We start from the raw sequence: 72089 nt of genomic DNA on the forward strand, positions 1-72089 counted from the left end.
TGTCATGTTTCCAGACATTATTAAAAATAATGCCCAATCAATTTGGTTAACTGGTAGAATGATTTGCTTTGGTTCACAGCTTTAGTTTCCATCCAAGATCAGCTGGGTCCATCTTCAAGTGGTCTACTTCCTTCACCCAGGCTTCACCATTGAAAGTTCCTGTGACTTCCTAATAATGTTGTTAAACTATAAATTTATCTTTAATTAGGTTAGAGACCTTGTAATCCAGCATTCTCAATGATTGGCTCTACCAACAGGTCACACCTTCACACACGAGACTTTTGTGGGCAGTTTATAGATAAACCATAATAGTGTATTATCATAACTCTAATTAGCACTATGGCACCATAGATATCACACAGATCCCGAGGAGTGTCGGTACATTCAGCAAACTCAACCATGTAACAGCCAAGATCCTCTGTGTTGTACTAGACAGGGTTTCATTATTAGAACAGACCGCTAAAGATCCATATACATGACCACTAATTTAGTAAATGTTTTTTTTTCTATTCTGCTCGAAATAGATTGTACACAGAAGTGCATACACACCGGTATTCATTTGATGGATGTGTAGTAAGCCATCCTGTGTCAGATGACAACCCAAAGCATTCTGGGTGGTCTATACATTGCAAGCACACACCCTCACGGTAGTATATTATATTGAGGACAGAACCGTGTTCAGATTTTGGTAAGATACACATGCTCTGGGCTATGGGAAATGACCTTTAAAAACAGGCCAGGTTATTCAGTGAAACTTAGGAGTCCAGCAATGAGTACAGTGGCCAGACATGTTCACTGAAATAAAGAACACATCACTGCACCCAACATCGTCTGCTGCAAGGAAGGAAGAGAATCTCTCTTAAGCATTTATTATTATTATTATTATTATTTTAAGTCCTAGAGACACATATTCTTCTCCAAAGAATACTGCTCAGGCTGTGTGCCAAGTGAGAAAAGAGGTGGCCAGCTTTTAAAGGAGCTTTGCATGGCAAGAGGATTTGCAGAACAGAATACTCAAAATATGGATTTCACTTTTTCATGTTTTTCCATCTTTTCTTTTTTTCCTTTTTATTGAAAAATAGATTAATTTCTCACATAATACATTCTGATATGCTTTCCCCTCCCTCTACCCTTTCTTGTGCCTCTTGCCCTCCTCTTCCGTCCAGATGCATTTCTGTTCTGGTCTCTCATCAGAAAAGAATAGGTTTCTAAGAGATAATAATGAAAAGTAGCAAAATAAAATATAATAAGACAAAACAGAATTATCACATAAAAGTTGGACAAGACAAATCTACACAATGAAAAGAGCCTAAGAGGAGGCTCAAGAACTGAAGATACACTCAAACAGATTTATTTTTAAATTAAAATTTATAGTTGAAATCAAAGTCAAGCCGGGCAGTGGCGGCGCACGCCTTTAATCCCAGCACTTGGGAGGCAGAGGCAGGCGGATTTCTGAGTTCGAGGCCAGCCTGGTCTACAGAGTGAGTTCCAGGACAGCCAGGACTACACAGAGAAACCCTGTCTCGAAAAAAACAAAACAAAACAAAACAAAACAAAACAAAACAAAACAAAACAAAAAAGAAAGAAAGAAAGAAAGAAAGAAAGAAAGAAAGAAAGAAAGAAATCAAAGTCAAAATAGAGGGGAAGTAAAAACTGGGGGGTGGAATTTTCAAAATTAGAAAAGGGTTATTCCTAGTATACGAAAATGCTTATAGAAGTCTAAGAGAACTATAAGCCTTTAGGTCACATGGGATAAAGGAAGGGAACCAGCATTTTACTATGAGAAATGCAAATTGAACGTAGTTTGACTCGCCCACTGACCCCTGCCACTAAAGCGGGGTCTTTAAAGGATTCTTTAATGAGACGTGGATTACCCAGAGATAGTTTCATCTTCTAGAAAGCTCCTTCCTGATCCTTGTTCCTGATCCAGAAGCTTCGTTTCCGGCTATGTGGGTACTTGGTTAGTATAACTTCATGTCCTGAGTGGACGTTTAGCACTTGGTAATCTGTGTTCACTACCGTCTTCCCTGTTCTTATTTTCTGCCTACTTTGTCATAGGTGACACATTCCACATCCACAGATTCAAGCCCGTCTAAGGGCAATAATGTTGGGTCACCAAAGGGAGAAGGTATTCCTTCCAGAGGCAAGAAAACTAAGCCACAAGCAAGAGAAATTCCCTGACTCTCCCAGGGTGCGCTGGTGTACAGGAGTGGGGGAAGGATAGGCCGTTTTGTGAGGACACCGCATGAAATAGAAAGTGAGCAAACCGGAGGGCCCTGTTCTGCTGTGAGGGCAAGTGTGTGCCACTATCTGTGACCTGACTGTGACTTGGCATCTGGTCTTCAGGACTACAGTCTCCATAAAGGGAAGCAGTATTGGCAGTCGGGGTCGGGGTGGGGCCAACCGGAAGTAATACTATTAGAACTGATGGTGATTTAAAGTGAAAAAGAAAGAAGGAAAATTAAAATGGATTGAGAATGAGAGCACACATGTAATGAGGAGGATGAGGAGAACCTCCTGCATTGTTTTTTTTTTTTTAGGAGACCGAGAGACTCGCTACAGAGGCATGCTTGAGGGCTTGCTGTCCATACATGGCCGCTAAGGTAAGGAGTGCCTGTGACCGTGGTGACTTGCTCATGGTGACTTGCTCATTCTGACGTGCTGACGGCTGTTGTCTACAGACCGCAGGCTGCCTTGTTTTCAGAGAGGTTGAGGACAGGCAAAATGACCTCATCTGAGAAATGACCTCATCTGAAAACTACGAGAAAGGACAAGTGGTCAAGAATGAGGAAGAGGTGAACACTAAGCAGCAAAGCCCCTGCCCTATGAGACAGACAGCGTTCCTTCCTAATTCGTTTAAAGATTTATTTAATATATACAAGTACTCTATTTGTTCTCTTCAGACACCAGAAGAGGGTATCGGATCCCATTACAGATGGTTGTGAGCCACCATGTGGTTGCTGGGGATTGAACTCAGGGCCTCTGAAAGAGCAGTCAGTCTTAACCACTGAGCCAGCTCCCCAGCCCTCCTTGAAAGCCAAGTTACATTGTCCACGAGAGGTTGTTAGCAAAGAAACCAGAGCAAGCATTCACACATGGCCAGAGTGAAGCAATTGAAAGTGCGCGTAAAGAGCTCACTGAGACATGATGAAGGTTCTCAGCGACACTGCACTGCGGTGAAGAGTTGTTTGTAGGATAAACTGCAAATGTGACCTGAGATTCTAGATAATAAGGAGTTTAGCCAGGCGATCTTTGCTAGGTGCTTGACTAATTTAATTCTGATGTACTGTACCTCGGGTGTATCTGTAAGTGCTGTTTGGGGAGATTACCTGAGTGGGAAAGACCACCCATTGTTTGTTTGTGTTAGATTGTTTGTCAAATTTGTACTGGGAAGCCTGGAATTCACTTTGTAGATCAGTCTGGCCCCAGACTCAAGGAGATCTTCCTGTCTCTGCCCGCTTAGTGCTGGGATTAAAGTTACCGCAAAAACCCTCATTTGAATCTGAGGCACCTTCCCCTGGTCTACTGCCCTAGACTGAGTGAAGAGCAGGGGTCTGGGGTCAGGGAGGAAGCCAGTTAAGTGTTAGCAGCAGCTTCTGTATCACCGTGAACTGTACCCAAACCGCGAGTCAAAACAAGTCCCTCCTCCTTTAAGGCGCTTCCTGTTAGACACATAAATTTTAAAGAATTAGAAGAAGTAACGAAATGAACGTTTTGAAAATAACATTACGAAGCATTTGGGACAGCCAAACCCATGAATGATTCGAATTCACTGCTGACAATCCTTACCTGGAGTTCAGGTCCCTGAGGGAAGCATCGTAAAAGGTTAGGCAGGAGCGACCTCTTTTGGGGAAACTTGTAGTCTAACGCTCAAGAGGTAGGCCAAGATTCTTTTTAGGAAGAAAAATAATATTGAGTCTGTGTTCTCCCACAGACAGATGGGCCATTTAGTTTCCAAATTTCTGCTAAATATAATCTAGTCTTAATTAATTTTAGTTTGGAAAAGCTTGAAGAAAATACAGTGACTATTAAGAAAAATGCCCTGCCTGCCAGTTCCCAGAAGGATCCATAGAAAGACTGTGTTTAGTATACTTCCAAGTTAAATTATTTGTGCAATATACATTAAGGCATGTGAATGAAGTGGCCTTCTGTACAGAATTAGCAACCAACTAGAATCTGTAGACAGCTTGGTGTTTCTACACCATAAGAGCTCTCTGTATGCTCAGGGCATTAAATTTCTGTCAAATAGTTATGATCTGTAAATTTCCAGGTTGTGGTTTTTTTTTTCTATTTATGTCTTTTAGCATGTTTTGATTTTTTTATCTAATAGAATTTGGAATTAAATTTAAAAAATTCATGTACCAGAATTTTGTTTTTAACTTTTGGTTTTCCTTCATGGGCCATTTCTCCTTTAGAGAGAAGATAGTCATATTCATACTTTTTTTCTTTGTGTGTGTGTGTGTGTGTGTGTGTGTGTGTGTTCAAGTTCTCCAGTCAGGTTATATTTGGACTGGTATAAGAATGGCAGTTTAGCACTTTCATCCTCAAAGTTCAACAGTTGTTCCAGGACTATGCATAGTCCCCGTCTGTCTTTCCCCAATAATAGTAAATAAAATCTGAGGTTATTTTCAACATCAAGCGACCAACTTTAGAATCACCATGGACTCCACCTCTGCATGTGTCTATGAGGGTGTTCCCAGAGGTGGGAGGACCCACTCTAACGTAGACGATGCAATCCATGGGCCAGGGTCTTCAACAGAATAGAAAGGAGGTCAATGATAAGCAGCAAGGACCAAATAGAGGCAGGTGGTAACGCGAAGAGCTCTGACCACCAGCTGAAAGGAAACATTCAGTTTGTCCATGGGAGGCAAAATCATTACTGCTTCTAATAGTTCTAGAAGGAAAAAAAAAAACACCCAGCTATGTGCTTTTAGTAGTATTTTTGAGATTAAACTTTAAAACAATTATTGCTATTAGATAATTCTCTAAAATATAATACCAGTGGAAATCCCAATATAGATGAGTTTTTAACCTAATTACTCTTAAAGATCTTGTCTGAAATGACGTACTTTTAAATAACTACAAAATTCATATTTTTGATACATTTAGGTTCTGTGTGTGTGCGCGTGCACGCTTGCGCAGGTATGTGCCTACACACACACACACACACACACACACACACACACACACACTTTTTCACACATACATAGAGGTCAGAGAACAACTTGTGAAAGTTCTATTATTGTACAGTCCCAGGGATCCAACTCAGGTCTGTAGGCAGAGCAGCAAGCGCGTTACCCACTGAACCATGTTGCCAGCCCCAAGCTTCCTTTTAAAATATTGATTCACCTTATTTTTATTCTTCAAGATTTAAGTAGGTAACTTCTAATTAACCTGCTAGGGATTTTATAATAAATAGTCTCAAACTTTTTGAAAAATAGCTTCTTGTCTGTACTGTTCCATGAATCTTCTAGGGAATTTAATAGTATTTTTTAATTCATATAACACACAACCCTAGAATATATTTTATTGAATAAAAATGTTTTACCAGTGCTTTTAAAATATGAATGTCTAAAGTTTTCATCAATCCTTATAGAATTACTTCAAATATAACCAAGCTTAGTATTTATAACTTTTATAATAATTATCAGTATATTTTATTTATGTAATTAGCAACTCATCAGGATCCTTTTTGTTTTGTTTTTTGTTTTGAAACAAAGTAAGCCCTCCCATTGATAAAGGCCATCCTCTGCTACATATGTGGCTGGAGCCATGGGTCCTTCTATGTGTACTCTTTGGTTGGTGGTTTAGTCCCTGGGAGCTCTGGGGTATCTGATTGGTTGATATTGTTGTTCTTTCTATGGGGTTGCAAACACTTCAGCTCCTTCAGTCCTTCCCCTAACTCCTCCATTGGGGTCCCCCTGCTCAGTCCAATGGTTGGGGGTGGGTATCCACATCTGTATTGGTCAGGCTCTGGCAGAGCCTCTTAGGAGACAGCTATATCAGTCTCCTGTCAGCATGCACTTCTTGGCATCAGCAATAGTGACTGGGTTTGGTGGCTGCATATGGGATGAATCCCTAGGTGGGGCAGTCTCTGGATGGCCTTTCCTTCAGTATCTGCTACACTCTTTGTCCCTGTATTTCCTTTAGACAGGAGCTATTCAAAGTTAAAATTTTTGAGATGGGTGGGTGGCCTGATCTTTCAACCAGGGAGCGTGCCTAACCTCTGGATATGGTTTCTACAGATTCTCTCTTCCGTTTGTTGGGTATTTCAGCTAATGTCATCCCCGTTGAGTCCTGGGAGACTCTTTCCTGGCATCTGGGACTTTCTGGTGGCTACCACCAGTTCCCCATCCCCCACTGCTACACACCTCTGTTCAATTTCCTGGCCCTCTGCACATCTCCCCTGTCTCCTTCCACACCAGATCCTGCCCCCTTTCCTCTACCTCCTCTTCTCTCCCTATCAAGTCCCTCACTCTACTTCCCTCGATTATTTTGTTCCCCCTTCTAAGTAGGACTGAAACATCCACACTTTGGTCTTCCTTATTCTTGAGCTTCATGTGGTCTGTGAGTTGTGTCGTGGGTATTTCAAGCTTTTTGTCTAATATGCACTTATCAGTGAGTACATACCATATGTGTTCTTTTGTGACTGGCGTACCTTACTCAGGATGATATTTTATAGTTCCATCCATTTACCTGAGAATTTCATGAACTCATTGTTTTTAATAGCTGAGGAAGGCCTTTGGTCCTGTGAAGGCTCAATACCCCAGAGTAGGGGAATGTAGGACTGGGAGGCCGGGGGTGGGTGGGTGGGTAGGTGGGGGAGCACCCTCATAGAAGCAGGGGGGAGGGGATAGAATAGGGAGTTTGCAGAGGGGGAATCAGGAAGCGATATAACATATGAAATGTAAATAAATAAAATAATACCCTCCCCCCTTAAATAAAGAGAGAAACAAAGGAAGCTGTTAGGTTGGGCAATGTAAAACATTTCTATATGTCAAAAAAACACTAGCATGTTAGCAATTTAATATTGCTCAACATAAAAAAAATGCCAATTTGGTTCTTCTAACACTTGCTAGATTGATAAAAATACTAAGTTACGGAGATTGGCTTCTCTCTGAGGAATTGCAGATAGTTACTGATAGTATTACCCCTCCCTCACTTAGTGTCTACTACATGAAGTGTTGCCCTTGGTTCTGTGGATGTATTTATCTTTTGTTTGTTTGTTTGTCTGTCTATCTATCTATCTATCTATCTATCATCATCATCATCCATCTATCCATCTACCTATGAAAGTATCTGTAAAAAATTAAAAAGAAATACTAATATGCTATTATTAAAGTTAAGTTTATCAAGTTTAAAAGCTTCCTAGCCTTGAGATAATAAAGGGTTTGTGAAAGGAAAGAATGCATCCATTAGAGAAGCTGACATTATCTTATGATGGAGAAGTGGCCTAGCAACATTGTTTACCACCATCACAAAAGGCAACAATGTGATATAACACAGGCAGATAGATAATGAGGTAGAAGGCAGGCTGAAATGTCAATGATTCTTTCTCAAGAAACACTAGGGGAAGATTTGACACAAGAAGCAGGAAGAATGTGGGGAAATTGAGTCAGCAAAGTAGCTTGGAGGCAGAGGATGGTTTCCTGGCTGTGATTTCTACTAGAAAAAATTTGAGTTTAATCTTTGTGTTCTATACTCACTAGCATACAGAAGCAGCTTGTTATAGGAATCTTGTGCCTGACAACAATTGGTATCTACACGGTGGCAGAAATAACAATTCATTTACCAAACACAAATGCCACCCTTACGGTAACTTGTACAAAACCATCTTATCCAGAGGCTAGGCTAAACCAAATTAAAAAGAATGGATTTCAAGTGTACACTAAAGACACACACACACACAGACGCAGACACACACAGCGTTTTAATTATATTATTATGTATAGTTCTATCTAAAAAAATTACAACTTAATAAGCCATGCCACGAAGAAACAGGGCTTCTCGCTCAAGTTTTCAGCTTGAGTTCATACAGAATAGAAAAACTTTAGCATTCTTAGAATTTTTAGCATTCTCATTCTTAGCATCATTACTGAAAGCCAGTCGCCTCCAAACCGGGGAGAGAAGTGGTCATCTTTCTCTTTCAATTGTTCCATCAGGAAGAGCCTTCTTCAGGTGATAAAACTTACAAGCTAAATTAAAATGCACTCTGTTCATTGGCAAAGCTACGAGAGCAAGAGTAATGTGAGCACAGTGCTTGGAAGCTTTTGATTTATAACTGTGTGATTCTCTGCTTTCAAGGCTGCTGTCTAGGAGGCAGGGCAATGAATCATTACCATTGTCTATCTGGGAAACGTCAAAAGATTAAGGAAGGGCAGAAGAGGAGAGAAAAAGAGAGAAGCACATTTCTGTCGAATAAATATTTCCCAGTTAATGAGAATGTATCAGCTGCATGTAAGGACTGAGGAGTATGAAACTTTTAACTAAAGGTCCAAATAAACCATAATGCTTAAATTCCCCTGTTAGAAGACAGACTATCAACACAAGCCCTAAGAACTCAATTATTCCTTCCCAACTAGAACTTGGTAACTTGCCTCTACATATTAAGGGTTTGATGAAGAGAGTGAATTAAAAAAAATTGATAAAAAACAAAACAAAAACCACACATAGCTTGATACTTTGCCAATACAAAAATAAGCATCCACTGAATGTTTATTTACTGTTTAAATTACTTATTGTCACACACTATGAACAGAAAATATATCTTACCACACACAGAATAAAAGCAAATAAGTGCAATATTTTATACATTAAAAGTCATAATCAGATCTGTACAACAGATAAATAAACATATACCTCTAACAGCTTATTAAAAAAAAAACCCTAACAGATCATTATTGTTCAAAATCAGCAGTTTACTTAAAATTCTACTATGGTCATACATTTCAATCAAAGGATTTGCAACTTCACTATGCTGCACAGCTTCAGATCGATAAATATTTTTTTAAAAAAATGAGGGCATAATAGGAAATACCAAATAGCTATAAAGAACCTTCCAAACATTGGAAAATAATATACACTACGTAATCAGTGGCCAGCAAACACTAATGGATCCACAGGGTAGGTTTTTTTTTTTTTTTCTTCTTCTTAATCCTAGTATAGGTTAGGAAAAAAAGATAGACTGTTTGGACTAGAAGAAAAATTTGGCCTTTTAAAAAATAAGCAACAACAAACATCCACAATAACAAAATCTTGTCACAGAGCTTTAGAACAACTCCATGAAGGGCAAAGTGTACAAAGATTTAGGCTTACAGTTAGGAAAAAACTCACATCAGAAAACACACAGCAGATATGAATACATATGGATTAAAGACACGGTTTCTCATTCCACAGCATTGCACATGTGACGGAGAAGAACACTGCAAGTCACTTCAGTACTAAGTTGTCTGTGAAGTACTAGGTTCTGTGTGTACAGATGCAGACGCAATGATTACCACACAGTCAGAGGGTATCAAGACACACAGTGGTGTCACTAAGCTAATTAACTTACTTACATAGGTTTACTGGAAAGTCCATCATTCCCTGCCTTCATAAGCTAACTAAAATCACCTATAAATGGGGACACAGATCCGGTAGAAAAGTGTTTTCCACATGCACTCCTATCTGCTGCATCCTGGTTCATTGTTTGTATGCATTTCACATTGGATATACACAGTGCTGATATATATATACAATCACACAAGTTCAACGGACGTCACAAAACTGTCCCATTGCCAAATGTTTATATTTACACAGTCATTAATATCTTCAGACAGATGATTTTCTTGTCTAGACAGATGCAAAGTAAGCCCAAAGAGTTTGTTGTTAGGATTTTAGGAGCCTACAGTCTTGATTTATCTTGAATGGTGGATAAGATGAGTAGTCCACCAAAGAATGCAAGTGTACATGCCAGCCTCCTGAAGAGAGAGGAGTTATCTTTAGGAATGATGACCTGCGCGAGGTCAGTGGTGATCTGAGAAATCTCATGCGCCACGCAAACGAAGATGAACGTGCTGACGATGATGTTGAGCGTCGGGTTCCCGGGGATGAGGACCAGGATGCCCCTTGTGTCCGCTGCCAGCCATATGTGGTACTGACAAATGAACAGCTAGGACAAAAAACACTGAAGGTTAGGTGTGCCCAGAGCATTCGTGAGTAAGCCATTAATTTCCCAGTTTAAACGTGTGGTGTGCTTTACCTTGGGGACTTTTTCTGATTCTCACACTGGCCCCGAAGGCCTGCCGAGCACGGTGCTGCCCTTATACATCCCCTCTGCTAACTGAGACAATCAGAAGGTGACAGAATCCTGACTAGAAAACTCAGAGAAACTTACTTGCCCTATTTAAAAAAGTAACTCAATAAATCTCATACTCTAAGAAGTATCTGTTATAACTGCAACATGGATCCACTGAAAGCATTTTATTTCCAATAATAAAGGTCAGAGTCTGCAGAATGTACTTCGGACCCTATGGCTTAAATTGATTTTATAGATAATTTTATCTTTTATAGCTCACACTGTGATAAATTTGACTGTCTTCCCACAGTGTCCAGTCATATTAAAGTGACATTTACTACAGCAAACATTAGCGATCTCAATTCCAGCAATATTTAATTATGAGGATGAATAAAAACTCAAAATATCCCCGCTGTGAATTCATTTATATCTGGCTTAATACTTTTCTTCTTATTCAAGCATCTTAGTTGTACTCAAAAGCTTGAAAGAGTGTGAAGACTGCACTGACAGTTACCTCCATCTAGCTATTATTTAAAAAGTCCTTAAAAACATTCCCAAATGCTTTATGATTGTTCAATGCTATTATTCTACCTAGAATGTAACTGTAATCTAAAACTGTATGTCAGATTTGGACATTCGCACATACACATGTGTGCGTGTATACACTCAGCTGTTTGTGATCAAACAAAATATCAGAGTACCTACCTCTAGTGAAATTTTTCCAAACCAAGCAAAAAATGAACTGTAAATAGAACGGGCATATCCAGGGATGTTCCTTATCAGGATGAAGGCTACAATCTATGAGGGAAACCCAAAAAAGTAAACATGAACAACATATTTATTTAAACGAGTTTGAATGAAGCCTAAGTGGTAGCTCTACCATTTATATTGTTGAATTTGATGTAAATGATTTTTAATTGATAAATATTGGTAGGGTACTTTGGTTAGAGTAGATCTACACTGGGTTTCTCAACAGAAGATCTGTATACTGAATAGTAGTATGGATTTGAGGTTACTAAGAGAAAAATGCTTTACTTTATGCATAAGGAAGAACATACTATTCACCCCACCCCCAGACTCTCTGTGTAAAGTTGGCAGGCTTTTGCTTCACTCATGGAGCATCTGCCAGGTTAGTGGCTACTCTTTCTCTTTACATATTCCAGTTGCCTTGTTTAGGTCTGGATACAAAGGGTTCCTAAAGTGGATTTACCCTCTGATCAGTTTATGGCCGTCTGGATGGTTGATTGTTTGATGGGGACTAGGCAGAGATGCAGATCAAAGGGAAAAGGCCTTCAGAGCGCATGCCTTATCCCTGGCCCTTCCTCTCTAAGTCTGCTTGGGCCTCATGGGGCAAGCAGCTTTGACCTGCCACATTCATGTCAAGGCGCTCTGCCTCATCACAACCCAGATGTGCAGACCTACAACTCTGCTGAAACCTAGTAAGTCCTGCATTAAAGCCAGCCTTTTCTCCTTGAAGTTGCTTTTCTTGAGTATTTTGTCACAGTGACAGAAATCCAATGAGCACAATCCTTCCTCCACTGACAGGGATGTTTGTGTGGGAAACAGTAGGGCCATGAATATCATCAGGTTGCTGCCGCACAGTCTGACAGATGACATGCATCTTACACAGCATTCATATGCAGCAGTTTTCTCTCCGGATTCTTACTCTAACATAATCTCCAGTTTAGGTCTTCTAACTTGTCACTCAGCTTCTGTATCTTTTTGCACAAGGTAAAAAGGCCTTGCAATTTTAAAACTTCTAATTCACAGTCTCATACCCAATAACCAGTTTATTAAGCAAAGTGCTATCTTCAGAATTCATTTTCTTTTCAAAGGAGCAAGACATACTTTTTAAAAAAGAGACTGTTCTTTCATCATTATCTTTTCAAAGCTTTCTCCTATCAAAGGGTTGGGATACCATTGTAAAAAAAGAACTTACATTGAGTGACGTTCACCCCATGCCTTCCTCACAAGATGTACGCATCCTCTGGGAAGCAGAATAGGTAAGGACATGGAAGGAGGCATGTGGCTAATCTAACCAGAGGACCTCTCAGGTGCAATTCAACTGAGGGATACTTGAAGCAATGGCATCAGACAGCTATCACCCTGGTCTGTCTGTGCCAGTTTTGGAACTTGAGGAAAGGGAGTTAAGTTGGTCTGATTTCTCATCAACACAAATTGGGATGCAGCAGGAAAACTTGTGTGGGTATTTTTTGAGGCACACACTGAAGATCTATAAAGAAACTTTTTACATAGTTAACAGCCTAAGTACTACACACTAGAGCAAAGATCAAGAAGGGGAGACCTATGTCTATTTATTGTGCTATTAGAATTTGCAATGAACCACAGGTGTAATGTAAAATACTAGAAAGATGGATATATATGCATGCCATCCATTAGGCTGAGCAACATGAGATCTGGGAAGAGTACATAGCGAGCCACACCCTTCTTTCTATCTGGGATTACCATTTCCCAAAGTGTATTCCATTTCTTTATCATATTGAAGTCTTATGTTTTATCAGTTATATAATAAGTAAGGGAAAGTGAAAAGTCAGAGAAACAATAATTATGAAGAGCACACGTGACATCTGAGAGGTCACACGTGACGTCTGAGAGGCCACTATCAGCTTCAAATTAACAGAATGATGCTTAAAATTGGGTTAGTGTTTTAACTTCCTGGATACTACAAAAATCATTTTTTATACATTCTCTATGGTTAATAGCAGTTCTATAGCTAGTCACAGTTAGAAATTCCTATCAAATCTGATAGGCAAAACCACAAAGTTCAGATTCAACACCTGACACTGGTCAGGAGGGTATACTCAATGGTAATATTCTTGCTGAGACCTGCTAGACCTTGGATTTGGTTCCTTGTAATACACACATGAACACACATATACTATATATCTCTGTATATGTGTGTACACACACACACACACACACACACACACACACATTCTCTGCTCACATCTAAGAATAAGCATGCAGTCAGGCAGTCAAGTTGGAAGGAAGTGGCTATAACATTTGAAGTTTTTAGATGTTGTTGGCATTTACAAGGCGGGACATATAGTCTTAAAAAGAAGCAAACAGCCAGTAAAACTGATGCTTACTTTAGATCATATTCCTTATCCATTCTTTTACCCTACAAGAAAGAAGCTACGGTCTTTTCAATAAAGGTAACTTCGGATATCTGAGCCTGTGGCGGTGGCTCAGTGGGAAAGAGTTGGTATTATTCTGCTTGCAGCTATTCTCTGTTCTTTCTAAATTGTTCTGTCTGCTAGACTTGTGAGTACTAATTCCCTCTCATCCTATGAGTCACAGCAATGACATTTTATAAGTTGTACAAAGAGCTATTGGTAGGTAGTGCCATTGTCTGCAGAAGTAATAGAAATGGCATTCAAAGACATCACTGAACACTTCATTATTAATCATGTCTAGAGACTCCCTCACCGGTTTGTGCTGCTGTCCACAGAAGCTGAGAATAAACCAAACAGTCCTTGCACTCAAGAACACTCAGGGCCTAAGAGACATTCCAAAAACTCTCATGATGCTCTGGGCTGGACTACTCATCCTTTAGATTTTAAGACACACTTTCCTTCAAAAACCCTGTTCTTTCATCAGTAAAAGTTAGGAAAAAGCACCCATGTTTTCAAGGCAATCTGTATGTACTCTTCGCACACTGATGATCGTACCCTATGATGGCTGCAAACCTTCTGCTTTGTAGGTCCAATCTGAGTCCTCATTATACCCTGCCCCCTTTCCAGGCACTATCCCACATGTCTTTATATCTTGGCTCTCTGAGTTTCAGGCCCAGTGTTCTGCATAAAGTTCCTTAAATGTACCATGTTCCCTTTCATGATAGGGCCTGCCCAACTGGTTCTTCACTCTTATTCTCAGGAAAATGATCCATGATCTCTGACTCCACTTCCTTTGTGTTCTAACTAGGTCATATACTACCCTTTACCATATTCTCATAAAGTATGATATACTTCTATTCATAATTATGTGGTTACTAGAATAACTTGTTACAGAGACTGTCAGCTCCATAAGGATAGAAACTGTGTTGGATCTGGTCATCACCAGAACATCTAACATGCAGAGTCAAAAGATTATTAAATGATTACAAAACATTGAGATAAATGAATCAATGTATACTGGTCCACATCTCCATGAAACCATAAATTTCGTGAACAGGTATCATATCTTGTTTAATACTCAGCCTTTTATTATTAAGATGGAGCTTAGCACAATAGTTAATAAATACAATTAAATAAATTCAAGCAAATATTAAAAAGGCAAATCTGAGAAGAGAATGTTGGAATGTTTTGTGTATGATACAAGTGTTTGTGAGTGTGAGTGTGTAGGACAGAGGTTGACAGTGGGTTGTTCTATTGCTCTTTGGTTTGTTTTTCTGAGGTATGTCTCTCACTGAGGTTGGAGCTCACCAGTTTGAGCTCCTAGGGACTCTCGGGTCCCTACTGCCTCACAGCTGGGATTTTAGGTAGCTGCTGCAGCACCTTGTACTGGGGATGGAACTCCATTCCTTGTACAGCAAACATTTTACCAACTGAGTCATCACTCGAGTCCTGGAATTAACATTTTCTAAGGTACAAATGCTGAAATGCGTAATTTTCAAACATGAGCTGTAAGAACCTTTTGAGGGTGATCCTAATATTTTTGTTACTGTAGAGAAAGACAAGGCTTGGAGATTAGGTAACTTCCCTACATTTTTTTAGGGTTTGAACTCTCATCTTTTTACTTTTGAATACTATAGTCTTACAAAAATTTTTAAGTAAAAAGTTGTCTAAATCAAGAAATTCTTTGGAACTGAGTGTGGTGGCGAGTGTCATGATTTTACTGCCTGGGAGACTGAGGCAAGAGGCTCATAAGCTGGAGGCCAGCCTGGGCTGCACAGTATGAAGTATAGAGAAAAATCAAGAAAGAGAATTACCTGTACCACGGACACAGATGGGTGGAGTTCATTACACTCTGCTTTGTTTTTACAACTGCTAGCCCAGATGGAATAGGTCTAAAATAAGAATGTACAGTCAGATCTCAAACCAGCTGACCCTTAAACAGACACGAACTAGAAAGTTTCCTTGGTTCTCTTCTTTATAACTTCTGTATATCTTCTTTATATGGTAGCTCACTATGCTGTAAAAAGTACCATTAGAAGCTCTCCCCAGCAAAGGGGAATGCTAGAGGGGTGAGGCAAGAGTGGGGAGGTGGCTGGGGAAGCACCCTCTTAGAGGCAAAGGAGAGGGGATGGGAGGCAGGCTTGCCAAGGGGAGACCTGGAAGGGGGACAACAACTGAAATGTAAAAACAAACAAACAAACAAACAAACAAACACATCAAAAAACAAACAAACAAAAACAATAAATAAAAAGCAAACAAACAAAACACTTCTCCGGAGGTTTGTTTACTCGTTTCAGTAGCATCAACTGCCTAAGTGGGAAGGGTGGGCAGGAGGGTGGGGAGAGGAAGGTGGGGAGGGAGACTTGGGCACTTCTGGTAATCTGCTCATTACCACAGAGTGCTGGCTTTCCACAGTAACAAGGACATGGAACTGGGTGGTGGCAGTGGTGGCTCTGGGAGGCAGAGGCAGGGGATCTCTGCAAGTACAAGGCTAGCCTGGTCTACAGAGGGGCTCCAGCACAGCCAGGGCTACCCAGAGAAACCCTGTCTCACCCCCCTCCCCCCATCCCACAGACAGACAGACAGATCAGACAGGTAGATAATACATGGTATAATTTTTCCCAAATGATTGTAACTTTTAAAATTCCTATTTTACTAACTTATATATGCGTTTTATTTAAAGCTTAAATCTCATTAGAAAAAAATACAGTAAAAAGCTTTAAAGTATTCATTTAAATTACATTTTCTTTATTTAAAGGTCATTTTTTTCTAACAGTTAAACATTTAGAAAATTAGAAACTTATATTGTGAAACTTACCAAGAAAGACACTACTGAAACAAACAATAGAAAGTTGGAAATTTTGTTTGAAAAAAGAGGGTCACCCTTTCCTTCAGAAAGTATTTGCCGTCTCTGCAAAGCCAGATAAATGAAGGCAAACAGAACTCCATGGAAGACGACCTGAGAACAACACAGAGAAAACTGGTTTTGAAGAGTTACTTCTCAAATACTAGCGACAATCCTTGAATATTTAAAACTGTATTTATACAAGTACATGGGCTAGAAGCTTAAGACTTTAGAGCTGCTATGAAGAGCAAACTTTGACTCAAATAAAGCGAGTGACTGCTGGAGAGGGCAAGCCAGGAAAGTAAGGCCCAGCAGGGGCAGAGGTTTCAACTCAAAGCCTCTAGGCAGAAAGACACTGATAATTTCAAGTGTTGGGGATTGAACCCAGGGCCTTCTACTGAGAAGTGCAAACCCCTCCGCTGAGCTACATCTCCAACCTCAACAATTTAAACATATTAAACTCTTACAAACATTCTCCAAAACATTAAAGCACATGTTATACCTAGCCCTTCAACCAAAGCAGACAGCAACACCAAGTCTTATGTTTCAAAGGAAACTATGCATATCAAACATGGTGGGGCATAGAGCACATAGCTCTTTCTCTAAAATAACCAACCAAACAAAAAAAAAAAACCAGACATAAACACCAGTAACGTGATTTATCATTGGAATGGACTGGACTTTTGAGCCTCTCCCTGCAAAACTCCTCTTGTATGTTGAAAATGAATTCCCATGAGAAGTTTGTAGTTTTAAGTGGGTATGTGGGAAACAGTCAGGTCATGAGGGTGTAATCTTTATGAGCAGGGTTAGTGCCCCATAAAAGAGACGGCAGAGACCATTCCCAGTGAGATCATGGCTGCCCATGATCCAGGAAGCAGGCCCTCACCAAACACTAAATCTGCCATCACCGCAAACCTGGCTTTCCCAGTCTCTGGACTGTAAGAACTATGCTTTGTTGTTCAGGGGCTAATCAGGCTTTCCTGCTCTGCTTCAGTTTCCCAAACAGGACTGGCTCATCCTAGCGCCTTATCTGCTAATGCCTCACAAGGCTTTGGCACAGACGTTTCATTTGTATGCAGCTTGGAGATGCAATAAACCACCCTGGGAAGTAAACAGGAGCTAGAAACCAGGGATAGATAGCATAGAAGGGCTATCCAGCACACTGAAAGATGGTGAAGAATAGGAAGGAAAGAGCAGATGGCAAAGTCATTAGTGCTGACTGAGTGCTTTGCTAGGTGGTTTATATTTTCTTAGTCAAAGGTATCTGAACTATTTCAGTGTGTGGAGTCATTCACTATGTTGTGGCTGCTGCTGCTTTGCACGCCTATCACTGAATCTATATTGTAGAGCTTAATAAGTCCATTATAATAGTAATCTTAGGTTAGAGAGCAGACTGAAAACACTCGGTCGCTCAGGGGTATGCTTCTCTTTAATACACACTTTCCAACATCAACATCTTATGAAACTCAGGACACATCATGAAACTCAATGACTATTGTTCTGAATGGTAGAGCACATTTAAGTGACTCACCAATAAATTACAATTGTCACTCAGAGGCCCCATTTAGAAAACACTTAAAATATTTTCCTGCTGATAGACATGCAGACTCATTTTCTGCTGTAATGAGAAAGGGCTCATGGGTAGTCTGGTTTAACTTACTCTCAACAAGTTTCTTTGTACAAAAACTAAGCAGAAATAGACAGGAGTGCAAATAATTTTCTAACAGAATAATCTGTGGCATGAAGATATCACAAAGTAAATACATACGTAACGGTCTAATCTCCACCTGAACCACCATTCATACACACTCCCTTCCAGTTCAAAACATTTGGAAAGTGGCCAGAGAGAAAAGATCTTCTCAAATGCACCCTAAAAAAGGAAGCCAGCCAGTTAGGTCACTGCTTGTTTTGCAATTCCATTATAATCTATATATTTGTTAAGCTAGGATTAAACAAAGTTCATTCACATTTTTAACTTCTGTCCAATTCATTTGAAAACTTGGCTTCACTTGAACAAGAATAAATTTATTTTAGATATGACCAAAAAAGTTTATTTAATAAATTTCAAATTTGTCTTTCACATGAAAACTACTAAAAATATAAAAGTTTGAAAAAACAAAAAAACTAGTAATTAGAAAATCATTCTGTTTAGGAGCTTAACCTAATATTTAAAACTCTTATATTTACTAGATAGAGACACAAAAATACAAAACACCTCAGCCAATACAATATCAATATCCAAAAACTGATTAAGATGAAAATATAATTTATTTTCCTCTAAACGTCTTTAATTATCTATAATTATTATAGTTGAAAGAGCCCCCTGAATTAGTCACTCCAATCAGCCATCCCCAAATGCCATTACTGGCGACAGTTTCAAGTTTTACTCTGTCCAGTTAGTGAATGGCAGCCTCTTATTAATCTGACAGCAAGAGAATGCAAGAGCGAAGGCGAGAAGCCTAGGGTACATTCCTGCACACTGATGAAGCCTTTCAAAGAGACCGAGTCCTCAGGAAGGACGAAAGAATAGCAGAGAATTCTACTGAGGAATGTCCCATTGCTCGACCTATTGCAACAGCATCAAAAGGATAACTAAAAAAAATAATTACTGCAAACCAAAGAAAAACATGAAGATAATACTTCAGATACTGCTGAGTCTTTGTGTCGGAAGAATTCTATCACTTTAAGAAAATACAACTATTTTCATTTCTCCACAATTTCAACTGTACATAAAAGAGCTGTATCAAAATTTATTCCACTGAAAATGAAGGTTCATTCTTACGAAGAATTGCAAAATAAAGTCCCCTGGATTATATGTATACATACATATATATAGAGAGATATAAGCATATATATATATATATATATATGTTACAACAGGTATAGATCTACTGAATATAAGCATATGATTTTAGCACATATATATGAAGAATATCTCTACATAAATGCATTTGTAATTTAAAATTTTATTTCTAATTGAAATGTATTTATAATGTTACTGCTAAGGAAATTTTACTGAGTCCTGACTCTGGGCTCGGTGTGCTGTGCAGGGGCAGTACAGAGCAGGAAGCTCTCCACTGTGTGGCCCAGAGCAAGGGAAGTTTTCTCAGTCTAACTATTTAATGATGGGCCAGCTTCCCTTTTCCCACACAAATGTACTCACAGCATGCAGGGATTTGTTGTTACCTATATCTTTATACATTTTCTATTGTTTTATTATTTTATATATCTCACGTGGAAAAGAAAACTGGATTTGTCATATAGAAACAAAAATGTTTCAAATGCTTCTAAATATGAAAGTAAGTATAAAAGCCTAAAACTGCCTCCCCCAAAGGTTCTGAAGAATTGGCTCACCGCCCAACCCACACATAACAAAATGTACCTCGGGGGCATTTACACTTGAGGCAACTTTATGAGGAAATGTAGCACTGCAAGTCAACTGCAGCTTATGTCCAAACTGTAGATATTCAAATTAAAATATTTTGTTACGAGTATCATGATACCCAAATAAAATGTCTGCCTGATGGATTTCACCAGCAGATAACAGACTGCCATTCTGCTAAATGTACAGAAAATCTCAACCATCAAAATAAAGGATATAAGGTCAGAAGTACAAAACTGATCCAAGTCTTGCAAATTAAGTACATAAGACCTTCTCAAATCCTATGCAAAATAAGTTCATTTTCCTGTCTCAATTTTGCTTTGTGCATTTAAAGAAAAATCAAGAAACAATTTGATGCAATGAATAATGCACAAACTAAGCTGCAAATTCTGTCAAGAGAATTTTGATCCTCACTTAGAGCATGTCTCATAAGAGGCATTCAATAAACGTTTGATTGATCAAAGTCAAGTAAAATGATCTTGAACAACTGCCAGAGGAAGAGCTTGAAATTACCCTACAACAAAAACAGTGCTAACAAAGTAGGTAGGGTCTCAAAGAACCACACTGAGCAGTCATCTACAGAGTGACACTTTTATTACAGTCATTAAAAAATGAAGCTAAGAAAAAGGCTCTAACTCTTCTCACATACCCTAGTAGACAAACTTTAAAATATTATAAAATGTAAACTGAGAAGAGCATACAAACCTGAGAATATGCCAAGAAACATATGCACAGCAGCAGAAAGGCTAGTTTCAACAGTAAGCCAAGATACCAGAAACAATTTCCTAAAAGGGAAAATATGCAACATACAAAGCAATACAAATTTATATTAGTAAACACACTGAGGACACTGTGTTTAATGTTTTCTAATCTTAAATGTTTCTCAAAATAGTCCTGGATCTACTATCTACAAAAGTGTTTAGGGCATAAATCAAAGGCAGGGAAAAGGAAATCAGTGGAGCGTTACTGGGCGGAGAGCCACTACGGTGAGTGACTGACAGCTCACACCCCTGCTTATCTACTGGAGATGCACACTGCATGGTGCCCCTTGAATGCAATTACACCCACGCATTGTCGAATGCTTCAGCCAAGTATACAGCTATATGTTCAATGCAATGTTCAAACCTAGGGTAGATACTAAACATAGGTAACACTGCTACTATTTAAACATAAAGTTCCAGGAAGTGTAAGCTCTCCAGTGCACTAGGAGACACGTTTAACCAGGAGACACATTAACATATGCATAGTTCAAAGTACATGTTCCAAGTTGGTGCATTTTCATGAATGTCCTAAGTTTCTATAGACAAACTGTACTCTAAATCTATAGACTATCCAAAGATACTAACACGTTTTAAAAGGGCTGCATTAAAACTTAGCTGGAAACTTATTTAACATTTTAATGGGAGTCAATAAGAAAAAAGATTTCTTATAAGCAAGATTTAAGTTGAAAGTTAGATACAGCTTTAATATTAGAACCAAATTCTCTATTTTTTTAAAAAATAAAACCCAGAAGATTTCGTTTGAATGATATGATCACGGGGAAACTACGTTAAGATAAACAGCGGTGGCGTTAGTTGAACGTCATCAGTACGATCATGATGAGAAACTGGGAAATGGTCACCTTCTAGGTCGGGAGTTGGGGTCCTTGTAAGTAAAATAGGTTGACATTAATCCCTAGAGAGCTGTGCAGAGCACAAATTATAAACTCATTGACACATGAAGGCTTTTCAAGTGAATGTCTACCCAGACTCTCCACATATGTCAGAAACCACACCAAACAGAGTTGCCCATATTGAACACAACGTGGGAAGAGCCTCCAGCCCATGTGGCTCACGCTTCTGTCACTCTGCTGTATGCAAGGCAGCTTAAAAACTGCCTTCTTAATAGAAGGAAAACATACAACATAAATGTAAACCAGTGTTCTTAGTGTTTTATTCTGTAGTAAGCTTCCTGGCTGTATTGTTTCAGAAACAGTTTTAAAGCAAAAATCCTAAAACCACATACACATTTAAATGACCTATATCTTTTAGTGAAAAATAGCTTTTAACAACTAACAGGAAATCCAGTACAGTGATAGAATATATTTATTAACATCAGTAAGAAAGTCTATTTACCATTTGCCTTTTTTTGGGTTATTTGTGGCCACAGTGCTAACGTGACGTATATGACCATGAACCACACGGTGACCAAGGGAACAAAGTAATAGAATTGATATGGTCGATCCATTACGATACATAACACCACAACCAGGAAATTGAGACGAAATAAGACCTATGAAAATGGAGAAGAAAATGGTTTTTATTCACAATATATATGAAAAACAAAGACAGATTTTTCTGAACACAGTAAAATACTTACAAGTCAAATAATGACTTTACAAATTTATTTTACCAATCCCCAAAGTTTTATTTGCCCCACACTCACTGAAGAGGTTAATATAAAATATTTATGTATTTCCTAATGAAATCACAGTAAAGAATCACCTGAGCAGTCCTGTAACTACAGGTGTCATCTTTTTAAAGAGAGGGAGGAAATCACACACCACCCTGCTAGGGTTATATTTTACAGGCAGAGGTTGAGATGCCTCAAGAGAAGGTGTCTGTTCCATCTCCTGTTGGATGTTGATTTGCCCATGAGTATTATTCAAGTTTTCAAAGGTCTTTGTGATTTCGCTACAGTCATTTCAGATATCAGCTTAAATTTATTAACACAACATAGAGTGTGAACAGACTTCTATCGGTCCTGTCTGATGACTTTGTAGCTCAGGGTAGAGCTTTTGGCCCCTCTTAGCTTCTGTTTCCATCTACGATCATGAGGCTATAGGGAAAGTAACATTTAGAAACTGCTTAGCAGGAGGCAGAAGGTCAGTAAATATTAATCCTCTTCTCAGGCAGGAAAAAAAATCATGATATATTCAGACAGCTAAATAGCTCTCTATAAAACCAAAGGAGACCAACACTGATTCTTTGAGCCATGATGCTATTTATTATACATGCATCTAGGTTCTATTTTTCTTCCACCACTAATAATGTATTTAAAATCACTAGACACTGAGCACAAAAACTTTAAGATGATCTTTCATAAATCCTAATGATCTATGATTTCAAAATGACCATATTTATAATTTCTTAACAGACGGACAGAAAAACATGTTGAGTTGAAAGAGAATAACTGACTACATTCTTACCTGGCATACTCTGTGAATTCCGAAATCTCCTTTGATCCAAAAGTAAGAGAAATGTCCGTACCCTGTCTGAAACAGATATGCAGCCACCAGAACTCGAATGTGCATGTATACAGGCAGAAACTGTAGACAGAAATAAGCAGCGACACTGTGATGGTGTAACTACTCTTAATTTCTGAACACATGGAAAACATAACACAAAAAATCTCTTACCTTTAGCAATGGCCAAAGGATTACTTATAATATTTTATTTGCTCAGCAAAAAACCCCATTAGACATATGGAAGCATAACTTAGCAGTCTCTCTCCACACCCTTCCTCAGGAAAGCATCTTGTTTAGACCTCTGCATCACCCTCATCGCTCTTTCCATCACACCCAAGCTCAGCCCTGCTCCCTGCAGTGTTTTCAGAGACCTCCCCTTTACAGCTGAAACATGGCACACTTTCATCTACATGGGCAGTCACAGGCAGTATGATCATTCCACATACTGTCATCCCATCTTTTAGAGTGTGGCTACTGTCTCCACAATGTAACTAATAAATGCCTTTAAAAGGTTTACAACCACTAAACTTTACTGGCTCCTGGTTTACAGCCACCTGGTCACCTCTGCAACTATCCAGCCTTAACAGTGCTTAGAGTCATAAAGTAAGATAAGGTAAGTTTCCCAAGTGATTCTTTGTAGGATAAAATAACTTAAGTGTATACCTTAATTAGACTTTAAGGTTCAGATTGTATACATTTTGGAATGCATCTCCTTCCTTTACAAAGGATATTTTACTCGAGGAGGAAAAACCAACCAACCCCAGCAAGAGCCTTTGAACCTACAACATACCATACATATGTCTGCATAGCCTCTGCTCTAACTAGTCTGATAGAGACTGCTCTGAAACTGGATCGTCACATGCTTCCTTGTCACCTGTCTTTTGTTTGCTTGTCAATGCATCCCCAGGATCTCCTTAAATGTATTTGTGTTCCTGGAATCCTATTTGGAAGCCAGGAGGTGGTGGTGTCTGTATTCTTAGCATTTGTGAGGCTGAGACTGGAGTAGTACAAAATCTAGGCCAGCCTGGGCTATACATAGAGTTCAAGGCCAGTAGCTTCCATAATAAGAGACTATTTAAAATATCAACGGCTAGAGCTAGCCAGTGGTACAGTGCTCGCCTAGCATGCCCAGGGCTTCAAGATCCGCCAAAGATATGCAAAACCTCCAAATCCTATTGCCATAGACTAGTTACAAATCTCAGTTTTTATTTCTCCTAAGTTACAATAGTGGAAATGATCTGCATATCAGTTTTTATTAAATGTATTTCATCATTAGGTTTTTTTCTTCTAAATGTCTTATGTCATCATTAAATGAAAAATTCTAAAATGCATTGGAATAACAGATCATAGAGTAGAATGATGGTGTTGAAAAAGCCCAACAAGCATAAACGCATCTTTGACTACTCCACTCTTACATGGCAGCTCTTGCGTGAGTCTACGTTTGTTTGTGTGTTTGTTTGTTTTTTGTTGCTGCTGTTGCTTTTTGAGACAAGATTTTCCTGTGTAGCCCTTTGACTGTCCTGAGAGATCTGCTTTGCCTCTGCCTCCCAAGTCCTGGGATTAAAAGTGTGAGCCACCAGTCTGGGCTTGAATCTGTTTAATGTTTTATTTTGTTCCTTTTGAGACAGGGTTGCACTATGTGGTCCAGGATGATCTAAGACTTGTAATTGATCTATTTGTCTCAGTTTCTTGGTTGTGGCATTACAGGTCGAGACAATCACAGGCACACATACATACATACACACACACACACACATAAACACACACACACACACACACACACACACACACACACACTTTTTAATTGTTTGTGCACCCGTGCGCACGTGTGCATTTGCGTGCAGATGCCCATGGAGATCATTATAACGACACGGATCTCCTGGAGATGAGTCACAGGCAGTTGTGAGCTGCCTGATAGGGATGCTAGGACTGGACTTGGGCTCTCCAGAAAAGCAGCACACACTCATAACCACTGAGCCATCTCTCCAGACCATAAATGCCTTTTAATAGCAGAAAACCATACTATTAAGGCAGTCCATTCCATCGTAAGACGGTCACTAACTGCTGTAAAGCCCCCTGCAGTGTAAAGTCGCACTGCAACTACATACAAAGGCCATTTACAGAAGCTTATCTAGTAGAAATAAAGAGTAAGTTCTCTAGTAACTTTTAAACGTGGCTTCTAGAACCTTTATAGGCTAAAAGAAACAGGTGAACCCAATTTTAATAAATATATTCTATTCACTTAACTAAACTATTTTAAAACTACCATTTAAACATGTTAATGTGAAGGCAATAGTCTTCATTATTTCTAATTTGAAGCTTTTGGACTTAGTGTAAATGTATTCTAATCACCCGTACTTAATTTGCTCTCCCCTGAACAGCACACTTGGCTCTGACTAGCTCCAGTGTCAGTGGCTACTCGGCTAACAGTGGAGCCTGGCTGCAGAGCCACACACTCGAGGCACATTGCTCTTCGTCTGACACTTCTGCAAGTATTGGAAAAACGATGTCAAACCTATGTTAATCATTCTCAAATACTTTAACCACTGTCTATAAAACAAGTGTTCAAGTTCCTTCAACACGGAGGGACTACAGAGTTCGGGATGCTTATTTATATTAGGCAACACAATTCTATCACAGAAAATTTCCAAGTTCAGAGTTACAGACCTTACATAAGATTTCTCCTAACTTTTGATTGTGTTCTATTTCAAACCGATAGTAAAGGTGCAAGGATAATACAATGGACACAAATAGACTTGTCATAAACGTGGACTCCTAAGTGTTTTACCATGGACCTTGTAAGAAGAAAGACAACACCTTACACAGCCATGTCATCATTATAATGGCCAAGAAACAGAATATTAACAGAATTGTTTCTGCTATTTAATTCATATATAAATTTCTCTGAACATTTTTGTGTACAGAACATGGTGGTTCGTCTGTAACTCCAAAGGCAGAGGAAGGACGATAATGAATTTGGGGCCATTTTATGCTATAGAGAGAGCTCCAAACCCACCAAGGCTATCCATTGAGACGCTGTTTCAATGAAACAAGGGCTGAAGAAGCAGCTTAGTGGTGGGATACTGGCCTAGAGGGGATAAGTCTGTGAGTCTAATCCCGGCCCCTGCAAACAGTAAATCACACATTGCACTTGACTGTCATAACACTTCAGCATTTTTTAATATATATTTCCCCTTTAACTTTTATGTAACTGCATTATGACAAAATTTTAGAGTTGAAATTATTTGAAAGTTCAACTTCATTAAAGAACTAGGCCAGCTTTGTAAACCCTCACAATCCTCCAGGAAAGTCTCAGAAAGGAAGGGAAAAGCACAACGAAGCACAAAACCATTGTCTACTGCAGATGCCAAGCTAGCATCCCTCAGCATTTTAGGCACATTTGAGATGAACGTTATTTGAAAAGAATGTCTGTGCCAATAAGCACCATCAGCCTAGGCTATTTCATAACCCTTCGAGACTTTACCACACTTTCCCTTGTAGCATGAAAACTATAGAACAACTACACAGGGACATACTTTATCTAAGACATTACAACTGGACAATTAACACACCACGGCAGTTAAAGTTTTAAATAACATTAATTTCTCAGCTTCCCATGAAGGAAAGCCCCAAACAACTTATAACCTATATGAGCAATGCTTTTCCAGTGAGGACACAGGTAATTTTTAACAACAAAATGTGTATAACAGAAGTGGGACACGTAATTAATCATTACAAATGATCTGCTAATGCACAGTGCGTCCTTTCAGAAGAGAGTTGCTTCTTTATTGTAAATGAGAATGCATGGGGAGGCAGTCTAGGAAGATGTATGAAATGCTGCCTGGTAAATGAGTATACGAGAATGCCAAATTGCTTCATCTTTTCACGATGCAATTCCTTTCTGGAATCACTGAATTGAGGAACTTAATCTGCCATTAATTTTTTCCTACCTAATTTCTTAGATAGAAATATCACCACTTAATATGCCAGCAATTAATAACATCCCTAAATGGCATGTTCTTAAAACAAAACACCCCTCCCCCTATTAACTAAGTCTATTCATACATCTGAGGTATTTCTAGGCTCCCACATTCACCTCTTCTCATTTGCTAGAGAATTTAGGGTTCTATGCCATGTTGCCTAAGCCATCTCCCCTGACTGGCTTTTCTTCACTGTCTAAGTGTCACTAGCTGCAGCCTAAACTTACAGCTGTGGGGACCACAGGGATCTCAATGCTGTTGCAAGGATACATGGCACAGGCGTGCAATCTCAGAAAGGAGTACATTTCATTCCTTTGCTCTCTGCCTTTAAGCAAAATATCTGTAAAACTCAGAAGTTCAACAACTTTCAAAAATACAAAATAAGGAAGACTATGGTTTTAATTTTCTTAGAAAAAATTCAGTAATAATAACATTTACAATACTAATTGTTATTCTCCGAGCACTTTCTTCTTATCTGAATTTATCAAGTCAAATACTAAATATTTATAGATGAGTTTTGGGTAAGCAACAAAATAATAAAACAGCTTTGTACTTCACACACTATGAATGAGTTTCTAACTGTACATTTTAAAACGTTTTTTTTCATGTGAGTATGACTGCTGACTATGAAAGCTACAGGACAAGCAGCTGTCAGGTTCACCCACAGAGGCTTGTTTTCCCTGAATGACAGCTGGAATGTTAAAACACAGGATGATTATAGTCTTCTTAACCCTCCCATATCCAAGGCGACCCAGACTATGTTTCCTGGGAAGAAAAAAAAAGGGGGGGGGGAGGACAAACAGTTCCAAGTTTTAAAGTTTTGAAAATATAAAACTAGTAGGGGCTGGTGAGGTGGTTCAATGGTATGACCACTAGCTGTCCTACAGAGGACTTAGGCTTGGTGCCCAGCACCCATATCAGGTAGCTCCCAACTGTCTGTAACTCTGTCTCCTGGGGCTCCAATGCCTCTGACTTCCACAGGTATTCATGTACACATATCCAAATGCAGACACACAACTAGACATAACTAAAAAATAAATCTTAAAAAAATTAAGTGTAAAATTAATCTAAGTTCTTAAACCACAATGAAGAATAGGATATAAATTTGATTTATTTTGATAGTAACTGCCCTATTCTACTGTATTATTATTATTGTTGTTGTTGTTGTTTTGTTTTTTGAGACAGGGTTTCTTTGTGTAGACCTGGCTGTCCTGGAACTCACTCTGTAGACCAGGCTGGCCTCGAACTCAGAAATCCGCCTGCCTCTGCCTCCCAAGCGCTGGGATTAAAGGCGTGCACCACCACTGCCTGGCATGAACTGCCCTATTTAAATCCTTTGCTCTTTACAGCACTTCCTGATACTTTACATTAGGTGTTCAACGAGATGATTTAAGATATTAGCTATCATTATGGTACTAAGGACCAAGAAATATAAAATATAAAGTCAATTGTTGCCTTATCCTTTTCAAAGAAAATTGGGTTTGCTTTTAAAATGGTAGACTTTTGAAAGATTTAAGGAAACATGCAGAAATTGAGAAGGGACCCTTAAGCAACATGGCTTCCTATACGCACTGAACTCAGACTCCAAGTACTTACTGTGCTTGCTCCCGAGATGTGATAGATCAAAATTACAAGCTGCATCCAGCCTTTCCATTCATCGGTTTGTTCTCTATTTAATACTTTAGTCTGCATGAAGGAACCAAGATCTGTTTTAAAATCTACTGGGAAGTAGTTATTTGGACAGAACATATTAAGAATGTATCCTTTTTCTTACAGTATTTGAAGCTAATGCAAAAGCTACTGTCAGAGAATCATGCTTGGGGCAAACTGTATTTCCTGCTAAAAGATATAATGAAAAAATTTTAAATGTAAAATAAATTTGAAAGACAACTATAATGAGAGCTTGAGGTACTCAGATGATCCTTCTGTTTTGTTTCAAATACCACTAAAACCATAACAGACATATTTATAGATGTAAAAAATAGCAATCTATAATTTTCTTTATAAAATTTTAGAATTTCAGAGTTAAAAAAGATCTTATAGTCCTCTTACACTTTCATTGACAGATAATATTCTATTATTAGACTTTATTTTCCTTAGCACACTCTTACAGGAGATGAAGAACTGATTAATCATATTCATAGAAGATTACTTTTTTTGCAGAAGAGTTTGGTAATTCAAATAAGATACCCTTATAGAGAAGTTATGCAAATAATTCTGAGTGATAGGCACACTTCTAAATCAGGAAACTCAGAGGATCACATGTAGAAGCCACATCATTATGTAAGTTCTAATTTCTGTGTACATGTCTGATAAATATATAAATATAAAATATTTCCCTCATATAGAAGCATTTCTTAATATAATTATATTTTTACATTTTAATTGACAATGAATAGCATCTAGAACTTGAAGGAATCATTCTACTTTCTCTAGCCTCAAGCAGGCAAAATAACATAAGTCACCACATACTTCCATCCATTCACCTTTTGAATGTTTTAACTATTTTTAAAAAGAGGTGGTTAAAGAGTCTACTAAGCAGAGTGTAAGTTCAGAACCCTCATCCTCCTGTAGGAACACATTTGCAAGACTGGCATAAAGTATTACAACAGTTTTGGAATGGACATTTTGTAGTTCATGGAATAGCATGAGCTGGTGAAAACGATCTTACCTCTTTCGTGTTTTCATTGTAAAATACTCCCAAAACCAAGATGTAGATAATTGGAATAAAGAATGATGAATGTGTATACAATTTGTTTTCCTTCATAAACAGGTTTGCACGGTCACACATGTAGAAATAAGCCATAATCAGGCCAAGTTTGCAAAAAGACTGTAAAAGTATTTCCAATGAAGACACAGGAGTGTTGATAATATTCTTCTTCTCCTCACCACTTTCCAAATCAGTACATGGTTTATTCTTCCGGTGAGCATTACGATGAATTACATAGAAAATAAAATACCCAATGATGGATAAAGTGAAAAAGCAAGCAGCTAGCTTCTGAATGAGAGTAAGAGGTGGCCGAGGCTGACAACAGGAACCATCCACAGGCTTCAAAATTTTATTACAGTACACGTTCATGAGAATCATTGCACTCTGTGAACAGACAGGTTCCTTGGTTATTAAGTTGGTTATAAGTTTCCTTGCATTCCACATCACATTTTCTCCTGTGACTACTGTAAAGACTTAGACACTGAGACCAAATGCTCGTGTTCTCTTTGCACCCACTTCCCAGATACACATGTGAATGATGGTATTTCTGAACTTGGTAAAAGCTAGTTTGGGTGTCTCAAGTTTCTTGGATGTTGGTCACAATAAGAAGTTTATTTTAGAATGTGACTCATGACACACTGGAAAGCGATACCTCCTTCCTACTTAAAATGCACTAATATTGTTCCATTCTTTTAGAAAATAACAACAAAACAACAATGAAAAATAGTAAAAAGCTCGTGGCTGCTAATAGATCAGCTAAAAAAAAAAAAAAAAATCCTGAGAGTCGTCAAAGACCAAAGAATTTTAATTAGCAGACTTCTAAAACTGTTCTAGTTAAGATGGAGTCCCAGTCTTTATATGGCAAAAGATTGCAATATAGCTACCACTGAAAAAAATTAATAATTCTTAGCTAACAATATTGATAATGTGCATTTTATTTAATTCATGGCTTATAGATAATTTATGAGTATAATATTAAGATATCTGTTGTTACATTAAATGTGGAGTGTTCAACATAGTTTGACTATAATAAACTTATTTTAAGCAAACTCAAAATTCTGTCTAGTTGAAGATTTGGTCAAACTCTAGACTTATGAAAACTACAATTTGGGTTAAAAGCTGATGGCATTCCTTGAGTGTTGGTTTTCAAAGGACTCAATCAACCATTGAGAAGCCCCCAGATTGAGGAAGGTCTTGGGCCAGCATTCTTACAACCCCTCATCCACAGATGTTCTAACAGGGTCCTTTTTTCCTGGAGTCTTCAAAGCCCGTTATGTATATAGAGAACCAGGTATACAAACAAAGACACTTTCCTATAGGTGAGGAATGTTTTACATGAACCCTTTTTGCAATCTAATCCTAAAGGAAGAAAGGACTTTTTGGCCACACTGCATCCATCCAGTTTGTGATCTAATACAAGTAACCTGAGTTCCTTTTTTTCCTTAAAATTTAAGTTCCCCTTACAGACACACTTAAGTTTATAGAATTCCTTGCTGTATCTTGCTACAATAAAATAAACATCCAATGCCAAAATTTTAAATGGTTAGATTATGACAAGATACTTATGTGATTAATTCTCTTACACACACACACACACACACACACACACACACAGACACTCTTGAGAATCATTGCTCTTTTAGAAAGTTAAGAAGCACAAAGGGGTGAGCTCCATTGCTGAAGACAGTGCATGCTTAGGACACAGTCCTTAATGCTACCCACCCAGAGCACCTATGATCTATGACAGTGACCAGCATGCCAAGATGTCTGTAACAGTGTAGCAAGAGACATTCACATGGTGGTGGTAGCCAACAACTGTCTGATTGAGTGGAAAATCCTTTCAACAGAAGGGAGTCATGACTGGTTCTGAAACCTAGCCAGTTTCTCAGAGCTGGTGAGATCACGGACCTTAAAAAAGAATCTACTACACCACCCCTTTGCAAGACCAGCACAATTCCTTACTGAATTCTAAAGCTCATCCTTATACCCACAGAAAAGTGTAGCTATAACCCTTCATTAAAGAAGCTTCTCTTTATAGCAAACAAAAACCATCACAGAAATCCACAAGTGGACATGATTCAGAGATGAATGAATGGGTCATGGGGAAGTACAGCCCCAATGGACACATTTACATCACAGCCCGTGCATTGATGACTAGGGAACAATGTGGACCAAGGAGTAGAAAGACCGTGAGAGACAGAATAGCAGGAAGTCTGCTGTGACATACTGGTCTAGAAATGGCAGCATAAACAAGCCTGGAACAATGGCAAAATCAATGGACATATTAAGGGGGAAACTTTATGGGGTCCCAGAACCAGACAAAGAACTACAGACAATTAGTGACTGCTGGGAGAAGGAGACAGAGGTCTTTCCCAGGGATGAGCTCTCTTACTGCCCAGCCCTAAAACCATATACACATACATAGAAACAAGCAAGAAAAACAGACTTAACAGATTGTATTTATATATTTGTGCATATATGTTCATGCATTTCTATATAATAATAATAATGATAATAATAATGATAATAATAACAATAGTAATGATGATGATAATAATAATAATAATAATAATAATAATAATAATAATAGAGGGGAGATGTGGGAGGGGCTGGAGGATGGGAACCTGTGAGGGGCTGCAGGGAAGAAAGGGAAGAAGGAAACTGATATAATTCTTTTTCAACTGAAGCTATGTTTTTAGAAAGTCCTCTAATTATTTTCTTCTAGCATGCAAAGTGTTTACTTATGACGCTTTCTTTCACACTGAACATAAAGTTTTTCCATCTGTCACCCCAACCTGGACCTTGAATACTGCAGTGTAAGAGCCATAAGGTTATAAAAATGGTTTTTTTTTTTTTTTTTTTTTTTTTTTTTCCTTACACTGTGTGCTCTCCCATAGCTGTGTCTTGAATAAGGGATGAAGAACATAAAGCAGTCCTTTGGGCGTGCTAAGAACTTAGAGGCTTCTTAATGGTGACAGGCACTTTAGATGATGTTTCATTTTTCCTACCACAGGTGCTGCTACATAGAGTTGTAGAGCATAGAAAATTTCTTACTTAGTCTAGCATCGGCTAGGTGACAGAAAGCAATGTTCTTTCTACATGTACATTTAGAGGGAATGAGTAACTAGGATTGTAGGGACAAAAGGATTGCCATCCTGGTCAGTGACTGGTGGCTATTAGCAACTGAACTCAGCCTCTTCCCACTGACACACAAGAACACCTACAGTTTCTCTGCTAGACTCCGGAAGGTGCAAGCCATCCAAAGACTCCGTGATGGTTTCTTGGGCAATGAGTTTGGAAACGCTGAACATCTTGACACTGGACTTGGAGGTCCTGGCGCTGCTGTTGAGAATGCTGACCGCAGCCTCGTTGTAGGCGTCTATCTTCTCATTGGTGATCATTTTTCTATTTTCACTTAAGAGATCCTCGTAAACCGGGTCTGCACATTGAAAATACACTTAAAACAGAGGGCCAAGCTTCTTACTGGGAAAAGCATGATCACACATGTTACTTAATCCACATTTTACAGTTTGTCCTTAAACTAGAGGTGACACCGGATATTGAATAAAATACTTCTAGAAAAAGCTGGATGAAGTTGGCCATGGTTTCCTGTTTTACATTTGACTTCTAAGTCAATGTCTCCCTCAGATTTAAAGGATTTTCATTACTTTCCCATGTATACTGTTTAGGGGAAATATTTTCATGGTGTGGCATGCCCCATGTATTTAAAATTCTTGATGCTGATTATAAAAAATTACAACAGGACTGTGGAAGAATGTCTAAGAAGGAACAATAAGCAGTCTGCTTTCCTGAGGCCCCTGTGCAGTTCTGGGAAGAGTATTCAGATAATCTGGACATAATACTCAGGACCCAAGTTTGCCCGTTCTCATCAAGTATTATATGTATATATAACTATTATATTATATGTATATATAACTATCATATATATATATATATATATATATATATATATATATATATATATTCCTAAGAGAAAGGTTAACCATGAGTCTGCAAATTGAACAGAAATGGTGTAACCGAGTCTCACTCCCTTTCTTATTCCTTCCAACTTGAAAATAATTTTAAGAGTTTTTGACAAATATATTGAATTGCTAAAATATCCAAGGCATTTCATACTGTGTGGCGTTTTCAATAATAGGCATTCAATAAATTCCTAAAATGAGCTGACTTAATGTGTCTTTCATACCAAGGATAAACTAGATGGGTGTTGATTTAAACATTGGTGTCATTTGCAAGTATATTTATTTCTAATGATTTCAATATTATACAAAGTGTGGTTAATATATATCTTCACTATCTTCTCTGAGCACAGTGAATACACTCTGCAGATGGTGAAGCAGCTGGAGGTGAAAGCATTTGCCTTCAGGGTTTAGCTCTTCACTGTAGTTTGCAGTCATTCTGCTGCTTGGTGGATACTTTCTATTTATTTTATGTTTGCTATATTTATTAGTTTGTTCCTTAAATTTAAAAAAGAGAGCAAGTTCCTCTAGTTTATTCTAATCTTGCAAACATTATTTCAAAATTTATTCTCATAAAGCAGTAATTTTGTTTCTTGAAATGTGGTATAATAAAACCTATATCTTAAAATTTATCTAAAATGACATTTTTTCATTACTCATTCCTTACCTTGTAAGACCCAATAAACATCACTAGTCTTGGCCAATTTTTCTAAGAGCGGTGCTATGGAGGTGATATTCATTTTATACTGAGATAGTGCTTCCTCACTACCATTATGAATCTTGATGGACCACTAAGAAACAGTGAAGGTTAGGCATTAATTCAGCACTTAGCACAGAAAAGTAACATATATAATACACCTATTGTAACAGGGTAATTTTAACACAATTCTAATTTTAGTTAATATTAGAATAACTTTAGTCAAATTATTTAATGAAATACATGCTCACAATTATAAAAAGGCATGATAAAATAGTTTTTGAATGTATAACACTCAAGAATATAATTCTAGATATAAAACAATACTGAGATTTAACATGAAATTTACTGAGTTCATTAAGGCCCTTTTATTAAAATTCATCATTCTGGTTAATTATAATCAAGATGGAAATTAAAATAATACAATCAAGAATTCTACGTAGTACAAATTAACTTTTTTCTTATCATGTCCTTAAGAAGGAAACAAAGATCGGTCTGTTAGAATGCAGACCAGAACTTACCGTGGCTGCTCCTGCTACAATCACGTGGGGCTTCGAAACCGAATCCTAAAGGAAGAAAAGCCTTATAGCCCTGCTACATCCAGATCACAGGCTGAACAACAGTGCTCACATTATTCCTATATGTCTTACAAACGTACTCCAAGTTTATAGATCCCTTTCTGGATTCTTTTTATGAAAAGATAGTTCAAAGCTTACATGGCCACATGGTTACAGGGCATGGCAAGATACTTGTGCAGTTAATTCTCTAGTATTCTCTCTCTCTCACACACACACACACACACAAACACACACTCTCACTACTGAAATTGAACATGACCTACTATTATTCTGAGTTCTCAGTAAATTGCTTCGAGTAAAGCTCCAGTGAATTGTGTCAGTCAATTAAGAGGTATTCATGGAAGCCTACAGGGTACATAGTATAAGAGTTAAACGAAATATAGAAATATAGGATCAGTGCCCTAAGGAAGCGTAATCTGTCAGGAAGGCTAAATCTAACATATATTTAACAAAATATACTGATAATTATTAAAGACCACATGTGGGAAAAAAAAGGCAAAGTCTTTAGAAGTGCTCACCAGCTGTAAGATGCCCTATTTCTAACGCAGTTAACTCATATATTAGCACAACAGGATTTGTAACATTTAAATAGTACTGAGTTTTTAGTATCTTCTCTTAAAATGTCTCATTTTAAAATAGATTCCTACTGCCTTGTGAGATAGGCAGGGGTGATGTTAACTTGCTCAGTAAGGACTCATCTAGAAAAACAGTAGGGTATTCCTTAGTCTGGCAGGAACAGTCAAAATGCCAAAAACCTAAGCTTTGAGTCCGACGCATCTTCTGCCACACAGAAGGCCTGACGCTGCAATAGTGTAGGTCTGATGTTGCAATAGTGTGAAGAGAAACAAAACTAAGCACCACATTTAATTAAAAAATGCCATTGACCTAAATCTTAATTGACAACTGTTATTTCTCATCCTGAAGGTAACCTGTGTTGACCACTGTCCATTTCCTTTCAGCAGGACAAAACTTCAGTTTATAGCACCATACTTCTTAAAATAATTCTCTTCTTTTCCCTCATCCCCAGGTAGCTTCCTTTCTCATTCTTCAGAGCAGTAATTCCAAGCCTTATATTCCCTCAGCAGGTCCACTTGCCCTTCTCCAGCAGAGTCTGAGCCTTTAATTTTGTACAGAACCAATAACTGAGACTGCGCATGCGCTCTGCCCTCCTACACGCACACCTCCCACGTCATGTATACATTCAGTCGCCCATCTTCCTCTAACAAGAAACAGATTCCCATGTCTCAGTCCTAGCCACAAACTCTTTTCTTAACTTTCCCTTTCACATCTGATCCATATGTCGTCTCCTCCAAAGCTTCTAATATCAATCCTGCCCTGTTCTGCCTTTCTTTTTCCTTCAACCTAAAAGTACTAACTTATCTTAATTTCCAAAGCCTGTCTCCCATGCCTGCCTCATTTTCTGCAACCTCCTTGACTTAGGAGCAAAAGCTTACTTGGAGGAATACTCTGTGTTCTGTGCCAGTTTCTCTTTCTCAGGTCTAGGCTTCACTTGACCAGGCTTTCAGTTTGGATGTAAGCCATCCATTAAAACCGTCGAAGTACCCACTAATGAACCGTGAGTTGCCAACCCCAGCGGTTCACTTATCTTATCTAGTTAAAGTCACATCACCACCCAGCTTCCACTGTAGATGCCTTCTCTGTGCACTGTAACAGCTCAGTCCCTCCCCCCTTCCCTTTCTGCTGCCACGTCTAGATAATTCTATTCCCCAGAAGCTTTCCTTTCTAATCTCTAAATTCTGATGTATTCAAGATTTTCTATGCAAATTCCTTCTAATGACATCTTAATCTATACCAAAACTCACCAAATTTACCAAAGTAGCTTCGGGTTGATTTTCACTCACCTAACAAACCCAACATACACAGCTGGTTTCTTTAAAGGTGAGCTCGATGTCCTATCTCTTCTCTGCTATTTCTTGGCATTCTTCTCCTTACTAGTTTCAATAAATGTCTACTACTCTCAAAATACCAGATATATTCGATCTAACATCCTTTAGAAAATCCACTCTAAAGTATCTAGAAGCATAGGTAAATAAAGTTAATGTCATTTAGACTACATCCTAGTATGTTGTTATCTTATGCATTATCAAGTCTCCCCCAAATAAAAAGAAGTAAAACCAAAGTGTGACCTCCAGACACACTCAGACTGCTGCTGGTCCCCTGAGAAGGCTGCATCTGTTCTTGGCTGTGGTCCACACATTTGAACACATATCTCAAACAAATGAATTATAAATATAGGCTAGGTTTCAACATGACCCTACAATGCTTATCTGTTCCATGATGTGGTTCAGTTTTAAACATTTATTATAAATCAAGGAGAGTAAAATGGTGTAAAAATTTCATTATGTAAAACAGTGTCAACACTGCTAACCATTGTTTTATTCATGCCAAGTGTAAATGCCTCTAGGAAAAAAAAAATCCAGGCTTCATCCAAAGCCTGATGAAAAGCTTTGTGGAGACTACTATAGAGACTGTAAGGTGGACTTACAAGGGACTAGGAATTATCTGACATCAAGAACACACTTGCTGTTCTAATTTATCTCCACAGATTATATGCTGGAACACACTAGTCCTGTCTATTAGGTCATAAATGCAATTATACAACCAAAGAAAGTCACAAAAGTAAATCCAATAAATTTAGTCCCTGGTTATAAGTAAGAAAACCTCAAAAGGATATCAAGGAAACACATCTTGCTGGAAAGATTATTTGTGTTTATTTAAGCTAAAAGCTTACCATATACCTCAGCCTTGCACCAAATCAATCAATCAATCAACCAATCAATCAATCTCAATTGATGTCTCTCTCTTCTTCTCTCTTTGCTTCTTACCTCAACCCCCCATGCCCCACAACACCACCTGATGCATGGTAGGCAAGTTGTCTACTACTGACTTCCATGCCCAGCATCTGGCCTCACATAGACCCTTCTTTCTTATGTGTCACCCCAAGATTGACTTCTTTGTGTGAGAGCAGTAGGCGAAGACCTCACACCTGGAGAGTCTTAAGTATTATCTTAATGGTGATAACAGGCAGAGATATTTAATAACACTTACTCATCTCAGCCAAGGGCTAGAATCAGTCTCACACACCTTAGGACAAAACAGTTTCTCACTGGCTTGTTAAATTTGGTTACACACACAAAAGCCTGTTTTGGATACAGACCTCAGTCCACACCTTGATACACTGTTTCATAGAACCATTAACTTCTGGATGCCAAAGAAAATCCTGGGAGAAATATTAGAAATAAAGAAAAAGGACAAAAAGAAGTGCTTTAATCTCCATTATTCAAAACAAACATTACCATTTTCCTAGAGAGGGTTTAAAAGTAAAATACCAGGTTGTCTAAGACATCTTCATTTGTCACCTCAATTTGTCCAAGAATCTCACTTCTTCTATATACTTTTCTTCTCTACTCCCCACATTTGAGCAGAGCAATTCCTATTCAAACCTCATAACTGTGCTCAGAATGAAGTCCCCTGAACTCGCAGAGGAGACAGCGTGTGCCTTGCCTGTCCCTCCACCTTTCCTTCTGTTGTGTTCACTGTGCTTCCCAGCATTTGGCTCACAGTCAGCTCCTGGAAGGTGCCTGTGTGCTCCTTCTTCAGAATTTGTGAACATTTCCAGTCTTTTGCCCACAATATTTGTGGGTCCATCCCCTGAGCTTGGCACATCCTCCTTACTCTTGAGGCCTTGATGAAAGCACCATTTGGTCACAAGGAAAACCACTGTCCATTCCTTCTGTGTCCCTTCTGCTCTGCTCTCTCCGTGCAGTTATCCTACCTCGCTTACATTTGTAGAGTACAACGTCCTGTAACTTCTTTAGTCTAAGAACATCTTTTCTTGAATCCCCAGTGAATTCTCACCATGACTGAGAATTTGGAAAATTTACATATATTCTGATATTAATAATTATTATTATATTAAATTACATAGCAAACTATAATAAGAAAGCTAACATGTTGCCTTCTTTCAAACATTTCTGCTTTTTAGAGGCAAGGTCTTCCTCCTCTGCCCAGGCTATTTTTGAATTAATTCATCCTCTGTAAGTTTGAAGTCATAAGCATGAGCCACTAAATTGACTTCCATAGTTTCCTGACACTTATTTGAAACAGATGCACTTTAACTTTCAAAGTTCAGTGTGGCAAGATACATTTTCAAAAAGTGGCCTCAATAATTTTAGGTACATACTATCTCTGACAATTTTACTGATCCATGTGAAAGCTGAGCCTCTGACAGTCTCTCTGAAGCTGACTCTCAACTCTTATGGAGTATGACAGAGACAAGGGTCTGTAATTTTTCCTCTTTTTCTTACGTAATATATCCTGATTAGTTTCCCTGCCTTTACTCCCCCAGGTCTTCGTTGGCTCCCTACATATGTTCTTGAATGGATATTGATCCTGAATTCACACTGGTTTCAAATAACTATACAAGATTATTGTTTCCTGGATAAAAATTTGAGAGCCCAATATTATTTATTGTATTTCATAAAAATTTTTCATAGACATTAATTCCACTACTTTGCTCTCTCTATATACTCAAAAAGAATGCATTGAAATCTATTTATCATGGATAAAATGTACAGAGTATCAGCTGATCTACAAATAAATTTACCTTTGAATATACCTTCAACATTTGACTTATTAGTAAAATTCACTTACCACTTTAACTGATGCAACCTTGTCTTCAAAAGGAATGTTTTCATGCTATCGTAGGAAGTAGACAACAGAGAAGCTTTAGTATATAAATGTTTCTATGGTATAAATTCTTCATCTTGCTATCTTTCTACTGAGCATTTCTCTTATGTATCGAACTTTTTTCTGCATTAAGTTAATAAAATATTCTCTTACTATTTTTTTCAAAAAGTTTCAAAGTTTTGACCATTTGAAATTCACCTACAAATTATTTTATTTGATGATACAAGGTAGGGATCTAATTTTACCTCTCCTTGTGCATATTACCGAGTGCTACAGCAAAGTTAACTAAACAGACCTGCCTTCATCCAGGACTCTTCAGTAGTATGTGCATGTGCATGAGAGTGCATATGTGTGTGCACATGTGTGTGAGTGTGTGTACATGTGCACGTATGTGTGTGCATGTGTGTAAGCATGTGTGTGCACATGTGTGTACATGTGTGTGTTTATGTGCATGAGCATGTGTGTGCACGTGTGTGCATGAGCATGTGTGTGCACATGTGTGCACATGTGCATGTGTGCATGTGCATGAGTGTGTGTACACATGCATGAGTGAGTGCACATGTGTGTGTGCGCATGTGTGCATGTGCATGAACATGTGTGTGTGTACGTGTGTGTGGGTGGGGTGTCCTTTTAGAACTCCCTGTTTTAGTAATCTGGTTTCTTTGTTTATCCTACCTCATCACTGCATTACGTTTATTACAATATACACACATATTATATTTATAATATAATAACATATTATAAGTACAATATAAATCTTTATATTGTATAACAGATCCTTACTCTGAAGATTTCCTGGACTTACTGATGGTGCACCGTCTTTCCCCATAAAATGTAAGGTAAATCCAGCAGTTGCACAACACATTCTGTTAGGACTTTACTGGAGCTATATTGAACCTATGGGCCAATCTAGATTTAACTAACTTTTTTACAATGTTGAGTCATTTTACCAAGGACATATCTACTACTGAGTTTCATCACTTTAAACTGTCTTTCAGCACAGTTTTGCACAGTTCTTGTGCATACAGACACACCATCTTTACTGGTTGCTCGCCCCACCTTTTTTTTTTTTTTTTTTTTTGTAGCTCAGTAAAACTTTTAAAGTTTTGGTTCTGTATTACTATGGCAGAGACTCTACCTGAACTTTAGCACTTTTATTTTAGTTGTGCATGTAATGTTACACTTTTATATGTCCGCCTTATGATCAGCTACCCTCCTTTTCTAAGAACATAATTGCATCATGTGGACTCCTGAGTTTCCTTGACTCCAAATCTTACATCTTTACAGTTTTTCAAATAGTCTAATAGAATGAGGAAGAGAAGCAGTAGTAATGAACACCACTGATTTTCTCCTGATTTTAATGAAGATTCATCTAACGTCTCACCATTAAGAAATTTTCTGTCGGCTTCTAAAACTTTTATCAAGTTAAGCTCAAACATAAATGGCCTAACAGAAAGAATGACACCAGTTTCCTGACACAATTGAGACATGCTTGCTCAAGGGGTAATATGTGGTTAAAAACCAAACACATTCCAATCAAGTATTCACAGTTATCCTCTACCAAGCTACAAAGCTGTAGGGTCAAAAATGGCTGCAGGTTAGCCACCTGTGCTAGGTTTATTTGCTTGCCCCTCCTTCATGGAGAGCGATGGGGAAGTTCTACATTAATTTGTCAACGTTTTGTTATGTTAATCTTCACTAATCTTAATGATAAGGGTAACACTGCAATTTTCCCATCTTCTCAGTGATTGGAACATTTCTCATTAGAAAGCAACTCTCTGTGGTGATAATGCTTTTACCTCAGTATCTATTTTGTCTTATATTAATATAGCTTCCTTTTCCTCAGCAGGAATTTGCTCATGACTCTTCTCGTAACTAAAACCTTCATGTATTTTATTTTAGGGACACTTTCCTAAGTAGAAAAATGTACTTTTCAAAATAAAAGGCTTAAATTTTTAGGTTACTTGTGTTTATTTTTATTTTAAATAGTTCTACCATCTTGCTTGGTTTCTACATTCTAAAGATATTATTTTTTTTATAAATGTACAATCTTTGTAAAACATTTTTCATGTATACATAAATAATATATGGATGTATATGTTGTACATAGGTACACATGAACACAGATGTATATAAAATACATACTTGACACCAGACTTACAGGGTGTTCTTTGATTAATTTTTTTCTCCTCTGTTTGGAATTTATACTTCTAAATTCTATTCAACAACAACTGAAACAAAATAGGCAATCTCAGTCTTCATGGTGTGTGGGAATTAAGAATATATAAAATATAATCTGTCAAATGGCTAATCAGCATTTGGGAAGAATGAGACCATTTCTTAGTATTTGTAACTTTAAAGCTGGGACACACCATCTTTTCTTGTTCCTTTTTAAAATGTATTTGTTAAAATGTATCTTGTTTGATAATTTGCAGGATGACTGGAAGTTGCTGCAAACTTAAGTATTCCACTAGGACTTAAAACATCATCTATCAATTTATCAATCTATTGATAGATATTAGCATAACATATACTGTAGACTAAACCACTGTAGCCTTTACAACTATGAATCGCCAAACTCATTATTTTAATTTCCAGAAGGAATTCTAAGCCTATAAATATTAAACTGCTTCTTTGTAATCAACGTTTTCTCTGTATATTAATGAAATGTACGTTTACAAACACCAAATACCATATCAGCCGACATCACTGTTTTCTATTATCCTTATGAGGCTCAGTTCCTAAGGATGTAGGGCCCACTACCATCAGCTCTGTGCACATAGTTGCTTGCTGCAGGCCACTCCATGGCACAGGCGTGCTCACGTGACCGGCAGATTCCTACTGCACATGCAGGAGCTACCCCTGCAACTCTGCACTCCGGGTCTCCACATTCTACCCTTTGCCATTCCCTATTTGTAATCACAGGCAGTTGGAAGACAGGACGAGAAAGATGTATAAAATGGAAGGCTATACTGAGATAGGACACTCACCCCAAATTAACTAGTTAACACATACAAAGATATTGAGCCTTGTTAGTTTTCACTGAAAGCTCTGTTTTTTAAAATGAGAGCGTCCTCACCAGGGAAGCACTGCTGTCTTAGCTCTGAGCTCAGTGCCAGGTAAGGAAGGCTGCAGATGACAAGAGCCAGCACTTACCTTCTAACTACGGTCCACACTGAAACAAGTGAGCAAGGATAAACATTAACTGCTTACATTCTCTCAGTCGATATTGCCATTGTAGAAATTCTACAATTAGAATTTTAAAATGTAGGGCTTTTACTCCACAAAGTCAGTGGAAAAGAAAACCAAACCAAACCAAAGACAAGGAAAATACATGGAATTAGCAGCCATTTGATAATATGTTGCCATTTAAGAAGATACTGAAGTCAATAACACAGTAACATGTGACTACCACAAGCACTGGGAAAGCAGGGACATATAACTGTGAACACTGAAGATTGTAATATATTTATACAAAACTAAAAAGAAATGTGTTTGGGACTAAGAAGCCTCAGGGGACTTTTCTCCCTGTTTTCCTTCTAAGGCTGTTCAGGAAGCTTTCCACAACTGATTTTAAAAACAGAACATTTAAGTTAATTCAGTCTTGACAATAACTAACCCTACATATTTTTGTTTTTCCCTATGTTCTCTATGACAGCAAAACTTCCTGCTTCACCCAAGTTTCCCAGGATCAAAAAAAAAAAGTTCATTCATTCATTCAGTTCATTCCTCTGTAGGTCTCCACTGTCCCTCAGCTCACTCCTCTGTAGGTCCCCACTGTCCCTCAGCTCACTCCTCTGTAGGTCCCCACTGTCCCTCAGCTCACTCCTCTGAAGGTCCCCACTGTCCCTCAGCTCACTCCTCTGAAGGTCCCCACTGTCCCTCAGGTCACTCCTCTGTAGGTGCCCACTGTCCCTCAGTTCATTCCTCTGTAGGTCTCCACTGTCCCTCAGCTCACTCCTCTGTAGGTCCCCACTGTCCCTCAGCTCACTCCTCTGTAGGTCTCCACTGTCCCTCAGCTCACCCCTCTGTAGGTCCCCACTGTCCCTCAGTTCATTCCTCTGTAGGTCCCCACTGTCCCTCAGCTCACTCCTCTGTAGGTCTCCACTGTCCCTCAGCTCACTCCTCTGTAGGTGCCCACTGTCCCTCAGCTCACTCCTCCTCAGGTCCCCACTGTCCTTCAGCTCATTCCTTTGTTAGTCCCCACTGTCCCTCAGGTCACTCCTCTGTAGGTTCCCACTGTCTCTCAGCTCACTCCTCTGTAGGTCCCCACTGTCCCTCAGCTCACTCCTCCTTAGGTCCCCACTTGATCAGTGCCGTTTCAGCACAGTGGGTCAGGGACAGCTGGGGTGGGGGTCATTGGGGGAGGCAGACTACTTTACCTTATTTCCTTCTTCTTTAAACTGGGGGTTAATGATTTTTACAAAAGAATAAAATAATTGGCGGATCCTGGAATCTCCAATAAATGCAATGTGTTTATCTACAAGGCAAGTCTTTGCTTCACTGAAATAAAAAAAAAATTAATTAAAATAAATAAAGCCAACATAGTTAAAATAGAATCTAGCTTAATAATAATATGTATAAAGTGCAAACTGATAGACAGCCAATCACATAGCTTTAGAATTAGGAGGCCAGGTCTGTTTGACTTACTACCTTATTCCCAACTAACTCACTAGTAACGCCTATGCATTGAACGGTGCAGATGTACCTAACTGCACTGGTCTTTCTGTGTTTCTCAGAGTGCTCTAGGGGCCAGGGATCCAGGTTACAGTACATGCCCTCTTCCACATCCTGTCCTGGCTTCCTGTTACCTGAGATAAAGTTGTTTTGTCAAGTCCTTCCTCTAAAGCTTCAGGGCAGCAGCCTACACTTGGAGTCAGCTCCAGGGCAGCCCAGGCCAGCTTTCTACAGGAAGTTCCCAGCCTACCACCATCTTGTACAGAAAAATACTGTATCTGCTTTACCTCTGGCTCTTAGTACATATCAAGATTTACACAAGGAGAGAAAAGAAGCAAAATGAAGATATTTTACCTTATTTTGTATTTATGCATCATACAACTGTGAGGTTGCCAAACTTTTTCTCCAAGAAATCTGCCGCTTGAGAGAAGGTATTCACATGAGTCACTTCCTATAACAGTAAAGCGCGTGGTGGGGTGAACATTAGTATTTGTTTACTTTTATATTTTAATTATCTTGTCCTATTTAGTGTTTGTGAAATTAGGCAGGAAAGTTTCCCAGTCTTTCTTATGCCTTCCAGATGCAGGCAAACCTTTCATGAGAACCATGGTCCACATCAACACATAGGCATGTTGGCGGAAACCAGCCACTCACCCTTTCCACTTTACCCTGTAGGGGACTTTTTTTCTTCTTATTAAAAATAGACTCTTCTTGCATACAATAAATCTCAACCAGTTTCCCCTCACTCCACTCATCCTAGCCCACCCCCACATCCCTTCACCTCCAGGCCTATCCCCTCCCTCTCTGTTTCTTCTTCAGAAAGGAGCGTCAAAACAGGATAAAATAAGACAGGGGACAAGCCCTCATAAGGAGGCTGGGAAAGCTAACCTGAGAGGAGGAAGAGAGTCTCTCAAGAGCAGGCAAAGGAGTCAGATAGACCCATTCCCACTCTTAGAAGTCTCACAAGAACACTGAGCTAACAGCTATAACATATATGCAAATGACCTGGTGCAGCCCCATACAGGTCCCACGCTTGTGCTGCTTCAGTCTCTGGGAGCCTGGGAGCCATTAATCAGCTGATTAAGTGGGCCATGTTCTCCTGGTCTCCTCCATCCCCTCTGATACCTACTGTCTTTCCTCCTCATCTTCATTGGAATTCTCGATCTTGGAGGGGACCTGCAGTTTAGACTCCCTCTCCACATAATGTCTGACGGTGGATCTCTGTACCCACTCCCATCTGATGCCAGAGGCAGCCTCTCTGAAGACTGTAAGGGACTTTGAATCCTTAAATGCTATGGCCATCATTTTGGTGGTTTCTTCTATTTCCACTTTCTTTGTTCAGACATCTTCTCAATCTGATTTTATGGTCATTTGTCAATCCTGTTTCTGAGTGAGAAAACCAGAAGCATAAGGGCTACAAGAAGGACTTTGGGAATGACCCCTGAACAGCCAGCCACATGTGTGCTCTTAGGCATGCATGCATGAGCATATCTAGAAACCTGGTTTTAAATCTAGGGCTGCCTGGCTAGGAACTCCCTCTAGCTCTATAAATTGGGAAAGCCATTTTATCCTTTGGCCATTTTATTTTACTTTATCTAAATACACAGGACCAAAAGGATGAAAGGGGAGATGTTTGCATTAACTACATGCACACTGTAGTAAAATAGACATTTAAGTTGACCACTAGTTCTTTATTAATAGTTAACAGCAAGCTAAATTTGGTTCATAGTTACTTCAAGTTGCACTAAGGGGTCTGGTTAAAGGTGCAGAGCAGAACTGACAAGCAACCAGTACTGAAGCATTGGGGTCAGAGTCGAGGAGCTCCAAGCTGGCTGCTGTTTCTGTTAGCTTGGGTGCTGGATCCATGACAGGGCTCCCTGCACGGTGCAGGCGCAGTCGACCACTGGACCACAGTCTCCCCATCACACCAATGTAGGTGCAGTCCACCACTGGATCGCAGCCCCGCTATCACATCAACGCAGGCACAGTCCACTACTGAAGCACTGCTTCACCATCACACCAATGCAGGCTCAGTCCACCACTGGACCACAGCCTCGCCATCACACCAATGCAGGCTCAGTCCACCACTGGACCACAGCCTCGCCATCACACGGATGCAGGCATAATCAACCACTGGACCACAGCCTTTCTTTCCCCAATCTAGTTATTCATCTATCTGCCCTGGCATAGTACATACGAGAAGAATAAATGTGCAAGGCATTATGGGTCAATTTAGAAGTGCTATTGTCTCAGGATCCCAAACAAAATACAAGGGGAAATTCACAACACCGCACCATCTTTCTGATGAGAAACTGTCTAGCAAATACAGGATGACATGATTAAATTTTGTAGTTATAAATGGACCCTAAGCAAGAGGTTTTTTTTTTTATTTCAAATATTTTAATAAGCTATCTCTAAATATAAATAGTTCTTAATTCTTCCCAATATTTAAAACAAAACTCTAGCTCAAAAAAAAAAAAAAAAAAAAAACCAAACCAATCCAAAACAAAACCAATCAAACAACAACAAAAGAAATTAAAGCACAAAAATAACCAAAGGTGAGTAAAAGAGAGATTGCAGAAAAACTCAATGCAGTTATTTTCCAAAAAAACAACACTCCTGCGAGTACTTCTTTATGGTGGTCCCATAGCAAAATCCCTATTATATATTTGAGTAAGTTTAAAATGAGAAAGGAAATTTGATACTTATTGCATTTCTACCTTTTAAAATATACATATAAAATCAACTTAGAAGTTAGTAGCAACTAGTTTTTAAAGAAATTCGAGTTGCAAAAGCGAGGTATTAAGCTTGTGCTGTGTTCCTGCCCTTTTATTTATTATTTAATAAAAGCCTAAACAAAAACACTCTCAGTGTCTCCATGTGGAGCTAGAAGCACCATACCCATAGCTTAAAATAGTCCTTTCTTCCGCTGAAAGGCTTGACATGCAAAGTTCTTTCATTCTTGGCACCACTGCCCACACCTGGCTCCTCAGGTCATCTTCTGAAGACGCGACAGGTCTAATGTCCTGAACCTATTTTAGGAAACCATGCAGCAAAGGGGACTGGACGAGATCAGCAAGCAAACTCTATGGACACAGTACTTTAGAGTCAAATGCTCTCTTGAGAACACTCTTCTTTCTTATGCAAACTGGTTGTGGTGGCTTTGCTTAACATATAAGAGTAGCCTTTTCACATTTAGCAAAATAAAAATAACAGAAGTAAGTACTTGTGTAATCTAACTAAAAATAACATGATTTATAAAATTTTCTAAAATTACATATTCTAAAGCATGTCATCTTTTCTTAGCCAGGAAATACTTTAAGGTCAAATCACTAAATGTGGATCCAGTTGTTAAGACAATGTACCACATTTTAAAATTATGTAATATGTAAATCTTTTCCAACTATATCAAGACAAAACAAAGAAATCCCTGGTTGCTATTTTCAATTGTCTAATATAAATCAGACAGTTACTTTACAACAACCAACTTGGGCTGCAAAGTACTCAGAGAAATCAAACTAGGAATACAACTTTTCAAAGGCAATTCTAAAAAGGCTGGTTCCAACACGCAGGTTATCTAGCTGGACGGTCACTTCTTCTTTATTCTAATATTCCTAGAATAATCTTTCCAGTTAGGGGCTGTAGATGTTCATTTTTATGTGTGACTTTTTTCAACAATAGAAAGAATAAAGTAAATAAAAAAGCAAACCAGGAAACTGGAAACATGCCAGCAACAACTAAAGACAACCTTCAGTGTCCTTCATAACTTACAAGCTCTGTGTTCCATTGAATAAAATATCACTAGACACTTACTGCCTTTAGATTGAGTCACCCCGCCGGGCGGTGGTGGCGCACGCCTTTAATCCCAGTGCTTGGGAGGCAGAGGCAGGCGGATTTCTGAGTTCGAGGCCAGCCTGGTCTACAGAGTGAGTTCCAGGACAGCCCGGGCTACACAGAGAAACCCTGTCTCGAAAAACCAAAACCAAAACCAAAAAAAAAAAAAAAAAAAAAAAAAAAAAAAGTAGATTGAGTCACCCTACTAAAATTGTATTGCCTACTACCAACCATGGAAATACCACACCATACAGTGTACATATAATATGACCCATAGAAGACTATGTTTAAGATTCAGCAAGTGCATTCTGTGCTGAAAACATCACTTAAAGGTTCCTTTAGAAAGCTGAGCATACCCAGAAACTCCAACACCCTCACACAGACATACATGTGTGCAAAACACCATTGCACATAAAAAAAATAGAAAAGCTAACAAAAAAATTTTAAAAGACCAAAACCAAACAAACAAAAAAGAAAGCTGAGCACAGTAATCTTAACATTTGGGAGCAGAGGTAGGAACACTGGCATTTGCTTAGTGATGGAAAGGAAACCAATTTCAAGAAACGTAAGAAGTTTGAAGGAAGTTAGCTTCACCACTGTTAAAAGTCTGCTTAAGGGTTCAGATACTAGGCTTTAACCAGAAACCATGTTTTTACTCTACAATCATACTACAGATGGAGATATTTTTTAAAGGGCCATTTTAAAGCTCATTCTAATATATTATATGAAATATTAATAATTCAAAAAACTCTTCTTAAAATTGAGATTTTAGAACACAAAATTCACTCAGAATCGCAACCAAACCAAATAAAATTTGCACATGCACTCACGCATAAGTATCTACAGCGCTCCTACTGTGTGTTAGGCTCTGGCTATTTAAAAGCAGTTAAGATCCACTTGGAAGCCCACAGTGTGTGTGTGTGTGTGTGTGTGTGTGTGTGTGTGTGTGTACAAGATTGATTCTTTCAAGCACAACATGGTAAGTACGGATAAGTTGTTCTAACAGACACTGAATTGTTCACTCCCACTTCTGTGAAAGACGCATTTGAGTCAAGGAAAAAAAAAAAAGAAAGAAAGAAAGCCCTGGACTATTTTCTTTCAAGGGAAGAGAGAATGTTGTAGGCAGAGAAAAGCAGAAAAAGCTGAAGTGTTTTTACATTGTAAGCTCAATGCTTAGGAAGAATGGAAGGGAAGCTGGATACCAAAAGAGAGCTATGTTTTTAAGTTCTATGCATGCAACCTCTAGAGAATTATCTCTTGGTCTGAAAATAAATGGGAAAGCGCTTTCCTGGTAGTAAATTAGTAGTTCTAAATTATCTAGCATAGTAATTAGTTCATCTTCCACACAGCGTCCATCATGCTTTGTATGAAAGGCAGTCTATAACACAATGGCACTAGGCAAACTGACTGGTACTGAATCACAGCTCAACCACAGACTAGCTGTATATTCTTAGGCAATTTACTTAACCTTTCTGGCTTTATCTTTAAAATGTAAATAATTCTCTAATTCACTGAATCTAAGACACATCATTATTTTTTCATAGCAGGAAAAAAATGCTACCAATTAAACTTTGACATGCAATCAAAGTTTTAAAGACTCTTTTGATTACAGAAATGTTGAGGGGGTGGGGGGAGATGAAATACTGCACTTCATAGAGGCTCTAAAGACAGAATGAAGTAAGGAAAGCCCTTAAACACTGCCTGCATACAGTAAGTGCTCAATTTAATGCACAGTTTTGGGAAACTTTACTTTCTAAAATGTATAATTCTTTGAAGTCGAGTAATTTTCAAAGCAAGAGGGGTGTGTGTGTGCGTGCGTGTGTTTGTGCGCGCGCTTGATGCATGTTCATACTCACGCACCCAAGATCCAAATGTCTAGTGTACTTTCCACTGTTCATCTAAGACAGAAAGTCTGTTCTTGTTCCAAATTCTTCTATTTGATTCAAGTGTATGTTTATCTGTGAAAGGCACTGCACCTGACATGGTTTGACACTGCCAAGGCTGAAATGTTCCTGGTAAGATGTTTAGTTTTCCCTGAATAGACTCTGGTTCAAGTTCTTGATATTCAATCTGGGCAAGTACACATGGCAGGTGTACTGCTTCACACTAGAGCTCTGAAGTACCTTTGGGAACTGACGACTCCTTTCTGGAGGAGGCTTTACAACCGGAGACTTCTACACTGACTCATAAGGCTCCATCTGACATTCTATACCACCCCACCCCCGCCCCACGATGATGACAGACCTTGGTAAGATGCAAAATATAATCTAAATTTAAAAATTAGTATTCCAAGATTAGCAAAAGACAACAAGCACAATAAAAAGCCAATAGGCAGGGCAGATGTTTACATTTGAGACAACAACATTGCAGTTATAAACGTTAGCTCCACTGACATCGCGAACATAAGTTTGAATTAGATGACAGTCATCTCATACCAAACTAACATAAAAAGATTAATCACATTTAAAAGAAACATGTTCTCCGAGTTATCAAAAGTCGGTGCATCAGTACTGCTAACTGTATTGTATATATGAAAAATGTAGGCTTTCATGATGGCAGCTGCGAAATCAAAGGCTCTGTTAGGTCATCTGCCATGAATCTGTAGAGGACTGGAGGAGAATTAGCCACAAAGATATAAAGACTATCTTTTTAGTTCAATTTAATAATTTGTAAGAGGATATATCTATAAGATATAGTCATAATATTAAAGTATACAATCTGGAAAACTCAAGAGTGGGCAGAAACAAAGTACTGAGTTTGACCAAAATGGCCTCCAATTTGAGCGATCACGTGAAATGGGAAGACAGCTCAGATTCTAGTACTCCGGTGACTTGGTTGTACAGTGTAAACGGGCCCAGTGCTAATGTGCACGTGGCTATCACATTTGTCTAATTATCTCCCACTCACCAAGAACTGTCCATATAATGACTTTGATGGTACCAAAGGTCAAAACCAAAAGATGCTACCATTATAATTTCCCTCCTACTGTCAGTGACTGTCCTGGTGGCAATTTTTCGTAAAGAAAGGGGGAAAAAATCAATCAAAAAGACAAGCAAATATTCCTTGATAATTGAAAGATAATTCCTTCTGAGACGAGGTCATGGTTCCTTTCCACCTTTCCACCAGTATCCAAACCCATATTGAAGGCCAGCTTTCAAAAGGCTTACTATAGGCTTCTCCAGCCCACGTCTACTCCCGTCAACTCCTTTAACTTCTTTAAGAAACAAACAAAACCCAAAACCTTGCCTCAGTGCCTTTATTGGTAAAAAGTGTGCAACCCAAACTCTTGACAAGTCTTTGAAAGGCTGGTGGCACCTCCTCCACGGGAGGGAGGTGGGCCATGGGCATCTTTGGCCAGAGTGGCCCTTCTGGCACAAGCAAATAGGGCAGCCCAAGCCACTGTGCAACCGTTGGGCCCTGAAGTGGCAGGGCAGGAGGCAGACCCCTTGGGCGCACAGTGTGCGACCCCAGCGTCCTGGAGGCGGTGCCACGGGCTGCCCCCCGGGGGCCTCAGGTCCGACCTCCCGCCTGGGAGCGCGGGCCGGGCGCGGCTCCAGAGCCCTGCTCCGGCAGGAGGTGGACCCGAGGGCGGGAGGCTGGGGGGTGAGGGCCGCACGGCCCGGCCCGCTGGGGTCGGTCGGGGCACGTGGGGCGCCGCGGGGCCGCGGGAGGCCACGGCGCGTGGGCGTGCTGCGGCGGGGGGCGGCCTCCCGCGCTCGGGGCCGCGGCGCCGCCTCCCCCGGCCGGCCCGGGCAGGGGGAGGGCCCGCTCACCTCGGTAGCGGCGGGACGCGAGGTGGCACGCTGCGAGCAGCAGCACGGCCACCAGCGCCAGCACCTTGGCGCTCCTCACGCTGAAGTAGTGGTTGATCTCCCGCTTGCCCAGGTTGTAGGCCAGAGCCGCCATCTTGGTTCCTCCATGACAACAGTGCGCGGCGGAGCGGGGAAGGGGCGCCGCGCAGGGGCAGCACTGGGGCGGCCGGCGCAGTAGCCAGGCGAGAAGCAGCCGCCAGCTCCCTTGCTCGTCGCCGGTACCGCCGGCCGAGGACCCCGAGCCTGCGGCCTCGGTGCCGCCGGCCTTCCCCGTGCCCTCGTCGGCCTCCCCCCAACCCCGGCGCCGTTGCTCCGCCGTGCCGGTGCCCCAGGCGTCCTGGCCGCCTGTCTCCTCCCCTTCCTCCTCCCCGGTATCCTCCTGCCTTAATAGCGGCTGCGCCTCTGACGGGGGTCCGGATGCCCGGGGCTCCGGGGTCACCGGGCCCAGACGGGCCTCCGGGGTCACCGGGTCACAGGAGGCAGCGGACGGCGACGGCTGCACAGGCATGGGGACTGTGGGGAGAGGGCCAGGGCCTGCAGCCCGGCCCAGATGCCAGCTCTTGGGGCTATGTCCAGTTGGACTGGCTGCTACCTGAGCCCAGGTTAGGGCAGTAGAACTACTGTTCCGGTAGAAAGTACACTCCCTGCTTCCCTATCACACCCTTTCTGAACTTTCTACTGTGTGCTCTCCCACGGTCGTGGTCGAGGGAGGCCACCCACGACCTATCTGGCAAGTTCTTCTGCACCTAAGATGCTGGCCAGGTGTTGGGGTGGCTGTAAATCCGAACACTCAACCCAAGAGTAAGGCCCGCGGTCACTCTTTACTATTCAACTGCCTAATGCCCTGTTTGTCCACTTGCAGTGGGCGTAGATACATCCAGTACAGTGTATAAAGTACCCGACAGAGGCCCAAGTTAGTGTGGTTGTCAGTATAAGAGCCCCATTCTTCTTTATGTTTACACAAAGGCTCTGTTGAAACTTAAGGCTGGCCAGGGTAACAGATTGGTTGCCTATGACAATCCTGGCTCCTAAAACTTGGTTAATGTTTTCTGATTATCAATAGACCCAGCACTCTATGTAGCCTTTGAAAAGCATTGTTATCCCCATTGGTCTTGGGATGCCTTGCAGACCAGAATGGCTATTGACATTGTGGTTAGAACGCCATTGTTGAGTTGGAAGTGTTTGCAAGTGTTCTTTACAACTTTTAGCCCTCCCTAAGCTTGTGCTTCTAGGCCCTTCTCAACATTCTAGAACGTTAGAGAGAAGGGACTTACAGATCCTGTCGAGTCATTCCTACCCCCTCCACTGAAGGATTTTTTTTTTTAAATTATGTTTCCAGACACGAGCGTCATCTCATGAAAGATTCTTGTCGCTTAAATGAAATCACATACATCACTGTCGTAGATATAATGGTAATAAGCAATAAAGTTAAATAAGTGTACAAACACTTAGGCACTATTCCCTGCAAATGGTCGCTTAATTTTGGCTCTTTCTTTCGATCTGAGGCTGATCACATACTGGCAGAATTGAATCAGATACGGTAACAACCAGATAACTGGGCAAACAATATGTGGCCTGCCAATCACATCCTAGACACATGATGTCATCAACAGCAAATTAGAATTTCTGATCCGCCTTCAATAGCCAGCGCTCACCCCCAGGGTTAGCATAATGCCAGCCAAAAATTAAGAAACCTGGCGTTGTACTTAGTTGTGATTTCCAGAAGGCTTTCGGAGATACTGGGAAGATCTGGGGACCACCTTTGTCCTTTCCTCTACATTAAAGCTAACCCCTCTACCTATTTCCACTTTTCCTGGTAGATATGCCACATAAGATGGCCCTTTCCTGTGTCAATTATACACGGGCCTTCTCTCCTAGCTGTTTGCCTTTCCACTGATAAATGTTCCTTTTTAATTAAAACCACCATTGGATTCTGTGTTCCAATGTATCTGCCTCTCCGTTTCTGTTATAAAGCGTCATTACTTGGAATTCTCACTTGCTTGGTTTCCACTCTGTCCGGAAGAACTAAATGGCTCTTTGTCAGTGTGTGAGGAAGGATTTCTTGTTCAATCCAATGGACACCTTTTTTTTTTTTTTTTTTTTTGCATTTATCCATCAAGTTTTCTTCCCTTTCTAGACCTATCTTTTTGACTCTTCTTCAGAGGACTAGCCAGGTGCCAGTTGTCTGGCTGCTTCTGATGGTTCCAATCTCACCATCATTTGGGTCCCCCATCCTCTTTAAGGGGCCAGTTATCTTCTGTTCACATACATACACACAAGACTGTGTCAGGCCATATTCATGTGTCTATACTGTCCTGGTAGAGCTGTCCTCTGCTTTTTCCCAGTAGGATAGATTTTTGTTAGCTAACGGTTGGCTGATTTCAAATCATTTGTGATCTACTATCTTCATTTAACCTATAAACCTCATCTGTATATGGGATTATCCAAGCCAATGTTTACACTGTCTTTAGCCTCTTTTAAATAGTTCCTAGGTCTGTTCCCTCCCCGCCCCCATCTCCTAGATGTTGCTTTAGTTAACTGTGTCTTTTCTTGCTGAATGCTAAAATCATGAATTTAATGGTCTCCTGCTTATTTGTCTAAGGGATCTAAAATGTTTAATTCATAGCTAGGTACTTCTTTTCTAATAATATTAAAGAAGAGGGAGAAGAAGAGAGAATGGGGGGGGCATCTGATGTTTCTTTCAACTGTATATTACTTTAAAACAAGTTACCAAATCTCTCCCCCCTTCCCTCTCCTCCCTCTCTCTTCCTTTCTCTCTCATTCTTTCCATTCAGGATCAAAGAAAATGTCACCATTCCCCTTTCCTGAAGATGTCACTTGTATCTGTGCCCATGTCCCTCTTAGAGTTTGCCAAATGCCCTTATCTTCAGATACTCCTTACAGTACCACGAAGTCTTTTAACAGCCAGACTTCTGAGAGGAGCACCCCATGGTCATCCTCTTTGGGACTACTTATTGCTTTTGTGGGTGGAGAGTAGACAGGATCTAACATACAGTACCAGCTGCATCGGCTTGTTAGCCTACCACCTCAGCCTCCCAGAGGCAAGGGTTATGAGCATGTAACCACCACACCTGGTTTTGCATATTTAAACAGAGAAACGAGGAAGGTGGCACTGTGCCTACTGTTTAAGTAAACAGTCTTTTAAAATGTCAGCCAAGGTGCTGGAGAGATGGTTCGGCAGTTAAGAGTGCTTGCTACTCTTTCTAGAAAACTACAAGCTGGTTTCCAGCAGGCATTAAGTCACAACCTCCTTTACTCTGGCTCTAGAGAGTCCAACACCCTCCCCTGGCCTCTGTGGACACATGCAAGCACACACAGACACATACACATAAATGTTTTAAAAAGGAATATCTGTATATGTAATGTAACATGTTTTACATAGATACATGTATTCATATAGAATGATTGCTAAAATCTCTTAAGAATTCAATAATGAAATTATCAAAACTATTTGAAATAAGAATTTACATCTACTTATTGCTAAGGATGGAACCTAAGTACATGTGAAGTGTTTGATATGAGAGTCCTCTACTGATATGAGGTCATCAAAATAAAGACATTTAGAAACTGATCATTCAAAACCTGGGTGAACAGGTTTTCCGCTCTTTGAGCATGCATGAATGCCTCAAATCGTATAATCATGTGAGGACATTGGTTGGACCATGCATAATTTTTAGACAAATATGTATCAGTTGCAAGGATGCAAGCTCAACTCTTTAACTGACATGAGTACACTGTCTAGGAAGATGCACTTAATTATGAATCGCCATGTTGTGTTCTCTTTGCTTTCCGCAAAGCTTGTGCTTTCTCTTTAGAACCCTATCCCAGGTTAGGTTCCAGCCTCTACTGGCCGCTGTCTGATTTCTCGCCTTTACCATTTCCTCTCTCCTCCTTCTCGGCACCTCTCTTCTCCCTCTCTCCTCTTCCTTTAATTGCTACAAGAACCATTTGACATGGCCGATATTGTCACTTCCCTGCTTTAAATCTTGGGTGGCTCTTCCAGGAACAACATGAATTTCCAACCTTCTAACATGTTTAAGATAGTCTGTGACCAGACTCTAGCTTGTAGTTTATCTAGTTATGCTAAACTAGGACTAGTAACATGACCTGTCTATGGCATTTCTCTTTCTGTTCCTGTTAAAGTTTAAATGTGAAAGGCCCTGCCCAGGCATGTGTGTTTGAACACTTGGTCCAAAAGTGACAGGACTTCTTTAAGAGGTTGTCAGTCTTTTAGACGGGGGCTTAGCTGATCCGCCTAGCACTGTAGAAGGATTGTAGGTTATCTTCATTTTAGACTCAGCCATTACTTCATGATCCTCAGTGGTGAGGTGAAGCAGCCTCGTGGGCCTGCTGCCACTGCCTGCCCTGTCAGAATGCACTGCCTCCCTGAACCATGAGCCAAAAGAAAAACTTAAGAATTTGGTCACAGCAATGAGAAAAAAAAATAGTAACTAATTCAATAACCCTGGCTTGAACTATTTCTTTTTCTTCCCACCAATTTATTTATTCTACTTATTTAAAATTTCTCTCTCCTGAAGGTTTTGCTTCTGTTCATTTGTCCTAGAGCCCCTAAGGAAATATAGATCTTTCCCTCTCCAGATCTGTCATAGCACTGTCTTCCTGTCTGTACTTCATGTCTATGTGGTTGTTCTGCAGGAAGGCCAAGCCAATAAGAACACCCATCTCCCTTGCCTGCTGTACTGTAGGCATGGAGACACCATCAGTTCTGTTTGGTGGGATAAATTTCCAGTGCACCTGTGAATCACCCAGTTACTGTGTTCATCTCCTTCATCACCTCCTTTGCTTGATTTCATGTTAGCGAACAATAAATGAGTCTCTTTTTTTATGTTATTTTAAGGGAAACCGTGTAAAAGACTCACAAATAGATGAAGATACTGTAGTTACTTTCAATGGAAGATTGAACATCATATGATCTGGTTCTATGCAGCCTTTTCTTGTCCTTGAGTTATTTTACATTGTTGTAAATTCCTTACTACCTGTAACAATGCAAATGACTCATCCATACAAATGCAAGTTGTACCTCATTTGGGATTCAACTGATGATTGCATGTGCCTTTTCCTGTGTGCATGTGTATGTGAAGACCATAGGACAGTTTCTAGTGTTACAACTCAGGAGCTGCCCATCTTATTTCTCTAGACAGTATCTCTCTCTCTCTGTCTTGGAACTCAGCAAGTAGAGCTAAGCTGGCAACCTAACAAACCCAGAGATCAGCGTGACTCCACCTCTCCAGTGCTGGACTAACGTGTTTCACAGTGGTTGGTATTTAAAGAATGTTTTTAAATGTGGGTTCTGGGAATTCACCCTATATTCACACATTTACTATTTGTCATTGGACTGTCACTGTTTCTTTCTTTCTACCCAATCCTCCCCTTCTCCCAAGCATTGTGCGCCTGCTCTTTTTGCCTCTTTCTTCTACTACCAGTGTGGGGAATACAAAATATCTGTGCTTCCTCCAAACTGCATGTGAGTCTGGTGGCATAAGTTTGATTGGACAAGATTGGAGTAAAGTAGACAAAAAAGTAAAAGAATAAAAGTGGACAGGTTGAAGACAAAGTTTACAAGGAAAACCGACAAAATTGGCCTATGGGTTGCATTTGGACACCAACCGAGAATCGTGAGAATCATGACAACTTCTGTGTCTGGCTTGAGAGACTGAGTCTCCAGGGACCATGGATATAGGAAGGACTGTTATGTGACAAGCCAGGAAAAAGTCCTTACAATATTGCTTTTAAAAATTGTTGATATGTATATTGAAAGTTAAAACTGAAAACACACAGACCATGGTAAAGATTCATGCATGAAATTCTGCCTTGGGTTGCCACCCTTTTCCCACCCAGGACAGAAGTCCACAGAGGACATCCACTCTGTTCCCAGCTTGCAGCCATTCTTTTAGCCACAATCAGCAATTTCTCCCACCAGTGAGTCTGTTTCGTTTTGTTTACAAACTGGAAAGAAAGATGCAGTGGTCTGACAGTTACTATGCCCTGAATCTCCCTCACAAACTAAGAAAAAATTCTTTCTGCGGAGTATTTGGTTTCGAATGGCTGGAAATGTACAGGTCACTGCTTCTTAAAAGGCACATCGTCCCCTGGAGAAGGTGAATATGACTATCTTTCATTGTTTCTAAGGTAGAAGACATGTAACTATTGATTGGATTGGAGTGTGGCAACTGAAATCTGGAAAAGAAAATTTTAAGTGATTTCCCTGACTTCACAGCGTCCTGGCCAAATGGCAGTAGCATTTTCATTGAGCAGGTTAAGGACAGACAATGATGGCTAATTGAGTTATTGCTGCAACTGAAATGTCCAGACTGTGCTAGGCCCCAGGAAAGTCTAATGCTGTTAGGTGCACCCTGCTCTCCTACTGTATAATAGAATACCTGCAAACATCTGCAAACAAATTAGGATTGCTTTTTGAGTGGGGCTGTATAGCTCACAGGGACATGCGAAATGTATTTGGTAATGTCTGTAGAGCACTTAAAATGTTTTTTTTTTTCCCTTTAGCCACTTTTTCCTCAGGGATACTTTGTCTCCCATACTTCTAATTCCAGCTGATAAAGAGTAATTGTCAATTCTACACTTAGTGGGCTGCATGAGACGACTCACGAAGCTTTTCACGATGCATCCAGAACTCACGATTACATTTCTCATCATGCAGATCTGCCTTTCTAACTTGTGACATTTAGATACCACTTTCAGCTTACAGGAGTGGCAGCTATAACTTTGTGGTCCTTAGGGAAAATCTTTACTACTGGGGTAGAAGAATGTAGTGAAAAAAAAAAAAAAAAGCGTAGGTTTTTGAAAGAACATTTGGTACCTGACACCTGGATCTCACATTTATGAGCTAAACAATCTGGCAAATCACTTTACCTCTTGGACTCCAGCTCTCTTACCTGTAAAATGAAGACAATAGCACCTGCCACTCAAGGCTGTTTGTATGTCTCAGTGAGTAATGTATAGTTCTTGACAGTTTAATGATGCCCAATGAAACCTCCTTCTTCCTTCAAAATTCATTGCAATTAGTCAACTTGAAAGCAATTGTTCTTAAATCTTCCTCTGTCTATGCAGGCCAACTCAGAGATTGATTAAAAACTCAGAGATATCATTAAAAAATAGCCAAGTTCAACACACATACATTCATGTGGATAGTTAAATAGTCCCTGACTGAACCTTAAAAACAAAACAAAACAAAAAGAAAACACAATACAATATTAAAGTTCTCACCTTTTGACTTCACTTTAAAATGTCTTATTTCTTAATTTTAAGTACTTTTGCTTAACAATCCAAATAAACTCTTGATATGATGTTGTGAGTGATGTGTGTTTGTGTATGTGTGTTTATGTGTGACTATCCAGTCCTTCTGCATACCAGACAAGGCTTCTAGCGTTGAACTGTACCCCACTTCCCCCACTTCATAGGAACTGTTCTTGATCACAGACAAGTGCATGGGCAGGCACACACACAGTCTCAATATATTTTGGCTAGTTGTTTACATACTTCAGCAAGAGGTACTAACTAATGAGATATGCTTCCTTAAGCAGTCAGTATTGATTCACTATGGAATAGGCCAAACAATTAAAGTCTGCTGGGTAATTTCATTAAAGAATATTGGATTGTTGATTTAAATGTCTCTATTGTTTTCCCATCTATCCAAAGACCAGGAAAACAAGCCCACTAATCTACCAATCAAGATTTTGCCTTTATTACTTTTAGATTCTGGAAAATTCTCTTTCCACTCAAGTATCCAAACAAGCCAAAGTACTCAGCTGACCAATAAATTATGTTGCTTCTCACTGTGAGATTTTACCTATAAAATTCTCAGGTGACTTTGGTAGGTATTGTCCTAAATGATAAGCTCTCCAAATCTGATTAAATGTCATTTATTCTCAAATATGACTCCAGGTATACTCTTTTGAAGTACATTTGGTGTGAATTATATAATTTTAGGTTTTTTTTTTTATTACCGTGTGTGTGTGTGTGTGTGCATACATGCCACAGTGCACATGTGAAAGTCACAGAACAACTTGTAAGAGACAGTTCTCTCCTCCTACCATATGAATCCAGGGTATTGAATGCAGATTCTCAGCTTTGCAATTAGTGGATTTACCTGTTGAACCATCTTGGCAGTATCTGTATTGATATCTAAATATCTATATTTATGAACAGCTGCAATTATTCATCTCTATATAAATATCCCTGCCATCACAACTGAATACAATAATATTCGCTTTGAGGGTGAAGCACATGAGTTTGGTTGTGTTTCTCTGGGAGTAAGAATGTTCTATGGATATTGAAGACTGTCAAAGATCTGTAAATGGCCTTTTAATGCCATCTATAATGGCAGGCTCAGACATATGCAGGTGAAGAGTATTTTATGTATGAAGCATGTCCTATAATTTGACTACTCTTGGTCAATGCACACCACCATGTTGAAATTTTTTTTTTATGTCTAGAACAATAATACAGGGCCTCACTTCTTTCTTCAGGAAAAAATAAAACAAAAACAAAAAGCCAAGATTTCCAGATTTTTCAGTGAACTTATAAAAAAATCTTAACATCTTCAAAATTTTTTTTCATTGAGAATATTATTGAAGAAAGCAAAATCAAAAGACTCACCAGAGTACCTTAGCTCACGTCTAACCAAGTACGCTTAAGAAACAAATATATGTTTTGATCAAAGTGACCATACAGTATGTTAAGAAAAAAAAAAGACTCAGAAAAAATAAGTCATGGGTCTTTCAGAGATGGGGAAGATTAAGCTTTTATTTATTTTTTAAAATAAAACTTGGTAATCAAAAGCTTGACAAAGTCAGCACAAGACAGAAGACTGTTGGAAGGGATATGGGACATTGTCATGTAGGAAGTTGACATAAAATATAAAAGATTTAATATGTAGAAAATCACTTTCTAGTTTCAAATTTATATAGTAGTAGTAGTGGTGGTGGTAGAGGTGGAGGTGGTGGTGGTGGAGGTGGAGGTGGTGATGGTGGAGGTGGAGGTGGTGGTGGAGGTGGTGGTGGTGGAGGTGGAGGTGGTGATGGTGGTGGTGGTGGAGGTGGTGGTGGAGGTGGTGGAGGTGGAGGTGGTGGTGGTGATGGTGGAGGTGGTGGTGGTGGAGGTGGTGGTGGAGGTGGTGGAGGTGGAGGTGGTGGTGGTGATGGTGGAGGTGGTGGTGGTGGTGGTGGTGATGGTGGTGGTGGTGGAGGTGGTGGTGGAGGTGGTGGAGGTGGAGGTGGTGGTGGTGATGGTGGAGGTGGTGGTGGTGGTGGTGGTGATGGTGGTGGAGGTGGAGGTGGAGGTGGTGGAGGTGGTGAAGGTGGTGGAGGTGGTGGAGGTGGTGGTGGAGGTGGTGGTGGAGGTGGTGGTGGTGGAGGTGGTGATGGTGGTGGTGGTGGTGGTGGTGGTGGTGGAGGTGGTGGTGGTGGTGGTGGTGGAGGTGGTGATGGTGGTGGTGGTGGTGGTGGTGGTGGTGGTGGTGGAGGTGGTGGTGGAGGTGGTGGAGGTGGAGGTGGTGGTGGTGATGGTGGTGGAGGTGGAGGTGGAGGTGGAGGTGGTGGAGGTGGTGGAGGTGGTGGTGGTGATGGTGGTGGAGGTGGTGGAGGTGGTGGAGGTGGTGGTGGTAGTGGTGGTGGAGGTGGTGGTGGAGGTGGAGGTGGTGGATGTTGTGGTGGTGATGGTGGTGGAGGTGGTGGTTGTGGAGGTAGAGGTGGTGGAGTTGGTGGTTGTGGAGGTGGTGGTGTAGTGGATCCATGTATTCTCAGACTTCACTCTTATATTAACTTATAAATAAGCTCATCAGAAAATTTGCCGACTTTGAATATACATATTTTCTTGTTTCCTTTTCAACTCATTATTTGCAGTAGAAGAAAATTCTCTTTTTCTGCACATCTATAACTTTCTATGTCTATTAGGCTTTGCATTATACAATCTTTCTAAAATACATGTTAGAAAACCCAGAACTTAGACTTCATCATAGCCCCCTACCTTTGAAACAGTGTCTTCCTGTGGCTCCAGGCTTCAAACTTGGACTCTGCCTATTTCAGCATCCTAAGTGCTGGGGTTACCCTGAGCACCACTATGCCTGAGTATCTTCACTGCTTGGAATTTAAAAACACACTTTGTGCTTTGTATCGATAGTTGTACTTTTCTTTTAAGGCGTGTGTGTGTGTGTGTGTGTGTGTGTGTGTGTGTACATGATTTCACATGCCCTTGGAGGCCAGAAAAGAGTATCGGGTCCCCTGGAACTGGAACTAAAATGATTTGCGCCACCAGGCTTGGATATTGGGAACTAAACCCAGGTCCTCAGCAAGAGCAGTCAGAACTTTCACCTGTAGTGTCATCTTTTCAGCCCCTAGTTATACTCTGCTGCCTGGCTTTAGTATGCCTTCAGTCATGCATGCAGATGAAAGCTTTAAGTCAAATTGGTTTCTGATTCAGAGAGAAAACCTTGAGTTCAAGAAATGCCTTTTTTTACAGTCTGCAAATTCAGTGAAACTCATGAATAAACACACAATTCCTTAGATTCTCAAACATCCACTTTTCAAATATTTGCAAAGTAAATACAACAATATGGCCAATTACCAACAATAAACAAAATATATTTTGAAATTTGCTGTTGACCAAACTTTAGATATATTTTTGCCTAAAAATTACTCAGTGTTCGGGTTCTTCATTGAATCATTTAGTTGTTCAAATGTCATTTTCTGGACCATGTGTTCCTTCCTCTATGCATCATTAAACTTTCTCAGAACTACCCACCTCCCTCTACAGAAAAAAAAGCCTATAAATATCTCTAAATAATGTTGAGCAGGTGGGCAACCATCTCCCCATGGTATTTCACAATGCTGTGATTCCCTGTTCGTCCATTAGCACGTGTATATACCTTTTCTCCTAACAACAAATAAATGACAACTGAATAGTTCGAACTTTTAGAGCTAAATACAGTTGTTGCTTAAGTTGGAAAACTTCACCATAGAAAGTCACATGTCAGTGCAGTACCATTTGTGTTCCTGTACCTGAATGGTAAGGCTAAAACCTATATCCTTCAGGTGAGGTTTTTTTCTTTGTTTTTCAATATTTTTTCAATTTCGATTGAATTATTTATTTTAGGTTTTGTCTAGGAATATGAAGCTGTACACCAGTAAGTAAGATCACAATTTTCACCAGAAAAAATTTAAATAGTAATTTCTAGATATATTTAGAACATCTGGCCAATAGGTTTCTTATAAAAACAACAGACTGCTAACTTAGCCAAAAAGTTAGTATTTAATTTGAAAATTATCAAAACTTACAGAAGACTGTAACTATTAAGCTGTTTCAACTTTAATATTGACAAAACAAAAAAAGACTCAATCAACTGTACATATCAACACACAGGGATTGTGACAGCTTATATAAGACCCGTGTATGCCTAAACTACACCGAATCCCAGTGTGGAGAGGGGTGTGCACTACGAAGTTCCACCCTTATCAGAGGAGCTGTTGGCTATTCTTAGCCTCTGAAAGAGGAAGGGCAGTTTTCTCTTAAGGTTTAATTCCTTATGAGCCCATCACACTCAGATGAAGGTTACATAGCCAAGAATATTTTGACAGCACAACTTGGTCTTGATGATAAAAAAAGGGGGGGGGGGAAGAGGCATTGGGGCCCCTGAAGTTGGGTGAGAAATGAGAGGACTGAATCTGGCAATAGTTTTGGAAGAGAAGATAACTATGATTATACACATTGCGTGAGATTCTTAAAAGAATTTACAAGAAAAGTCATGTCTAAAAGCTGGCTTTCTTTATGCCCCTCTGTCCTCAGTGATGGTGGCCTAGCCTGTCCTTTAGCTCAGTTAGTGTCCTCTCTCGATGACCTGTAATGCTTATCTTCCTGTTCCATTATTACACCATAATGTGATGATGCTGTAACTGCTTATCTTCCTATTGAGAGGATCCCCCAAGATGAAGTTCTTCTGACTGTCGTGTATCCAACACATTTAACATTGTTTCACTAACAGGATCTGGGAGTTAACCATTTACTATGTAGAGAAATGTGTGATAGTGTTCTGCAGCAACAGGAAGTGAATTCAACCACATCTTAAAGCAGAGAAGACTTACACAGCTGTTCTGCACCCAAGAGTTCTGAAACAGGCCCAATCTATAGGAGAGTCAGAATTACCATGTGAACTTGTGTTTTTCTACATACCCACTTCTGATCTTGAAGTTTTCCTGAGGATTCTTTTTTTGTAAACATTTCAATATTTTTGACTTATTTATTTTTATTTAATGTGCAGTGCATTGGTGTTTAGTCTGCATGTACCCTGTGTGAGAATGTCAGATTTTGGAGTTACAGTGTTGTGAGCTGCCATATGGATGCTGGGAGTTGAACTTGGGTCCTGTGGAAGAGCAATCAGCACTCTTAACCACTGCACCATCTCTCCAGTCATCCATAAGGATTCTCTAGTGTAGTTCTATATCCCCACTTTATCAGCTTCCTAAGAAACTCGTGAACCCCACTTATAAACCACTTTTCCTTATGAACTAATGAGTATACAGTTCTTTAAAAAGGGTTATTCATTTCCATATGTCAGTGATAAAAAATATCAAATTTTATGATGAAAGTAAAGATTTTCCACAACTAAAGACAGGTACACCTACTGAGAACCTGCAGTCATGCCACAGACTTATCCAAGTTAACAATGGCAGCCCTGGGAAAAACCCATGTGGCCAATGGTAAAGAGATATGGTACTCTCAGGGTACACAAAATACTTTCTTGGAGTGAGTTGTGCTCACAAACAGAAGGACAAATAAATTAGAAAAACGCTGAAAAAACTAGATTTTTTTCATCATCCTTTATCCAATAGAAACTGATCCGTAGTATTTCCTGGGAGACAATACCCAACATTACACCATAATCTTCAAATACTTCATCATCGAGAAGGAGTTAGTTGTCATCGAGGAAGAGATAGTTGTTCACATCAGAGCCAAATTTACATGAAGAGCTCTACTGACTGTGAAGCTAAGACTGTCCTGGGGCTCTGATATTCCTATTCTCTTCTCACTGAATCCAGCTGTGGCTCCAAACAACACAGGAACATTCGAAGACCCTTAGGTAAGAAGTAGAGAAAATGAAAGTTCTTACAGAGTCCTGGGAGGAAATGATTCTGGCTATTTAAATATGACTTTAACCGAAGAATGGAATAACCAAGAGGACATGACAATATGTCACTGTTGAGAACACCCAAGAAGGATTCTGGAAAAGTAAAATGACTTCTGGGTTTATAGCTCAGTTGTAGAGCATGTGCTTGGTATATGTAGAGCCCCGAGTTCCATCACCACAAGATGCATAGTGTCATAATCAAATAATAAGGGAATACATAAAGATCTCATTTAACGCGAGGAAAAAGGTGAAATGTTATATGTTCAATGGAGAATTACTTTAAAGGATTATAAATCAGGAACGTGTAAATAAATGTGCAAATAAAAGTAAAAACCAGTCCCTAAAAAGGGCGGGTGGCAACAAAACAAAAAAACCCCACCAAAAACCAAAAAAAAAAAAAAAAAAAAAAAAAACAACAAAAAACAAAACCACCAGCTGGCTCTCCATCTCACAGGATTTAGTCATTCATGGATGTTATTGTGTAACCACTTGACCACAGTTCAGTTGTGTGAAGTCTTGCAAGGCCAGTGGAGCAGAAATCAGACACTGTAAGGCCCTGGTAACAATTATTTGTGGTAGTAGTATTTAGTAAGTCACAGTTGTTTCCCTATATTGACCTGGCGTTGCTTTGGATAGGAAGTGGTAAAAATGAATCCGAAAGCCACTTTAGATTAGAAATTACACAGACTGATAAGTGTGTGGATGTAGTGATCATAAAATATGTTTTAAAGATTATTCATGGCCAAAGTAGCCAAAGTCATGGTAGGTTGCTTCATGTGGTCTGGACTTAATCGGTGTTGGGGACAATATGAGGAGCGGTGTGAAACATGTTGAGCAGGATCATTTGAAAAGAGACTCCGGGACACTGAATCAGGGTCTCTCGGCTGGGTGTTGCCATCCACCAGTCAATATGGGTCCCTTTTTCTGATGGCCACCACAGCCAAGAGTGTCATCTCAGCTGCTGTGCCCCTGGATAAATCTCCTGACTTCCCCTTCAGAACTAACTGAGAGTATACCTCCTGTACTATATCTGTGACTCAAAGTTGCTTTCCCCATGATAAGGTTGAGAAGGAATTCAGGGAGGTCTCAATGTGGGCCATAGCAATCACTGTTCAGCACTGGTATAAATTTAACATGTGAATATTCCAAGTTTACAAAATGATTCGAAGAAAGTTTAGGAATCATTAAACTAGTTTTGAAAGTTTTGGAGAGAAGAAAATGACGTATCCAAGAATCCTCTCATAATAGAGATTTAAATTACATCAGATTTTTTTTATAGCTATGTTACCGTTTTGTCTACTTTCATGTTATTTGAAACAAGATTACAAATTTGACCAGATTATTGTAAACTAGCCAATTTGCTGTTCTGGCTATCCAAAATGTCAATATTTTCACTTAAGACACTCTTTATCATTTTAAATAATAATTCATATTTAATAATATTCAATAATTATTAAATATAATTATATAAATAGAAATTATATACAGATAATAATGTTATATCTTTAATAACATTACAAGAATAATTCATATTTAAAATAGTAATTCATATGTGAATATTGGAAAAATTAGTAAGAATTTAGTAAAAGTCCAGTCTACTTCATTTGTAAAGTTCAGTTGCATTCTCCCTCACAGGATATTTCTGTTCCATATTCTCCACACCTCCTCCTGTTCCCTTTAAATATTAAAGGTTTTAGAGAGAGAAAAAAATAATATGGAAGATGGCCCAGCTCTTACAGAACTGTTTGTCAGTGCTTCTCTCTGGTCACTGAGACTTCTTTGACTAAAAACTCAGCTGGTCTTTGACATTCCCTTGAAGCAGTCATGTTCTTCAATGCCAGTTCTTCAGAGGACTTTGCAAATCCCGCGATGAAGAACTCCTTCCGGCTTATTTCCCACCTCCAGTAGGTAGTACCTAGCCCAGTGTGCCTGACTCATCCCGTGGAGCAAGCACACCAGAGGTCAGCTCAAGTCTACCTAGAGCCTATGGTGTCTGTTCGCGCTGGGGAACGCTCACATCCTTGCCATACCAAGGTGAAGGACGGAGTACTGCTTCTTCCTCTCCTCTCATTCTTTTCAGGTCTCTTCCCCTGTTGCCATGGTAGAGGCAGCTCCACAAGTACAAGCATAAGCAGATGATACACTAGGAGACTGGTTATTCCACCTCCTGCACGTGTCCCCAATCTCTGGGTGACTGTCATGTAGTTCCCCTCATTAGATTTTGGGCACTAACAAATGCTCGGGTGACTCTGAGGAGACATTTCTCAAACTCACACCAAGAAGAGGAGAATTGGGTACATTGGGTCCATGCAGTGCCTCCCCCCACCCCTCTCCTTTTTCTCTGAAGGGGATGAAGCCAGGTGAGTTGGCCTGAAGTTGGAGATCACCCGCAAAGCACGGCTGGCTGCTGGTCCCAGAATAACGAAGCTGAATGAAGACTGAATGAAGACTGTAGGCTGAGGATTTCATTACTTCTCAATGGACGAGGAAAGAATGAAGAAGGAAGGAGAGGGGGACCTGGGACTGAGAGTAATCAGACTAACTCTTCCGAAGGGCATGAGGATCCAAAGTAGAACTACAGCGGCGCCAACTGCTGCTCCCGCCTCTCCTCGCGCTGGCTCTGTTCGCTTCATCTATAACGTTCTCTTCTCCCACCTTATTTTTCCTTTTGCTCCTCATTCACCTTCTCTCTCTTTTCTTTCTTCCTCCATCCCTTCAAGGGACAAAAAGGGTTTGATTGCTGCTGGAGTTACTGTGAAGAGGCAGGGAAGGAAAATCATGTTGTTCAAAGATGAAGGCAGTGACCAGGCATATGTAAAAATTATTTTATATTTGTTCCTCCGTAAAGACCAAACTGTAAATAAACTCGGGTGGAATTGTTTTGTCTAGGATTAATTGTATGAAGCAGGTAGAGCCACGAGCAGGGAACAGTATGAGAAAGGTGTGGGTGGGAGGCTACTCTGGAGAAGTGGGAAGGCATCGCTGGGCTAGACGCATCCACTTGGCCAAATTGTAGGCCAAGCACAAGGGGCTTTCTATTAAGGCTGAGCCCCATGGAGACGGAGTGTGGTTACCAAGGTGAAGTGTGGACAGTGATAGATATCTCTGATGATGTGAGCACAGGTCAGCATCAGTATCAGAAAGACTTTAAGGCCATGGTCTCAAAACATCTTCAGGCATTTCCTTGGTCCTCGCATCCTTACAGAGAATTCCGAACTTATTAATCTTACATTATTTAATGTACAACATAGATTATAAATGCTTACCAACTGTGACCTCAAGCCTAAGAAACTACCAAGAGCTCAGCTTCATTGCTTTATGATTTCGTAGGTTTTAAACACCTAATCAGTAAGAAAAAATTGTTTGTGCTATCCTGCTTTTTATTTCAGAGCTCCATACCTGAGGACTAAACCCTTGCCGGTATAAGTATGCACATACTCAGAGAATTGTGGTAGAGACCCAGGGCCGGACTGTTATAGTTCTTCCATGAAAATAAAACAGCAAGCCTGTGTGCTGTCCTGAAGAGCACATATGAATCACGATGAAGGAAACAACTTCTCTGCTAACATCGGGAAATGAACTATAAGTATTGAATACACGCTGTCCAGAAGTTCTCGTTTCATTTTATGGTTTAAAACGCAGAATAAGAAGCCTTTTCTCCTTAGCTTTAAACTGCAAGGATGGGAATCTTGGTGAGGAGCTGTGCCGCCTCTCATTTGAGCACAGCGTCATAACCACAGTAAAGAATGCACATACTGCCAGGGACGTGTGCTCAGCTCCGCTGAACCAATGTTCCTGTCTTCTCCTCTAATATGAATTGCAGGCCCCTCGGCACAATCCCTATACCTCTTCCAGCTACACTTATGCAAATAGTAGCTCTGAATCCAACATGACACCTTTTAGTTAAACCTGGAAGATTAGGTATTGTAGCTGTCTGGTGGAAGAAACAGAGAGAAAAAGTTCTGTTCGATATGGAAATACCTATAAAGTACATGATAAATGAAGGCTTATGAATAGTGTATCAGTTATTGCCGTCATCATTATAGAAGTATATTTCTTTGGGTTCTTGTGGGAAATTACTTTCTTTGGCACATTCTTGGGAATTATTTCCTGTGTTCCATTAGCTCCCGGGAAGACATCCTAAAATGACAGAAGCAGATCTATTGTTTTCTTAGAGTATTTTGTAGCTACTCTTAGGGTTCCTTGTCTGTATGATTATTACATTCTCTTTGAATATTACCTGAGAACGTGACCCATAGTTCAGTCCTAATTTTTTTAAAAAAATAAAAAAGTCACAATGACTAAGAAGGAAGCCTGTTCTAGAAGGAAAAGTGATACACAGCAGGACAGGCAATCCTTGTTCCCAAACTCACTCGGCCATTCACTGGTAAAGTCCTTTGGCTGTCGCGCCTACTTCTGTAACTAACTTTTACACTCCCTTTCGGGTTTGTGTTTCTTAAGGAACTCCTCTGTAGTGACCAAATATTAGCTAGGCAGCTTAGAGTTCCGTGGGTGAGGCAGAAAGTAGGTATAAAAAATTTTTGGAATATAATATACCGGCCAGGACTCCACTGCTCTGTTGATCACTGCAGTGTGTGTCAGCCATAGGTCTCGCTCTTGTCTTGCTTGTCCGAGGCTCACTGTGGAGAATGGGTGCACCCAGAGGGTTGGGTTGAGGTCAAGGCAGGCACCTCCAGTTACCCTCCAACTGCTTTCATATACAGAGCATAGTGTTTGCTAAGAGCCAGTTAGAGTGCCTGGGAGGGAAGGCTGCAGCCACACGGCCTCGGCTGAGCACGAGGCCTCTGAAAACAGAGGCAGCGCACTTCGGACTCACTGAGAGATCTTAGGAATGGGAGTAGCTAGACACTGAGATAAAATTAATAGAGAGTGAAATCCCTATAGTGAAGAAAGAAAAAAAGAAGCTGGGAGGGAAGGGTGAGAGGGAGATGGAGAGGAGAGAGAGAGAGAGAGAGAGAGAGAGAGAGAGAGAGAGAGAGGCAAGGAATGAAGGAAAGAAAAAAAGTCCAAGAAAAATGTTTGTTTGTTTTGTTTACTTTGTTTTGTTTGTTTGTTTTTGTTTGTTTTGTTTGTTTTGTTTTGTTTGTTTGTTTTGTTTTGTCTGGACAGGGTTTTTCTGTATGTAGCCCTGGCCATACTGAAACTCACTCCATAGACCAGGCTGGACTCAAATTCAGAGATCGCCTCTTTCTGCCTCCTGAGTGCTGGGATTAAAGACGTGTGCCACCATCTCCCAGCTTGTATTTAAAAGGGTTTAAACTCAGCCAGTGAAACTTTCTGTCCTTCCTCCTCAGCTTCCAAAATGGCCACTGGGTCTGTGCACTAAGATTTTAGTGGTGGATTTGAACAGAGGGGCTGACACAGGAATGTTTCATACAGCTTGCAGCCATAGAAACAGGCTTTATTTCTACAGAGTATAAACAGCAACAGCCATCTCTTCAATATTTGGTTTCAAGGACAGTTCAAGGACTTCTGTGGCTGACAAACTTTCAATGGTCTTACCCTCAGTAAAAACTGAGGCCTACAGATGCTATCTCATAGAGATACTCTAAATGAAGCATTTTCATGACTATAAGCTTAAGAACCATGCATGTTAAGCATGCAGGCTAACAACTCAATAAATACAGCTTGATTTTCTCCTGACTGCCAGGAAATCACATTACCATTGTTTGGGCTTGTCCTACACGATACAGTTCTCATCCTTCCCCAACCTCCAAAAGAGTAGGAAAGGCAAGCCATGCACAGTGTACCACAAAGAAACGCGAGTCAAATATATTTACAGTATTTCACCTTGATGACTTTGTAAGTCCATTTTCAGATGTTTAAGACATAGGTTAAAAAAAAATGCACAGGAGGAAAGAAATCTGCATTATGTAAGCCGACAAAAGATGATAGCAACTTGTATCACATTTGAAAGCCCAGAATCTTCAGAGATGCGCCATGTTCCGTGCACGAGCATGGTAAGATGAGTGGCTCAGGGAGGGGGCATGGTGATTACTGACTTTCTCAACTTTAATGCTTTTCTCACCAAATATGACAATTGACAGAAGGTGGGATGAGAAGCCACAAAAATGGATTTTCATCCCAATTAGATGTGAACAATATGTTCTCTGCGTGGTAAATTCCTGTGCATACGGCTGACTAGGATGCCAGCAATTAATGGGGTGCTGTGGTTAGCACTGTTCCCTACACGCAATGGAAATGTCAAGTCAGACCCTGACTGTGAGTGGGATGTCACCAGGGCCAGGCCAGCAGCTGGTTGTCTTGACACCTCCCAGAACCCTGCAAGGAGCCTTGGCTTGGGTGAATTCATCCCAGCAAATGATCTGGCTCTGAGCACATATAGGTTTGGAACTCTGACTCTTTATCAGCTCAGAAGAATAGATGTGCTTCACAGTGGCAAATTCAAGTAAATCAAACTCACGAAGTGGATGTCTAAAATTGAACACTGATTTATTAACTTTTAATTGGAAATACAATTGCCTCACTACCCCCCCAAAAAACCTCAGTTTTTATACTCTAGCCCACTCTCCCTTTAGACACATAAGATGTCAAATTATTGCCTGAAGTTTAAATGATGAACGTGAAATCAGAAGAGTTAAATAGATATTCCTAAACTATGAATGCATCTCAAGACAGTGAGTTATGAGGGTACAGAACCTTTGCTTGAGTCTCTTTGTTTCTGTGCCTTCCTGGTGACTGAGTGTATGTGAAGACTAATTTAACAGCCATGTTTTGTCTCGGTCTTAAGGAAAACCATCATCTTTCATGCGAAGAGTGTCGGAGACTTTTACTTTTAACTTTTGTTCTAATGAGATATAATTTATAAAATATGGACTAAAGAAGAACACGGTTCATAAGCACAGATTCGTTGCCGTGTAAACAGGAAGCATTGAAAGCCGCAAGTATCCTCTGGAGGGAAGAGATGAATGAAATTGAGTAAAAGCATATATGAGGGAAGTGAATTGCCCTCTGTCCATTGATAAATCTAGAGAGGACTGCCCAGTGTTACACAAGGGGAGATGTCCACATGTGGAGGCCCGA

At 39.8% G+C, this 72089-nt stretch overlaps 1 protein-coding gene across 2 annotated transcripts; it reads right to left on the minus strand.

Annotated features, from left to right (window-relative positions):
• Nucleotides 1-8697: 8697 nt before the first annotated feature.
• Nucleotides 8698-52462, minus strand: Casd1 (CAS1 domain sialic acid O acetyltransferase 1). Of its 2 annotated transcripts, XM_034519265.2 has the most exons (18): nt 51806-52462; nt 44553-44649; nt 43904-44024; nt 39486-39530; nt 37990-38052; nt 34755-34799; nt 34204-34327; nt 32781-32995; nt 29518-29940; nt 28443-28532; nt 22828-22947; nt 21755-21911; nt 20346-20425; nt 18027-18128; nt 16232-16372; nt 15228-15305; nt 10982-11074; nt 8698-10150 (listed from the first exon to the last, which is right to left on the minus strand). In XM_034519265.2, exons 1-18 carry the CDS (start codon nt 52350-52352, stop codon nt 9884-9886), a joined length of 2808 nt encoding a protein of 935 aa, XP_034375156.2. In that variant the 5' UTR covers nt 52353-52462; the 3' UTR covers nt 8698-9883. The 2 variants fall into 2 exon arrangements, with proteins under 2 accessions (XP_034375156.2, XP_034375157.1); XM_034519266.2 differs by lacking the exons at nt 43904-44024; nt 44553-44649; nt 51806-52462 and adding an exon at nt 42678-42729.
• Nucleotides 52463-72089: the final 19627 nt, after the last annotated feature.

The sequence above is a fragment of the Arvicanthis niloticus genome, chromosome 15 (assembly GCF_011762505.2).
Source record: "Arvicanthis niloticus isolate mArvNil1 chromosome 15, mArvNil1.pat.X, whole genome shotgun sequence".
Taxonomy (NCBI): Eukaryota; Metazoa; Chordata; class Mammalia; order Rodentia; family Muridae; genus Arvicanthis; species Arvicanthis niloticus.

What these genes read in the sequence shown, in the direction of transcription:
- Casd1 (XM_034519265.2), bottom strand. Translation starts at nt 52,352, where the DNA reads ATGCCTGTGCAGCCGTCGCCGTCCGCTGCCTCCTGTGACCCGGTGACC. An exon ending in ACATCTCGGGAGCAAGCACA is followed by an intron (nt 22,948 to 28,442) that starts GTAAGTACTTGG and finishes TTCTGTCTACAG; the next exon opens with TTTCTGCCTGTATACATGCA. An exon ending in TTGGAAAAATTTCACTAGAG is followed by an intron (nt 10,151 to 10,981) that starts GTAGGTACTCTG and finishes TTTTTGTCCTAG; the next exon opens with CTGTTCATTTGTCAGTACCA.